Here is a 72,089-nt window from a genome sequence, read left to right on the forward strand (position 1 = left end):
GTAATAATTTCTTCCGCTGCTATTTTGAACGTTAAACATTTTATAAATTTTTGGTATGAATGAGGCACTCCATTTGTTTTAAAAGAAAATTTTTAAATTTCCCGCAAATTTTCAAAGTAAGGATTTTTAGGCCTTTATAGATGGTATCAGAGCAATGGTTCTGTAAAGGGTTGCACTATTACTGACCACGAGAAGCTCATGAAGTCACGTCTTCGGTCTGTAAGTTTTACATTTACGCATTTTATTTAAAGCGTGAATTATTTAACAGCATGTTTTGGTGAAATGTTTTACGTCTGGATTTATCTTATTGTTCAGTATTTAAATTTAAATAAATTATGGAATTATGCATGTTAGTTACGTATGGGTTATGTATGGAACAGTATGCCCCCTAGACGCATTCTAGAGCGCACTAGAAATGAGGAGCCTTGCCAGGAGGACAGGGAGGAGCAGAGACAGGAGAGAGATTTACCACCTCCACGCCCACCGGACATGAATGCCCAGATGCTGGCTGGGATGACTCAGTTTTTGGCACAGTTTGCGAGGAACAATGTTGTGGCGACCAGGCCGACAAGGCCCGAGGCTGTATATGAGAGATTCATGAGGATGCGTCCAAAGGAGTTTTCAGGGACGTCGTACCCCATGATTGCCGAGGGCAGGATCAAGTCCCTCGAGGTTATCTTCGAGTTTATGGAACTTGAGGATGAAGATCGAGTTTGTTGTGCCTCTTATCTGTTCTGAGGAGATGTCCGCTTATGGTGGGAAGGAGCATCGATAGCCCTGAATTTGGCTACACTGTCTTGGGTGCGCTTCACGGAGGTATTCTACTCCAAATATTTTACTGAGGAATTGCGCACCAGGTTGACTACTGAGTTCATGAGCCTGAGACAAGGAGATCTGACAGTTACGGAGTTCATCCGTAAGTTTGAGAGGGGTTGTCATTTCGTGCCCCTGATCGCGAATGATGCTAAATCCAAGTTGATGCATTTCTTGGTGGGTCTACGGCCGATCTTGCGCCGTGATGTTAGGGTGTCTGACCCTACTTCTTATGAGGTCGTTGTCTCCAAAGCTCTAGCCGCAGAGCAGGATCAGCGTGATATAGAGAGAGACCGCCAGAGCAAGCGCCCAATCCAGGTACCACACCGCCCTCCTCCTCAGCAGCATCAGCCTCAGCACAAGAGGCCGTATCATGGCCCGGCCAGAAACAGAGGACGACCTCAGCAGCAGCAGCAGCAGCAGCAGGGACGTGTCATCCCGAGGACCTTTGAGCACCCAGTCTGTCCCAAGTGCTCACACCGTCATCCTGGAGCATGCATGTATGGCTCAGGGAAATGTTTTAAGTGTGGTAGCACAGACCACGTGCTTCGGCAGTGCCCCTGGAAGAATCTGCCTACCCAAGGCAGAGTTTTTGCTCTCCATGCTGCGGATAAGAACCCCGATACCATGTTAATGACAGGTACTTTACAGCTTTAAGTTTACATTTGCATTCCAATGTTTTGGGAATCGAGATTAAGATTTTGAACTTAGAATTGCGATAGGATTGCATGCTCTACTCAGTATTATTTTCGGAATTTAGTTAGGAGAACTGTGACCTTTGCATGTCTATAAGCTTAGCTCTTGTGATTATTTGGGTTCAGCTTATTGTTCCGAACTTTCAGGGAGAATTTTCTTAGCTGACTCAGCTACCAAAGCCCTGATAGATTCAGGGGCTACCCATTCATTTATTTCAGTGGTCTTTGCGAACTTTCTCAAGGTTAAGACCATCGGGCTAGATGTAGCCTATTCAGTATCATTGCCTTCCGGAGAAGAGATCACAGTCACCAATGTGATCCGAGACATAGACCTTGAGTTGCATGGAAATCTTGTTTATGCGGATCTTATCTTATTGCCGATGCCAGAGTTTGACATCATTCTGGGGATGGACTGGCTATTGCGGAACAGAGTTTTGATCGACTTTCAGCGGAGATCTATTCTAGTCCGACCGGCTGGAATGACTCAGATCTTATTGGAGCCGGACATGTACTTTCCTTTACCGCGCATTATTCCTTATATCCAGGCTAGGAAGATCATGCATAGAGGGTGTCGGGCATTTTTAGCCACTTTTATATCTGTCCCCGAGGAGCCCAGTCAGTCAACCTCAGATGTTCCGATTGTTAGAGACTTCTTAGACATTTTTCCTGAGGACTTCTCTAGTATGCCACCTGAGAGAGAGCTGGAGTTTTCCATCGAGCTTATGCCAGGTATGGCTCCGATCCCAAAAGCACCGTACCGACTTGCACCGACAGAGATGGCAGAGCTTAAGAAGCAGATTCAGGAACTTCTTGACAAGGAGTTCATTCGCCCTAGCTTCTCACCTTGGGGCGCGCCAGTCTAGTTTCTTAAGAAGAAAGATGGCACGATGAGGATTTGTATTGACTATCGGGAGTTGAACAGGGTTACAGTGAAGAATATATACCCACTTCCGAGGATTGAGGATCTGTTTGACCAGTTGCAGGGAGCTTCGATTTTCTCCAAGATTGATCTGCGTTCCGGTTATCACTAGTTGAGGGTGAGAGATGCTGATGTTTCCAAGACTGCTTACAGGACTCGTTATGGCCACTACAAGTTCCTTGTGATGTCGTTCGGTTTGACGAATGCGCCAGCGATCTTCATGGATCTCATGAATCGCGTATTTCAGCCGTACCTCGACCAGTTTGTGATAGTGTTCATAGATGACGTTCTCATCTACTCCAAGAATCGGGAGGATCACAGCAGGCATCTGACCACAGTGTTGCAGACATTGCAGAAACACAAATTATTCGCAAAGTTCAGTAAATGCGAATTCTGGTTAGAGAAGGTGGCATTCTTAGGCCACATTGTTTCCAGCTGTCGCATTGAGGTAGACCAGTGAAAGTTGCAGCAGCCAGAGATTGAGTTGTGCCGCATAATGCATCAGAGATCCACAGTTTTCTTGGCTTAGCCGGATATTATCGGAAATTCATTAAGGGATTCTCCTCAATTGCAGTTCCACTCAAAGCACTGACCAAGAAGAATGTGAAATTTGCTTGGAGCGAGGAGTGTCAGAAGAGCTTCGATACTTTGAAGCAAGCTCTTACCTCAGCACCAGTTTTGGCCATGCCGTCAGGACCTGTGAGTTTGTTCTGTATACCGATGCTTCGAAGCTCGGTCTTGGCGCAGTATTGATGCAGCATGGGAAGGTGATAGCATATGCTTCTAGACAGTTGAAGACTCATGAGAAGAACTACCCTACCCATGATCTAGAGTTGGCCGCAGTAGTTTTTGCCTTGAAGATTTGGAGGCATTATCTGTATGGTGAGAAGTGTCAGATTTTTACCGACCACAAGAGCCTCAAGTATTTCTTTACGTAGAAGGAGCTGAATATGCGTCAGAGGCGTTGGTTGGAGCTTGTTAAGGACTATGATTGTGATATTAGCTACCACCCAGGTAAAGCTAATGTAGTTGTGGATGCATTGAGTAGAAAAGTCGCAGTGATGGCTCATTTGACGATTCAGAGACCTCTTCAGACTGAGATGTAGAGGTTTGATCTAGAGACTTATCCTCGAGGTAGAGTTCCCCGTCTATCTACCTTGACCATTCAGTCTTCCCTTCTGGACCGTATTCGCAGTGGTCAGTCATCAGATGAGCAGTTGGCCAAGTGGAAGCAGAGAGATGAAGCCAAGGGCAGTGTCTTGTATTCAGTCAGCGATGGTTTTGTGAGATACCGAGACAGGATATGGGTTCCTAGCAGTGATTCTATCCGAGCAGATATTCTATCAGAAGCCCACATGTCCCCGTACTCTATTCATCCAGAGAGTACGAAGATGTACCGAGATCTGCAGTCGTTGTATTGGTGGCCAGTGATGAAAAAGGATATCAGACGATTTGTATCCGAGTGCCTGACTTGTCAGTTAGTGAAGGCCGAGCATCAGAGACCAGCAGGTTTGCTCAAGCCTCTCCCTATTCCCGAGTGGAAGTGGGAGAATGTTACCATGGACTTTGTGACTGGATTGCCGAGGTCAGCCAGAGGATCGAATGCCATCTGGGTGATTTTTTATCGTCTTACCAAATCAGCGCATTTCTTGCCTATTAAGACGACTTTCACCATGATTAAGTACGCAGAGTTGTACATCCGGGAGATAGTCCGACTCCATGGTATTCCAGTTTCTATCGTATTTGACAGAGATCCCAGATTTACTTCCTCATTTTGGAAGAGTTTGCATTCGACTATGGGTACGAAGTTGCTGTTTAGCACAACTTTCCATCCGCAGACAGATGGGCAGTCAGAGCGAGTCATTCAGATTTTGGAGGATCTTCTATGTGCTTGCGTCATTGTTTTCTCTGGGAGTTGGGAGTCGAACTTACCATTGGTTGAGTTCACCTTCCAGTCCTCTATAGGTATGGCTCCGTATGAAGCACTGTATGGCCGCAAGTGCAGATCTCCTGTTCATTTGGATGAAGTAGGAGAGAGAGGAGAGTTGGGTCCAGAGATTATTCAGCAGGCTGCAGATGTAGTAGTCAAGATCCGTGATAGGATGAGGACTGCTCAGAGTCGCAGAAGAGTTATGCCGATCATCGGAGGAGAGATTTAGAGTTTGCAGTGGCAATCATGTTTTTGTGAAGGTGGCACCTATGAAGGGTGTCATGCGATTTGGGAAGAAAGGGAAGCTCAGTCCGAGATTTATTGGACCATTTGAGATCCTTGACAGAGTTGGGACGCTAGACAAAGTGAAGGTGGCACCTATCTTATGAGGAGAGACCAGTGCAGATCTTAGACAGGCAGGAGAAGAAGCTTCGGAACAAGCTGGTTAAGCGAGTCAAAGTCAAATGGCTTAACCATTCTGAGGAGGAAGCTACATGGAGTCTGAGCCGGAGATGAGAGATCGTAGTTATTCGGTGAGTTTTAATTTCGAAGACGAAATTTCTTTTAAGGGGGGAAGGATTGTAGAACCCGTAACTTAGACTACGTATAAGCCATGCATAATTGTAGTATTTTAAATGATTTTATTTCATGAGTATTTAAATGATTTTCCTTAAGTTAATTATTTCATGCAGCAGTTTGATTTTTTTATCAGTTCAGTTAATTCAGTGAGGCCGGACTGGAGTTGGAGTTTAGAGATAAAATTTAAGATTCAGAAAACATTTCCAGAATTTATTTTAGCTAGCAAGTAAGTTGATTTAAGTTAATAAGGAGGTTTGAGGTTTTAATTTAATTACTTGAGGTGAGTAGGAAATAAGTTCATTTAAGTTCCAATAATTAAGGGATTATTTCACTAAATTAATTAAAGGATTAGTGAGACTTTTAAGGGTTATAAATTTACTAGATAGAAAATAAATTCCCTTCATTTTTATTGAAGAATTCGGCCACCCCCCTTAGTAGATTAAACAAGGACTTGCCAACTCACCTTTGACCCATTCTTTGTTGAGTTAGCATATTAATCTTTTTAATTCTTGATCCACCTTAATTAATTAATTATTGAGCATTATCCTAGTCTAGAAAGCATGAGGATTTCAGTCACCACCTTCTAGAGTCATCCAACAACTCATTTGATATCAAACAAGAATTCAAATTTCAAAAAAGGGAGACTTGGTCTTGCATGCATCCCACCTATATTGCACCCATCTCCCTCACTCCCCTAACCATTTCCCCCTCTCCCTTAGTATCGAAATTCAGAGTGTTTTGGAGAGAAAAATCGTGGCTAACACTAGGGGAAACAAGAGAGAAAATTTAGTAGAAGCAAGAACAAGAAGATCACTCCGTCTCCTCCGCGACGCGTCGTTGCGTTTCTTTCGTTTTCGTTTCAAAACGAAATCAGGCATGTATATGTTTTCTTTTGCTCTTCAATCAAGCCATATAGGTATTTTTAAACCTCACTTGTACATGAATTTATTTCAAGAATACGGAAATTTATGAGGGACATTATCGAAAATGCATGTGCAGAATTTCTGTTTTCTTTCATGCTTCACGGGTTGCATTGTTTTGATGGTTTCAGGTATTGGTTCGATTCCAGGATCCCATGGTGGCTCCTAGACATGTAATAGAATGGTTTAGGACCATTTTGATCCATTAGTTCAGCCCCCATGCTTGCTGGAAATCGAAAGGACAGCAACTACCCCAAACATGTCCAAAATTGCATTCGGTTTCCTTGTTTGATGTCAAAGGTTGATGGATCTGATCATGGCTGCCCTAAGGGCCTATAGCCATGGTTAGAACACTTCCTTATCATGTCTAAGTCGCCCTTTTAATGGCTCGGTCATGGTGAATCAGTTTTCAATTTAAAATATCAAGATCGGCCCTTTCCCTTTCGGCCTTCATTTTTTTCAGCATGTGTGTTTCGAGATTTTGGTGGAGTGGTGTGGATATTGGTTGGCCTATGGCTCTTATCCACGGTTCAAACCATACCCCTAGATGTCTAGATTGTGTCATGGTCAATCAAATGGCCATTGGAATGATTCGTGACATCCAAACAAAAGCAATGCATCCTACGTGCAGAATTTGTTCTCGGTTGGAACGTTCGGTTGTTTGCTAGTGTGGTTTGAATTGTGGCTGGCCTAGAGCCCTAAGCCATGGTTCAAATCATTCCTTAGGATTTTGGTAAGAGGTTCTGGTCGGTGGTTCAAGCCCCAATGGCCATTAGCCTCGCAAACGACGCAAGGAAACCAAAGCACAGTTGCTGTATTTTTGGACAGCAACTTGCTGTCACGGTTCAGTGGCTCGTTCGGGTTCTCGTTTGGCTTTTAGCCTATGGACTTGGATTGGACAGTACCCCATTGAGTTAGTAAGGTCATGTTTTTGACCGTTCGTAATTCGGTTCATTTTTGAGGTCGTACGAGAATTTACGGTGCGATATACCAAATTGACTCTCGAAAGAGCGTTTCATGTTTTGGCCTCCATCCACCTAGATTTCAGCCCTAATTATTTTAGGAGCATTAATTCATCATTTTAAGCATATTTTAATCATGAATATATTATGTTTCAGTGTTGGTTCGGGCTGGTTCGGAGTCATGATTAAATACGAAGTCATTAGGCGCATTTGTCTCAGTTTTTGGATTTAATTGCATAGTTTGGTCAAGTAAAAGCCATTGCATATTTTTCATGGCATATTTAGGTTGCAGCGAGCCTGGGAGCGATCCAATCCATCAGTAAAATTATTACAGGATATTTAATTGTGGGAATTAATTATATTACGTGCAAAAATATTCATTTTGAGATTTATGCGATATTGCTTGTGGTCACTTTGCTATCATGATTAAATCCGGTCCCCAGTTACCGGTCCGGTCACCAGTTACCGGTCAGTTCAGTTGTTCCACCCAGTATATTGTGGCAGTAGTCTGATCAGACGTAAATCCGGTCACCAGTTACCGGTCCGGTCCCCAGTATCGGTCAGCTCAGTTCAGTTCAGTTCAGGGACCACTTGCGTAGACCATAATCTCACAAAAAAATTATTACAAGCTATTTCAGTACAGGGCTCCAAGGAGCAAACATTTTTTTTCTATCATTTTTCAGTTCAGTTATGCACGTATTATAATTTCTCATGACAAGTTATCTTCACGTATGCCTCATGACATGATATTTTTATCCCATGCAAATTTTACTATATTATTTACTTGTTATTTACGATATATGCATGTTGAGTCTTTAGACTCACTAGACTTGATTGTTGTAGGTACTGATGATGTCGGGATCGAGGGCGGGGACCAGTGAGCTAGCTGGGGTCGGCAGTAGTGGCACCCGAGGACCTCAGTTTCAGCACTTGCCATTTTATTTTTGATGCCCAAAAATTTTATCAGTTGTTGAATACTTTAACTTGTTATTTTGGCAAGTAATAATTTCTTCCGCTGCTATTTTGAACGTTAAACATTTTATCAATTTTTGGTATGAATGAGGCACTCCATTTATTTTAAAAGAAAATTCTATAAAGGCCTAAAAATCCTTACTTTGAAAAGCTCAACTGGTACCAGGATTGATGCCAAGATCTATATAAGTCCAGGAGGTCTTGGGTTCTAATCCTGGGAAGGCAAAAGCTCCAGTGCCTGGGCTAGGAGAAGTTCTATGAGTAATGGGTAATGGGATAACCGTGAGGAGACTCAAGCCCAATCGGGAACAGCCCATGTGCATTACATCAGCAATCGCTTCCTTGCTTTCAGCCACATGTGGAGCAAATCTCAACAAGGTAGAGAACTTGGACACATACTCTTCTATATTCATCTGCCTTTGTCTCAAATTAGCAAATTCTGCCCCCTTGTCTTTCCTGTACGACTGACCGAAGAATTCGGTTGGGATTAATTCTAGCAAGCGGACTAGGTCAAGTTATAGTAAATGGACGAACAATCCAAGTATCGATCCCACAAAGACTATTATTTAAATACTAAGATTTAGATTATTTAATTTAATCTAGGCAACGATAATAAGTGATTTGAAGATTATTTAAACTAATTAAATCAAACTAATTTATACTGGTCGACGACTAAAATCAAATTTTGCAGAAGAGTTGGAAATTGGGGATTTTCAGATTTAAATAAAATGACCGGGAACACACGACTGTAACAACTTCTGATTTATATCATGCACTGAAATTATTTAACCACAAGTTATTTTGGAGTCACGATGCATTTCCCTAAATTTATTATACATCTATTTCTAGAATTTATAATTCTGCTTTTATCTAACAGTCCAATTATTTCTAATTGAATTTAATTAAACAAAAACGCATGTATCAACGATGGAATCACAGCTTTCGCCTAAAATCGCACACTAAAACCGAATACTATTTCTAGTCGATTTAACCGTGTGTTGATTAATGTTTTTGAAGCTAATTCCAATCAATTCTCTTTCGAGTCAAAATTGAACAACAAACATGCAAATAACTGGCCAGATTACAAACACGAAATTTACGCAAACATTAATCAATAACATAAAATAATTCTATAAATCAAACAATCCAACGAATAAAAAAAATCAGTCGTTTGTCCCTATCGTGGTCCCAATCACAAGAGAAACTACTCCATAAATTCAAAACTAAAATCAATTTTAATGTTTGAATTCATGTCTGAAAATAAGAAAATAAAAGAGAATAAAAATCTCTATGACGGTGCGCGGATCTTGCGTGTAAATTGCGCTGTCTTTTTCTCTCGTTTCTCCCAAGTCTTCGCCGTCTTCAAGAGTCCCGAAGCTCGCGCGTTTTTCCCTCCAAAAGTCGGCTCTCTCGAAAATTCAACCCCCCCATTAATGTCTAGGTTTTCCTCTTTTATTCCTCCCCAAATCACGAGCAAATCGTCACCAGGATCTCGTTCTGATATTACGTACACGGACCCCGTGCTTGCATCAGGGAAAGGGTACGTGTAGACTCTGCCCCATATTTCTTCCGGAACACTGGACACGGACCCCTGTAGAGGTCCGTCTCGGGGTCCATGTACATACTGGATTTTTCTTCTTTCGGATGATGAGGGACTCGGACCCCGTGCAAGGGTCCGTCGCCAGGTCCGTGTAGACTCGGTTTTCCTCTTCTTTGGGGTTGATGTACACGGACCCTTAGACGGGGTCCGTCTCTGGGTCCGGGTGTTCCTTGTAAAGCTTTGCTATTTTGTCGGGTAATTTATGGCATGGCACTGGGACGCTTGACTTCTCTTTCATTTCTTTGGCTTTTACCCTCTTGTGGTCAAACCTGTAGATAGCCATGATGAGACGAAATAAGCGCGAAACTCGGAATGAAAATGCCAGATAAGCACGAATACGACAAAATAAGATCCCTAAAATGCTATATAATTCGTGTTTATCAACTCCCCCACACTTAACCTTTGTTCGTCCTCGAACAAATCAAATAAAAAATAAAGATGAGAAATATCTCAGATTCAGATTTCAAGTACCACAATCAAAACTTCTCAATTTGTCAAACTCTTTCACCCCCATTCAAAAGATCACGCTTCGCATAACACAAGATTCGTTTTCGTCGCAATTCAAGATTCAAACATTCACCCAGTAAGGATCAACAGAACAAGATGTGTGTAGTGTGCAGGTCAGACTCGTACTCATCTCCAGCTACTTGGTTTCATGATTACTTATCTTCATTTGTTATCGAGACGCCCCATATGCTTGACTTTCATACCCCTCTCTACTAAATGTTGAGCGACGATGACTTGGTTAATAGGTCTTTTCAAGCTTATAACGTAAGGCCAAGGTTCACGGTTACAATAGAAGGTATGGGAATCAAAAGTGAGAGGAAATAAAAAGAAATAATCATGCAGCACATTCATCCAACTATTGACTCATCACCTATTGCTGTATTTTCATCATTTTCAGGGCTCATTTGTCTCCTTTTTTTCTCATTTTTCATCAACTTTCACCCACAGATTTTTTTTTCGGGTGCTTTCAATACTATACATTTTCCTCCTTTTTCTTCTTCTTTTCTCTTTCCTTTTTTTTCATGAATAAAAATTCATCGACTCCTTTACACATATTTCTTCAATCCATTAGAGTAATTCAAACATTTCAATGTGCACAGGAGTTTTATTTCTCTCACATGTAGGTAGGAAAAAGTGTATAGGCTAAGATTAAGGTAGTTGATGTGGGACATTGAATAACTGACGAATGGGGGCTAATTGTGTATCATTGACACACACCATTCGATTTTTACAGGCTCAAAAAGGGTTACTAGAGACAAAAAATGATGTATCGGTCGGGCTTGAAAGGCTCAAACGGTCCAAAGATCGTCTAAATCATCCCTAAGTCACGATCGTTCGTATTTTCGCTTCGAGGGCTAATCAGACAAGTTCTATGGATCGTTGTTCGATTTCTCTTTTTTTTTTTTTTAAGTTCACATTTCACCAATTCACTATCAATGAGTAAAAGTTTGACCACGTGCATTGAACAAAATGTTGATACAGAACTGGTTCATGTTAGACTCTTCTCCTTGAAACTACGACTCCTCTCACTCAATACTAGGCATGAAACAATTTTTCCGGGTGATCCGAAATCTAACAAATTAATTCGATTATTAAGTAAAACAAGAGTTCTTTGTCTATCAATAGTCTCATCCTACGTTAAAAGTGTTGTTAAGTGTTTGTGTAACGATGTGAAACATAACTGATCCACCCCCACACTTTGATAACGACACTGCCCTCAGTGTAAAGCAATATAAAATGAACGATGAAGACAGTTTTCAAATGAATGAAAACACTTCCTTGGACAAATGTCGAGCCAGTGGTGAAAATGTGGGACAAATCAGCAAATCCTGAAAGAATGACATCGAATGCACCAAAAACCGTAAAATGTAATAGACAAAAACACGCAAGCACTCCAATACAGTCCAAAAGATAATAAACACAAATAGCATGTCCCAAAACATCAATAACAACGAACAAAATTTCGAAGTTAAATAAAATGAATACAGTCCTCCACACGGTCTAAAATAAAGCTACTCCTCATCGTCTGATCCCACATCCCAATCATCAAGCCCAGATCTGTCACAGGGGACAAAAGTATCGTCTGAAGATGGTTGAATCCCAAGATGTTGCTCGATGCGAGCCAATCTCATGCGCATTTCATCCACCGAATCAAATAACGAGGAGTAAACCTGACGATGACCTCTCGATGCGCACTGTCGTGGGGGGTACATGAGCCTGAGGGCCAGCACGAGTATCGAAAGCTGCCTCTTCTTCTGCACGATCGTCCCAAGCTCGGTCATCGATGGCAGGCGGAGGCACCGACGGGTCTCGGGGATGAGGGGTGATATGGCGACTCCCGGGGTTCCGATACCAAGCTCCCTGTCTGAAAATGAAATACATCCCTTGCATGGCCTGGGGTGACAGCATCTGAGTGGAGGTCGGGAGGCAAGAGGTCGCGCCCGTGAAATCGACACCATGGGCCGCCAAAATGCGAGAAATGATGATCGGAAAAGGGGTGTGTGGTGTCTTGTTCTTCGTGGGATCCACATGGGCTACGGTGAGCATATGAGACAAGATGATGGACGTCACTGGGATTGCAGGAATTTCCCCCAAGCCATTAAGCATCTTATCAATTATGTAAAGGTCCATATGACGCACTTCGTTGTTGCCGGCTTTCCGCGGGATGATGTTCGCTTCGGTGAAGTAACAAATTAAGCGATCAAGCAGCGGGAGTGATGTCGGGAGGACACTGGTTCGGGAGCCGGTAGGAGATGTATAGTAATGGAGCCGGCGCCGGGCTTCCGGGATCCGAAAGGTGATGTCCGAGAAGAAAATGTCTAACTGATTGAATGACACCGGCGGCCCCTCATTTGGGACACTCAAAATCGACGCCAAGTATGTGCTGGTCACCTCAATCGGCACGCCTTTGATGTATGTGCGCAAATGTTGCAGTCCTGTTATGTTCCTCTCTTCAACATTGGCGTAGAATTGCCACACCAGATCGGGATAGTATGGGCGGAGATGTCCAAGAGAGGTCCCCAACAAAACTTATCAAATTTCTCCCTTATTGGCACCTCGGCGTCGATCCTTGGATGAATAGATCGCTCAACGATGACCGAGTTCCCGTGGAGAGCCGAGTACCACTCGAAATTATCTCGGCTAGTGAACTTAGAAGCATCAAATGACATCCTTGCTGACCCAGAGGACGAAGAAGCACCGGTTCGGGCGCGCTTACCAGTAATACGACGAGGAGGCATGACGATAGAGACGGCTAGACTCAAAGAGGCAATCAAAGAAGCACAGCAATCCCAACGTAGAACCACAATCCAAGTGATCCCGAGCAACCAAATTAATACACAAGGCAACACTAACGCAAGGAAAACAACACCCCCAGTCGACGGACAATAATCTCCAATCACAATTCAAGCCCAACTAATCCACAATGACGATATGACAGGCCTCAGACAAGCTAAATCCAACAAACCAACACACGACGAACGAAACCCAAGCAATAATCGAACCAATTCGCAATAAATTTATCTCTTCTACAGTAGCATAAAATTCCCAACACTGATAATCGCCAATTTGAGAAAAGGGGTAGCCACTATTACCATAAACTCGAAGATGATGATGAAAGCACGGCGAAGTGTTGTGGTTCGGCGGTGGTCGGCGACGGGAGGAGGTGGCGACGGGAGAGGTTGTGGAAGTGGAGTGGTGTGTTGCTCAAGATGATGCTAGAGTAGGTTGTGGTGTGAGAGATGGCGACGGGAGAGGCGCGAGGACGGCGGTGTTTGGTGTTTTTCGGGTGGAGGCGGCGGTGATGAGGTAGGAGATTGAGGGATTTAGGGATTTAGTGAGAGGCCATCGCGATGTTATTCAGAGAAGACGCGAAATTAGGAGACACAGACCCCATGGAGGGGTCCGTCCAAAGGTCCGTGTAGGCTCTGTAAATCGGGGGTAAGGAAAAGTGATGGACATGGACCCCGTGTAAAGGTCCGTCCCGTGGTCCGTGTAGACTCGGGAACGTGACATTTTTTTGAAAGTGAAGAACACGGGCCCCGTGTAAGGGTCCGGGGCAGGGTCCGTGTAGACTCTGGAAATCGGCAATTTGGAAGGTTAAGTATACGGACCCCGCGTAGGGGTCCGTGGTAGGGTCCGTGTATTCTCGGGTGAGGTGGAATTTAATATATATATATATATATATATATATATATATATATATTTATTTGAAAAATAAACGAACCAAACTTAAATGTGATGCCATGAACGTACAATTCTATAAATCTATACATGAAATTTGAAATTCAATCAAGCACACAAGATGCAAGAATTTTACAGAAACTCCCCCGATCAATTTGTGGTTTTGAAGCCGATCGCCCTGATAGATTCTCCCACACTTGAGAAATTCCACCGCCAGTAGATAAATTACCGGCACCACCATTCACTGAGATCAACTCACGAACAATGCGAGAAAAACAAAAAGAAAGTAAAATAGAACAAATAAAATAAACTAAAGTATGAAAGAAAAATAAAACTAAACGCTAGGTTGCCTCCCAGTAAGCGCTAAATTTAGAGTCGATAGCCTGACTGTACTCCCTTGATTTAGTTTGGATCCTATAGATCCACTGTGGTCGGCTCATCGGGTATGGCACCACCATGATAAACTTTCAGCCTATGCACATTTACTTTGAAAGCTCCAGTTGTTGCACTAGTGATCTCCACTGTTCCGTAGGGAAAAACTTGTGTGATAGTGTATGGTCCTGACCACCGTGAACGCAACTTACCTGTCATCAATTTCAGACGAGAATTATATAGCAGGACCAGTTGTCCTACCACAAATTCTCGATGGACGATGTTTTGATCATGCCAACGTTTGGTTTTCTCTTTGTAAAGCTTGGCATTCTCGTAGGCCTCCAAACTAAACTCGTCCAATTCATTCAGCTGCAGAACTCTATTGTCACCTGTAGTTTTAGTATCCAAATTTAAAAATTTAGTAGCCCAATAAGCCTTGTGCTCAAGTTCAAGAGGGAGGTGGCATGATTTCCCATACAAAAATTTAAAAGGAGACATGCCAATGGGGGTTTTAAAAGCAGTGCGATAAGCCCAAAGTGCATCGTCAAGTTTGCTAGACCATTCTTTCCTTGAAGCACCGACAGTCTTCTCAAGAATGCGCTTAATCTCTCGATTTGATACCTCGACTTGGCCAATAGTCTGAGGATGGTAAGGTGTATCCACCTTATGTCGGACCCCATACTTTGCCAACAGACTGTCGAATTGACGATTGCAAAAACGAGTACCACCATCGCTAATAATGGCTCTAGGTGTTCCAAAACGTGAAAAAATATTTTTCTTTAGAAATTGAACAACCACCTTAGAGTCATTAGTCTTGCATGCAAGTGCCTCCACCCACTTAGACACATAATCAACGGCTACCAAAATATACTTGTTCCCAAAAGAGATCGGGAAAGGACCCATAAAATCTATACACCACACATCGAATAATTCACATACAAGAATATTATTGAGAGGTAATTCATGTCTCTTGGAGATATTACTTGTGCGCTGATAGTTTGAACATTTTGTGACATATTCATGTGCATCCTTAAAAAGAGTAGGCCAATAAAAACAGGACTGGAGGACTTTGGATGTAGTTCTAGTTGCCTCAAAGTGGCCTCCAGCCGGACCAGCATGACAATGAAACAAAATTTCACTTACCTCTTCCTGGGGTACACATCTACGGATTATACCGTCTGCACATAGCCTAAACAAATAAGGATCCTCCCACAAATAATATTTCAAATCGGAGAAAAATTTCTTCTTTTGTTGGTAAGTCAAGTGGGGAAAAATGAACTTACTTGAAAGATAGTTAACAAAATCAGCATACCACGGTAAATTGGTGATCTCAAAGAGTTGCTCATCTGGAAAATTGTCTCGAATAATGTCATTGCTTTGAATTGGGTTTTCCAAACGAGAAAGATTGTCTGCAACTTGATTCTCTATGACCTTCCTATCGATTATTTCCAAGTCAAATTCCTGCAACAGAAGAATCCAGCGAATTAGTCTTGGTTTTGCATCCTTCTTGGACATCAGATATTTCAATGCTGAATGGTCGGTGTGCACGACAACTTTGCTCCCTATCAAATATGAACGAAAATTGTCCAAAGCAAACACCACGGCTAGGAGCTCTTTTTCTGTAGTGGCATAGTTCAGTTGGGCAGCTTACAGTGTCATGCTAGCGTAGTACATGACATGGATGCATTTTTCTCTCTTTTGTCCCAACACTGCTCCTAACGCTGTGTCGCTTGCATCACACATCACCTCAAATGGCGACCCCCAGTCAGGTGCTATCATCATAGGTGTTGTGATCAATTTCTCTTTCAAGATCTGAAATGCCTGTACACACTCAGCAGAAAAATCAAAAGGCACATCTTTTATCAGTAAATTAGTCATAGGCTTGGCAATGCTAGAAAAATCTTTTATAAACCGTCTGTAGAATGCCGCATGCCCAAGAAAACTACGCACTCCTACAATGTTGGTTGGGGCTGGGAGTTTTTCAATCACTTCAATTTTTTCCTTATCAACCTCAATCCCATTTTCAGAAATTTTATGCCCCAACACTATTCCCTCTCTCACCATAAAATGACATTTTTCCCAATTTAAGACCAAATTTGACTCCTCACATCTCTCCAAAACCTTAGACATGTTAATTAAACAAGTATCAAACGAGGAGCCAAATACAGAAAAGTCATCCATGAATATCTCAATGAAATCCTCAATCATATCATGAAAAATTTCCATCATGCATCGTTGGAAAGTCGCCGGTGAATTACATAGATCGAATGGCATTCGTTTATATGCAAATGTCCCATAAGGACAAGTAAAAGTGGTTTTCTCCTGATCTTCAGGGTCAATGGGAATTTGCATATAACCAGAATAACCATCCAGAAAATAATAAAAAGAATGGACAGCTAGCCTTTCCAACATTTGATCAATAAACAGGAGGGGGAAATGATCTTTACGGGTGGCGTCGTTAAGTTTTCTATAGTCGATGCAAACACGCCACCCTGTAACAATTCTCGTGGGGATTAACTCATTATTATCATTTTTTACAACAGTGATCCCACCTTTCTTTGGAACAACTTGTACTGGACTGACCCACCTACTATCAGAAATTGGGTAGATAATACCTGCGTCCAGTAGGTTAATCACCTCTTTCTTCACCACCTCTTGCATTGCTGGGTTTAGACGTCTTTGGGGTTGAGTAGACGTCTTGTGATCGGCCTCCATCAGAATCTTGTGCATACACATAGAAGAGCCGATCCCCTTAATGTCTGCGATGCTCCAGCCGATGGCTTTGATGTTGTCTCTCAGCACTCGCAACAGCTTTTCTTCCTCCTTAACTGTCAAAGTAGATGAAACAATCACTGGAAGTTTATCATTATCAAGCAAAAACAGATATTTTAAGTGCGAAGGAAGAGGTTTCATCTCTAGGATCGGGGCTTCTTAGATGGATGATTTTAAAGGTCTTGGGACATGCCCAAGTTCCCCAATCCTAGAGTTTACCGTTTTCGACAGTGGTCTGCCTGCGTCCAAATAGGAGATACATTCATCAAGCTCTTGATTTCCCAATTCTTGTGGCGATTAATGAGTTAAGCAAATCTCCAAAGGGTCCTCACCTATCATTCCCTGTAAATCACACTCAACAAACTCATCAGTAGCATCAATTCGAAAACAATCAGAAGTATCATTAGGATATTTAGGGACTGAAAAACATTGAATATGACACTCTCTTCATTAAACCTCAAGATTAGCTCGCCCTTTTGCACATTTATCAAAGCTTTCCCGATGGCTAAGAATGGTCTCCCTAAAATAATAGGGATCTCTCGATCCTCCTCCATGTCTAGCACAACGAAATCCACCGGAAAGATAAACTTATCGACTTTCACCAACACATCCTCTATAATTCCCTTAGGATATTTAATTGATCTATCAGCTAACTGTAGGGAAATTGTAGTTGGTTTCACCTCACCTATCTCTAACTTCTCAAAACAAGAGTATGGCATTAAATTAATGCTTGCACCTAGGTCACATAGAGCTTTTATGAAAAATTAAGTTCCTATAGTACAAGGGATAGAGAAGCCACCTGGGTCTTTAAGCTTCAGAGGTAGTTTATTTTGTAAGATTGCAGAACATTCCTCCGAAAGCTTAACTGTCTCAAAGTCCACCAATTTCCTTTTGTTTGATAAAATCTCCTTAAGAAATTTAGCATACGAGGGCATTTGAGCTAAAGCCTTTGCAAATGGGATATTTATGTGCAGCTTTTTGAAAATCTCAAGAAATTTTGAAAATTGGGTATCCAGTTGCAGTTGCTTTGCTCTTTGGGGAAATGGGAGTGACTTAATATCAATATTGGGGTTTGAGTTTAGAGACTTACCTTTCTCCCTTGTGTCATTGGACTCTTGCTTGGATATTTTCTTCTCCTTCTCATCTCCTTCAACATCTTTCACTTCCTGCTTCATGGGAGACGTCACCGTGACTGCATTGACACCTTTTGGATTCTTTTCCGTGTCACTAGGTAGTGTACCCGGAGCTCGTGTAGCCATTTGTGTCGCTAACTGCCCTAGTTGCGTCTCCACTCTTTGCATCATGGCATCATGGTTTTGCCATCTCATCTCATTCCCAGCTATGTACATGGCAAGCATATCCTCAAGATTCGACTTGCTATCCCGTGGCTTGAAACCGGGTGGCATAGAAGGTCTCGTACCTTGTGGAGGTTTTGGTGGTTGTTGAGGAGGTTTTTGTTGTGTGGGATGCTGCGGAGGATTAAATTGTAGTTGCTCGACAGAATTTTCTGGTTGCCTCCACCCAAAATTCGGATGATTCCTCCAGCCCGGTTTATATGATAAACTGTATGGATTATATTGTGGACGACCTTGGTTTCCCACATAATTCACTGAGTCCCCTCCAAAACATTGTATTCCCTCACAAGACATATCTGGCGCGAAGGGCATGTCACTAGATGATCCACCAACTTTTTCAGCACTTCCCTGAATATGATGCACCTGTTTGGCCGGTATTGATTTATTTGCCTGTAACTGTGTCATCTGATGTGTCAACCCGTCAAGCTTCGTTGTGATTGCTGTCAAAGCGTCCATCTCTAGAAATCCGACTTTCTTCTCCCTGCGATTGTCTTGCCAACCCACATTGCTCTCTGCCATATTAGATATGATTTCGAGCGCTGTGGTTGGCGTTTTCCTGTACAAGCTTCCGTTTGCTGCCGCATCGAGCATAGATCTCACAGAAGGATCCACCCCATAATAGAATGTCTCAACCTGTTGTCCTATTGAAAAGCCATGTCTCGGGCACATCCTCAACATCTTCTTGAACCTCGCCCATGCTGAATTCAGTGATTCCCCATCTCTCTGTCTAAATGATGTAATTTCATTTCTCAACTGTGTAATCTTGGTTGGGAGAAAATACCTGTGCATAAAGAACTCGACCAATCCATCCCATGTCGTGATAGAACCAGCTGGAAGGTCTCGAAGCCACTCCATAGCCTCTCCTTGTAGGGAAAAAGGAAATAATCTGAGCGAATGGCATCAGTCCTCACCCCATTGCACTTGATTGTGTCACAAATTGACAGAAAGTTCTCCATATGTGCATTAGGGTCTTCAGACGGTGATCCTCCAAATTTGACTTGGAGTTGAATCATCTGGATGATGCCTGGCTTAAGTTCGAATGTATTCGCCTTAATCGTAGGGCGGACGATACTAGAACCATAACCTTCAAATGCTGGTCGATGAAGTTCCATCAACGTACGATTATCCTCTTCTCCGGCCATTTCTGTAACTTCTGGTTTACGGTCTATTTCAGAATCTGCTTCAGATTCAAAAGACAAGTGGTTGTTTCTTCTATTTCTTCTGATGCTGCGGAGAGTGCTTTCAATCTCTAGATCAAGTGGCACTAGATCTTCGACGTCTTGAACACGGCTCATAGAACACGAGTCGAATCCTGAAATCAAAAACTTAGGCGCACAATTAAAGCTTCAAAATAACGAGAAATAAAAAAAACTGAAACTAAAATACTAAAGCTTTTAAAGGTAATAAATAAATCAAAATTAAGAATAAAAGCCTAGTCTCAAACAAATAATTTATCCTAATATTAAATAAATAGTCCCCGACAACGGCGCCAAAAACTTGACCGACGAATTCGGTTGGGATTAATTCTAGCAAGCGGACTAGGTCAAATTATAGTAAATGAACGAACAGTCCAAGTATCGATCCCACAGAGACTATTATTTAAATACTAAGATTTAGATTATTCAATTTAATATAGGCAACGATAATAAGTGATTTGAAGATTATTTAAACTAATTAAATCAAACTAATTTATGCTGGTCGACGACTAAAATCAAATTTTGCAGAAGAGTTGGAAATTGGGGATTTTCAGATTTAAATAAAATGACCGGGAACACACGACGGTAACAACTTCTGATTTATATCATGCACTGAAATTATTTAACCACAGATTATTTCGCAGTCACGATGCAATTCCCTAAATTTATTATACATCTATTTCTAGAATTTATAATTCTGCTTTTATCTAACAGTCCAATTATTTCTAATTGAATTTAATTAAACAAAAACGCATGTATCAACGATGAAATCACAGCTTTCGCCTAAAATCGCACATTGTAACCGAATACTATTTCTATTCGATTTAACTATGTGTTGATTAATGTTTTGAAGCTAATTCCAATCAATTCTCTTTCGAGTCAAAATTGAACAACAAACATGCAAATAACTGGCTAGATTACAAACACGAAATTTACGCAAACATTAATCAATAACATAAAATAATTCTATAAATCAAACAATCCAACGAATAAACAAAATCAGTCGTTTATCCCTATCGTGGTCCAGATCACAAGAGAAACTACTCCATAAATTCAAAACTAAAATCAATTTTAATGTTTGAATTCATGTCTGAAAATAAGAAAATAAAAGAGAAGAAAAATCTCAATGACGGTGCGCGGATCTTGCGTGTAAATTGCGCTGTCTTTTTCTCTCATTTCTCCCAACTCTTCGTCGTCTTCAAGAGTCCCGAAGCTCGCGCGTTTTTTCCTCCAAAAGTCGGCTCCCTCGAAAATTCAACCCCCCATTAATGTCTAGGTTTTCCTCTTTTATTCCTCCCCAAATCACGAGCAAATCTTCACCAGGATCTCGTTCTGATATTACGTACACGGACCCCGTGCTTGCATCAGGGAAAGGGTCCGTGTAGACTCTGCCCCATATTTCTTCCGGAACACTGGACACGGACCCCGTGTAAAGGTCCGTCCCGGAATTGATGTGGGCCCCACGTTAATTATTATTATTTTTAAATAATAATAATAATAATAAATAAATAAATATTATATGAGGGACCTACATATATTGATTATGCATGTGTCGATACATGTGTATATATCTTGTTGGTATCAATTCATTTTGATTGAGTTTTTCGAATTCATTTGTTTATTATTATTTTTAAAATAATAATAATAATGAATAATAATTAATGTGTAATTGAGTTGTATGTATAATTTGGTATACATATAATATTTGGTTAAATAATTTGTACACATTAAAATAATTCCAAGTTCGACGTAATTTTCAATACATGTTTAGAAATTATTTTTGCATGTTAGATAATGTCAAATATTACAGATAAGTGTTTGATTTGTACATGCAAATTTAATATTGTGTTTGCATTTATTCTTGAAATTTAAATGCAAATTGTATTGAAAAATATTTTGGAAAAACAATATTCACATTATGTTCATATTAAATTATATTGAGATGAACATATCAAGTAAGATGTGAATATAATATAATAAAATATTTCAGATATTCACAAATGAACAAATAATCCTCACTTTATCACTACTCTGATAAAAGAGAAAAACTGATGAGTAGCCCACATTTTTATGTAAATGTGATCCTCACTTTATCACTATTCTGATTGAAGAGAAAAACTGATGGGGAATGTAATTGTTCATATTAAGTAAAAATGTGAATATAAAGTTATATGAAAAATTTTGGCTTATAAAGATTCACATAAATGTGGATAATTAAGTTGAATAATAATTATAAGGTGACGTAAGAAAACATGATCTGAGGGAGTTCTTCATAGACCAGTTTAAACTGCCTTGACTAGCCACTGGTCTCCCTGAAGAATGTTGCTCTGACTAGGAGTTAGGTATTTAAAGGGCCTTAGCACTACCTATCTTTCCTGGGAGCACTCTTGGAAAGTGTTGATTGCGAAATAATTATTATATAAAGCATTAAGTAAAGCCAAAATTTTGTCCAGTGAACCGTATAATTTTAAATAATTAAGGTTTAGTCACAGCACCCTTAATTATGAGAAATTATACATTAAGTCAAATTTGGATCACATTAAGGGCATTTATTAAGCATAATAAAATAAAATTGTCTAGTGATCCATATAATTTTAAATAATTAAGGTTTAGCCACAGCACCCTTAATTATGAGAAATTATACATTAAGTTGGTTAAGAATCACATAAAAGACATTTATCTCATGATCCGTATAATTTTAAATAATTAAGGTTTAGCCACAGCACCCTTAATTATGAGAAATTATACATTAAGTCGGTTAAGGATCACATAAAAGACATTTATCTCGTGATCCGTATAATTTTAAATAATTAAGGTTTAGCCACAGCACCCTTAATTATGAGAAATTATACATTAAGTCGGTTAAGGATCACATAAAGGACATTTATCTAGTGATCTGTATAATTTTAAGTAATTAAGGTTTAACCACAGTACCCTTAATTATGAAAAATTATACATTCAGTCGGTTAAGGATCACATAAAGGATATTTATAAAATCAAAATTTATGTCTAGTGAGCCGTCTAATTTTAAATAATTAAGGTTTGGCCACATCACCTTTAATTATGTAAAATTATACATTAAGTGGGCTGAGGATCACATGAAAGACATTTATTAAGAGCATAAATATTTAAAGAATTGTGATTTAATGTCTTAGTGATTTGTATAATTTTAATTTAGTAAAGAATATTGATAGCATCTTTAATTGAATTAAAATTATACATAAATTTTTAATCACATTTAGTTATAACAGACATAAATTACATAAAATTATTCATCATTTTGATAATACTTTGAGATGAATAATTATGAAGAATAAATATTTTATGCATAAAGAATTTAATATTCTAGTGATTTGTATTATTTTAATTAATTGAAGAGTAGCCACAGCATCTTTGATTAAATTAAAATTATACATAAATTATGAGGATCACATTTGGTTATAAGGAATATAAATTGTAATTAATTATATTTGAACATTGAAATTTATCCCACAAGAAATTTCGTTATGTTAAATATAATTAATTAGGATACAATATTGAATTATTTTCTTAATTTATTCACATGGATTAAGAATTGAATATAATTCAATAGTTATATCATTAAGTTGTATGAATCTAATTGAATTAAAAATTCAGTCCACAGACAATTTTTATGTCAGTGATTCATATGTAAATCATGATTTACATGGGTAAAACATGATATATGGTTTATTGCTTCATTTAATAACATTAACATGTATTCATTAATTTTGAAACATATTGCTATTACTCTGATATTAATTTTATTGAGAATGACTTGATTAGTGGGAGCGATCAAATTCAGAATATTGATCATTATGATGCTCATTCATCCACACAAGTTATATGTATTGATTGTAATTCACAACATCTTCCATTTAAAAAGTGTGTTGTGAAACCAATCATATAAATTCCATAAAAAGTTGGTTCAATTGCCATTTATTTTTAGATGAGTCTTAAAACAAATAAAGTCTCATTAGGCAATATCGAACAACATAAAGAATTCTTCTCTAGTGATCATGAATTTTTAATATTTCAACATTAAGAAAATGATATGGATTGAAACATGTCTCACATTAGTGGTATTTCAGGTTTTACAATCTTATCTCTTCATTAAGTATTGCTGAGAATATTGTGGGCCATTATGAATACCAGAAGGTTAGTGGGAGCTTAATTATTATCAGAGTAATATAAATATTTGACCACTAAAAAGCTGCAAAATATTTTGGGATACCTTTATGGTATTAAAGTTTTACATGCTTATGTGAGACGAATTGACAATTTGGAAAGTGATTTGCTACTTCCACTGTTGAGTCAAAATTCGTCATTGAAGTACTATTGTGTGGTGTATTTTAAGGAGTTTCATTATGGGCTTAGAATTATGGATTCTATGTCTAAGCCATTAAGATTATATTACTGCAATTCAGTTATGGTCTTTGTTAGGGGTGGGCAACGGTCGGTTTGGTTCGGTTTTAGTCTACAACGGTTCGGTTTTTCGGTTTTCGGTTTTGAATATCTCTAGTCCAAAACCAAACCATTTTATTACGGTTCGGTTCGGTTTTTTTGTAATACGGTTCGGTTTTTACGGCCGGTTATATACGGTTGGCTAAAATTTGTTGAGAGATAAAATTATATGTCAATTTATGTCTTTAAAATATAAATCATTGTATTTTTCAAGTATTTAACTTGTGAGACTTGATCATTTATATATATATATATATATATATATATATATATATATATATATATATAAATGTCATACGAATTTAATAACTATATATAACTAATTAACCATGTAAACACGGAAAATGCATGAATCCAACGGAATATTTAGTAATAGGAATGATAACAAGGTGTCAACCAGCTCGAATGGAACACAAATAATCTTACGAAATATTAAAGAAATATATACAGAAAAAAAGAGAACGTCGACTGATGAGTGGTGAGAAATAAGAGAAAACGATCGGATTGAAAAATTGAGTGTTAATGATACTAAGTTCCTAAATCTTAATAGGCTCATTATATATAAAAAGACTTATATTTAAAAATAATATGACCCATTATACATAAAAACTTTATATTTAACAAAAATATGGCCGGTTCGGTTTTTCGGTTTTTTTGGGGCTTAAAACCGAAAATCGAACCGAAAAACCGAACTTTATATATTTTAAAACCATAACCGGCCGAAAAACCGATAAAACCGAAACATTTAAACCGAATTATTCGGTTCGGTCGGTTTTTTCGGTTTTTCGGGTTTTATGCCCACCCCTAGTCTTTGTGACTAAAGCGGTGGTCGAATTAAGTATATCGACATAATGTATTTTAAACCGTTGAAGAACGTGTTAATAAAGTGGTCATTAAACACGTTAGTACTGAATTGATGATCTTTTAAGCTAAAGGCATGCAAATTTCAGATGTTAAAGGATCATATGGTAATTACTGATGGATTTGATTCCATAATAAATTTATGTTATATACATTTGGTTTTGATAATGAAACACATTCAGTTATGATATTTCTCATATTCAGTTATGTACATATTCAGTTATCTTGAGAAAAATATCAATACAGTTGGACCTCGAATAAACATTGGGTTTATTCATTAAGTTATACTGATTTGAGAGACATAATGCATTGTAATACATGGAAGATAATATTCGTTTTAAAATGACCTATCGCCATGATTCATGTATTTTGTTTTCTCCTATGGTAAATGAGATATATGTGTCAAGTGGGAGAATGTAAGAATTATGACACATATGAAAATTTAAAAGAGACGTAGCGTGAAGGAATTGGCGACGGCCAAAACATGCGTACACGTTTCTTCTTCTGAATATTCAGACTCTCACATAAACTCGTTGATGGTATGAGTTTGCCTATAAATACCGAAGGCATTGAGGTCCCTAGATACACAATCTCATACAGAATAATACACCATCTATTGGAGATTGGAGTGTTTAGAAGACTTCAACCGAAAGGAAATCAGAGAATTTCAAAGTTTCAATGGCCGGAGGTAACGCTCGATTTAACTTCCGCATTTTTGTTTATCATGTTTATATACGTGCAGAAACATGATTTTTAGAGAAAATCTCTAACAGATACTTCATCATTTAGACAAAACCACGCGGATTTCTAGCGTTTCAGGAGATCTTTTAGTTCAAGAAAACTCCTTTTTTTTTTTTTTTTGCTTGGATTTTGATTTACTTTCATTTGAAATTTACTGGAAATATTTTGTGTTCGTTGTTTACCTTGCTCTTTTCCGATGCACAGGTGTGGATTTTAAGATCAAGTTGCTTACGGTTGGGGGTAAAAGGCTGAAGCTTACGATATGGGATACATGTATCACTGTTACTTCAATTTGTTTCAGTTGAAGAAGACCGATGGAGTCATCCTCTTCGTTCTTCCTTTTTCTCTTCTCAAGCTAACTTGTAGGATGCCTTAGCATTATTATTTTTCTTTCTGGTTAACAATTAACGGTATCGTTTCAACGTCTCTTGCAGCTGGACAAGAGAGGTTCAGGACATTGACAAGCTCGTATTATAGAGGTGCTCATGGGATCATTCTTGGTAAGTCATTTACAATCCCAAAATCATTTATCTTGTCAGACTTACATGCTCCATTTCTTTTTCTTTTTTTAATATACACTATAGGATCAATTGTTATTGTTAGGGTTTATTATATAGTGCGGATGTCGAGCTTCAAGCTTTTCAAGTTTAAGCGATATTAGCACAGACTTAAGCGTGAAAAAGTATTTTTTATCTTTAATGTAATTGTAATTATCTCAAACCAAAAAATAGATAAAATAATACATAAATATGATAAATTTAAGTCTGATGTATTAATTCTCATATTTATAAAATCATAAAAATCTCAAAATTATAATTTTTATTTATTTTTGCAACTATATCACATTAAAAAATTCAAATATATAGATGCGATTAATTGTTTTTAAGAACAATTAATTAAACGTCTTAATTATGCTTAATTCGCTCAAACTACAATTTAATCACTTTTTTCCACTTTTCTCCGAAGCAGGGCATTTTTGTCGTGCTTCAAGCTTAAGTGGGCGTTTTGAGCTTTAAGCTTAAGTGGGCTTTTTAGAACACTGCATAAAACAATAAATTGTGTGTATCTTTATGGAGAGAATAAGATACACAGTTGTTGTTGAATATTTGACTCGATCTACAAGCAACTCTCTCGAACAAATCTCAAGAACAATATTTTTGTTCTTTTTGCGGTGGTCAGAATATTACTAGAATATTCTGATCACATGCACACTTTAAACTCTCGAAGATAATTGATGATACTCCAAGAATTATTAAAGAGAGAAAATTTAGAGGCCCGTATTTTGTATTTGTAAATTTGCGGAATTATTTAAATTTTTCTTTTTTAAATAAATAACATGCCTCATTCATAAAATAAACTGATAAAAAGATTTAATGTTTAATGTAACACCGGAAGCGAATATTGTTTTCAAACCACAACTTAAAAATAATTTGTCAAAGTAAAAACTGAGTTTGAACATAAATAGTAAATGATAAAAATGAGGTCCTCGGGTTCCTACTACTGCCGACCCAAGCTAGCTCACTGGTCCCCGCCTTCGGTCTCGACCTCATCAGTACCTACAATAATCAAGTCTAGTTAGTCTAAAGACTCAGCATGCATATATCGTGAATAACAAGTAAAATATATCATAAAATTTGGCGTAACGCAAAAATATTGTATCGTAAAGCGTAACGTGAAAATCGTGTCATGAGTAATTATAAATACGTGCATATCTGAAAATCATACGTAAAAGCTTTGCTCGATAGAGCTCTGTCATAACATATCATATCGTAATTTTAGGTAGAGATAATGTTCTATGCAAGTGGCCCATAACATAATATGAATCGTCTGATCACACTAAACCACAGTATACTGGGCGGTAGAGATCATCACAGCCCTTGGACTGGATATCCGTACCAATACATAATCGTAAACTGGTCGTAGGTCACCGGGTGAAGCAATCCCATAAGCGTAAGGTGGCCACAAGACATATCGTATATCTAAAAAATAAACATTTTATATTTTATGCACGTAATATAATTAAAATCCTGTTTTATTTTACTTGGATCATTCTCGGGCTCGCTGCGACCTAATTCTAACATGAGAAACATGCAAATAACTTAACTTGACCAACACTTAAAAATAGAACTAAAAACAAGACTATTACGCCCAACAAACTTAATATTCAACCATGGCTTCGTACCAACCCGAACCGACATTTAACCATAATTTAGCCATGATTAAAATACACCTAAAATACTGGAAAACATGATCCTAGGCTGTAGTACATGAAAAGATGTGAATGGTGGCCAAAATCGTGAAACGTTCTTTCGAGAGTCACTTTGGCACATTGCACAGTAAATTCTCGTACGACCTCTAAACTTAACTAAATCATGAACGGCCAAAAATATGACCTTCCTAACTCATTGAGATACTGTCCAATCCAAGGCCATACGCTAAAATCCAAACAAGAACTCAAACATGCCTCCTGAACCGAAGCTCAAGCTGCTGTCAAAAAAATGCAGCAGCAGCTGCTGTGCATCCTTTGCTTTGTTTACGAGGTTATCGGCCATTGGGGCTTGAACCACCGACCAGAGTCTCTTCCAAACATCCTAAAGTATGACTTGAACTATGGCTAAGGGCCCTAGGCCGACCACAATCCAAGCAAACACCCAAGGAAACCTGCGCTTCACCCGAGAATGCACACTGCACGCGTGGGGTGTTGCTTCACCTTGCTGTCATGTATCATTCAAGTGGCCATATGATCGACCATGGCTTGATCTAGACATCATGAGGTATTGTGTGAACCATGCTAAGAGCTAGAAGCCAACCAAGATCCACCAAACCACTCAAAATTCGAAACCCACCCACACAAAATCAGAAAAGAGAAAACTGAGGGACTTGTCTTGTTTGTTTAAACTTTCGATGGGATCAAGAACCAAGCCATGAAAGGCCATCTTGATCACGTCCTAGACATGCTAAGGAAGGGTTCGAACCATGGTTACAGGCCTTGGGCCAATCATGATCCAAACACTTACCTTAGACAATCAACAACTAAAAACCGAGGGTCAAAAACCGCAGCCATGCGATTCCTTACTGTCAAATGCTAGCTGGGATGTATGGCCTTAAGCCAATGAACAAACCACACCCTAACACATTCTAGATCATGCCTAGGTGCAGCCTTGAGCGCCTGGAACCGTGTCAAACCTTGAAACCACAAAAACAAGCCAAAACCGTGAAGACACAAGGGAGGGGCCGAAAATTCTATACCGATTTTTCTTTGAAAAGTTGCTGTCATTATCGGTTGTTCATGAATCAAGGACATATAATGGTTTCAAAATATATATAAGGACTTGATTGAAGAGAAAAGAAACGTATATACATGCTTGGAATTTGTTTTCGAAAGAAACAAACAATTACGACGAATGTGGTGCGGCGGAGACGGAGTTCTTTCTTACTTGTTTTCTCTCTTATTTTTCCTTGCTTCTCACGATTTTTCTCTGCTGATTTACTCTGAATTTTTGGAATGGGGTGGGAGGATGTCTAGGAAAATTAGGTAAAGGTTACCAATTAAATGGGGATTGAATGGCAAGATAAAAATCTTTCTATCCTAGAGTTTGAGAGATAAGGAAATGAGATGATATCAAGGGATTTGAGGGTTGATTTAGGAGGGGTGTGGCCGATTTTTGTCTATCAAAACAAGGGAGAATATTTCTTAGCTAATAACTTTTTTTGGTGATTAAAAAATAAGGGAGTTATCTAGCAAGAAAGGAAAAGGAAAGGAATAAAAGTGGAGAGTTGCCAAACAATATCAAATCTTTTAATGGGGTGGCCGAAATTTGCTTGATAAATGGGGGAAGAATATTGTTTAATTATGAATTTCAATTCCTTAAAGTTTTAAACACTAATTATGTATTTTAGTGAAATAATAAATTAATTTGGGATAGTAATTTTCTTGCATACATGGCTAAATCTTAAAATAAATTACTAATATGTTAAGTTATAATTTCTTAAATAAAATAGGTCTAGATTAATTTATTCCAATTGGTCACACATTTTAATTTAGGATTTTAAATAAATTATTGGAGATAAAAGACTTATTTACTATTTAACTCTAATTAATTAAATAAATCCTTAAACCTTCTTTTACCTTAAAATAAATTATTCCTTATCTTAAATTAAGTATAGGAATATTTTCTTATTATTAAAATTTATCTCAATACTCCGACTCCAGTCTGACCTTGCTTATTTATCTGAAAAGATAAAACTAAACATCTGCGATTTAAAATAATAATTATAACTTAACGATTTTAAAATGAATTAAACACTTCATGAATGCATAAAGATCACTTTTAAATTTAAATAATAGCAATTATGCATGACTTATACGTAATTGGTATAACGGGTTCTACAGAAAATATACTTGTATTTGTGTGTTGTTGTGTACCTGTATTCTGTATTGTATTCGGCCAACCGGAAGCTATCTATATTTATAGAATTTCCAGCCTGACCTAACCATAGTTATACTTAACCTCAAATTGTGGATGCACTTATTTGATATATCAAAACTCAAGATATCAAATAATATATTTTGATATTTTATTAGATAATTGTAATCGTTTAATTATGGTATATATAAGATATCAAATAGATAAAAGATCACTGATACCCCCATAAGATCCTGGGTCATAGATCACCTGATACATTAATAGGATGGCCCGAATCGAAATCAATGTGCATATCACTTTCCTCAGCAGCCGGGCATGAAGATGACCGGGACATTCTCTTCCCGGATAACCAAGATCCCGGGCTCTTATACAAGTGCCCGAGAACTTCCACCCGGGCTATCTCGAGAAGCGCACCACACTCGAGTGTATTGATATGGTCAATCTTAGCTGTCAAAACAACATGTCTTTGGCGTGTCGTATAAGTCATCAGAAAGTATGGGCGGCCGACTTGACATATTTAGTAGGTAGGCACTGAAAACAATGTAACTACTACATTTTTCTCTTATAAATAGCAGATATATTTCTCATTTAATGATTCTGAAATCTTTGAACTCTAAAGTACACATATATTCTCACATATATAGCTTGTGTTCTTTGTCTTCAACCTGCTGACTTAAGCATCGGAGTGGCCACGCCAGATACCCCTCCGGCGCCCATTCACGAGTTTCTTTCATTGTTTGCAGGTCACGGTCGAAACCATCTACTTTGATCATTTTCTTGAACAACATTATTGATTCGATCCAGTGGAGCACCAGACCCGGCTCATCCATTTCGCCATGATCGCATCATTGGCGCCGCCTGTGAGAAATTGAGACTAAGGCGTTGATATGGATCCAACTAGAAGAACAAACCAGGACACTTCCAGGGCTTCTGGAGATGGTGCGCATACTTCGGGATAAAGTGGTGTTCCTCCCACAGGACCTAACCTTATCACTGTGTCCCTGGAAGATCTGGCTCAGATTTTATTTGAGGCAGTGAAAAAAGCTATGGCTAGAAGACCCCTCTCATTACGTTACCCCTCCGAGGAGGGAGCAAGAGCAAGAGCAGGAGGTGCGAGAAGAGGATGGGGAGTCTAGTGTAGTGTCCAAATCCCCGACTGTGGCGGAAGAGCTATTGGAATTGAGGCAGAAGATGAAAGTATTGGAGGGACAGTTGGAGGGTCGTAGTCTTTCTTATCGTAGTCTTTCTCGGGCAGTTGTCAAAGGATTCTCATTTGCTGAAATTATTGTCCGGAAGCCTCTTCCCAGGAACTTCAAATATGCTGAAGTTAAAGATTACGATTGTAATGCGGACCCGGAGGAACACCTGTCCAGGTTCGAAAACCAAGAATTTTTTCGTTCATTAACCAAGAAGGTACTCGGGACTTTGAGAATTTGTTGTCCCGGGCAGAGAAGTACATTAACATGGAGGATGAACAGAAACAGAAGAGAGAAGCAGGGAGGAAAGAAAGGGGAGACCGGGTGGCTAAGCTCGAAGAGAGAGGGCCGAGGAAGAGTAGTCAGGGGAATTTTTCCCGTTATGTACCCCTGAAGATTATCCGGGACCGGGAGGTCCAGGAGTGTAGTAGGGATTTGCTGCCATCTCAGTAGTTTACTAGGTCGGAGAAGAATGGATTTTGTACTCTCCACGGGGTGTATTATCATAATACTGAAGATTGTAAAACCTTGAAGAGAGATTACGTCCCGCCCTCCGTCCAGGGACATAGTCAATCAAATAAAAGGCCGAGAGTGCCACCTTAGACGTCTCGGCAGCCAACACCCAGCGCCCGGGAGATTCAAGGAATGCCCCGAGAAGTGACCCCGGTAAGAGGAGAGAACAGGAGCCCGAGAGGAAGAAAGCCTCATGCCCCCACGGCAGGGTTAATAAAGATGATATCGGGAGGCTCCACTGATGGAGATTCCAATTGGGCAAGGAAGTCAAAAAGTGGACGAGATTGTATGGAGGTAGAAGGGATGAGGAGGAATGAAGCAGTAATCAGCTTTAGCCCTGGAGATTTAAAGGGAGTCAATCTTCCCCACAATGATGCCCTGATCATCCAAGCCAGGGTAGCCAATTATGACATTATGAGAGTTTTTGTGGACTCGGGCAGTTCTGTTAATGTCATATTCATTGAGTCCTTTGCACAGATGGTTTGCAGGGATATCAGCTGGAGACTGTGGAAACAACACTTTTTGGCTTTGCAGTCCATGCTGTTTATCCTGAAGGGGAAATCGTCCTACCCCTGACTTTGGGTACCGGAGAACTAAAGAAGACATTAATGACTACTTTCACTGTGGTGGATGCCCTGTCATCATATAATATCATTTTGGGGCGGCCGGACATGAACGAGCTGAGGTCAGTGGCATCTACTTACCACCAAAAGATCAAGTTTTCTGTGGGAAGTTGGGTAGGTGAGGTCCGAAGAGATCAACCTTCTTCCCAAAAATGTTATGTAGAGGCAGTCCGGGTGGATCAGAGTAAGGCCTGCAAGGGGGGGAAGAAGGCAAGACTTGATTAGAGGGGGGGGTAGTGGAGAAGAGGGAGGTACATTTTGTAGCTGAGGAGGAGCAGGAGATTGTAGAGATCAGACCAGGCCAGCAGATTCGGGTGGTTCAGATCTCAATTCATCCACCAGGGTCAGTTTAATCAGTTATTTAAAAACTCATATTCATGTTTTTGCCTTGTCCCAGTAGGAATTGACAGGGATCTCATCCCTGATATCGGAGCATCACTCAAATATCCTCCCGAGATCTCACCCGGTGAAGCAAAAGAAGAGGTATTTTGGTCCTTAGAAGGACAAAGTTATTGATGAACATGTGAGAAATCTGTTGAAGGCCGGCCACACTCGAGAAATTCAATTTCTTACTTGGCTCTCGAATGTGGTGTTGGTACCAAAGCCCACAGGGAAGTGAAGAATGTGTGTGGATTTTCGGGACCTCAATAAAGCTTGCCCCAAAGATCACTATCCCTTGCCCAGGATTGATCAATTGGTGGACTCTACCTCGGGCTATGATTTGCTGAGCTTCATGGATGCTTACCAGGGGTATCATCAAATTCCCTGGCTAGAGATGATCAAGATAAGACCAGTTTCATTACCTTGGGAGGTACATTTTGTTACGTTGTCATGCCTTTCGGGTTGAAGAATGGCAGGCCCACCTACCAGCGGCTTATGAACAGAGTCTTTGAGAAGCAATTGGGCAGGAATGTGGAGGTGTACGTGGATGATATTTTGGGGAAGTCTAAGAAAGTTGTTGAATTTATTTCTGATTTGAAGGAAAATTTTGCCACTTTGATGCATTATGGAATCAAGCTCAACCCGACCAAATGTATTTTTGGCATGAAGAGTGGCAAGGTTCTTGGGTTTATAGTGACAGACTGGGGAATTGAGGTAAATCAGGAGAAGGTGACGTCCGTAATATGCATGTCATCTCCCCGATCTGTCAAAGAGGTGCAGAAGCTGACCGGGAGGGTTGCTTCTCTTTTTCGGTTTATATCCCGATGAGCACACAGAAGTTATCCTTTTTTCTAGGTTATAAGGAAGGCCCAACAATTTGGATAGGATGATAAGTGTGAACAAGCCTTCCGGGATTTGAAAAGTCATCTTGCATAGCTTCTTGTACTGGTGAAGCCGGAGCCCGGGAGAAATTGTTTGTTTACTTGTCTACTACAGAGTATGCTGTCAGCTTAGTACTGATAAAGGAAGAACGGATGGAACCCATAGCCCGGAGTTCCTCGTCAGCCCCCAAGCGCAGTGTGCTACTCATTGAGGTGAACCAAGGAATTCCTGCAGTCTCTGGTTGAGGGGGTGAAGAGACTTGGGCTTTGCCTTTACCCTTGTTCTTTTTCAGAGCTCGGGAAGGGCCAGAGGACGAGGGTTTGGTTTGTTTAGGTTTGGGTTTTTTGGAGGAGGTGGTAATAAAGCGTTGTGGAGGAGGAGAATGTGGAGAATCGGAGCGCATCGCGGTGGACTCGTAGCTAGGTGAACCTCGCGCATTCGCTCCGGAGGTTGAAGAGGTGGAGCTAGACATTTTTGAAGAAAACAGAGAAAAACTTACGAGTGTGGTAGGAGAAAGGCGGTGACTGTGCGAATGGAATGGTGACGGTGGTGGAAGATCGCCTGAACCGGGAGAGCAATACGCCGCGAAGAGGAAGAATTTGAGAGAATTTGAAATTCAAATTTGCGAAAAGCGACATATGAAGGGGATGTTTGGTTTTATATAGGCAAAAAGGAATACGATCTCCACTATTGATCAAAAGGCAGATCGGACGGTCAGGATGCATCTAGGAAATTGTGCGGATATATGAAAGGACGCGCACGGATATCGAGGAGACATGCTCATTATTACCTCGGAATACGAAATGATTTTTCGGCGGTTTAAATGCTTAAGCATACGTCATCATGACATCAGTCCTACTACCCGAGAATACTAAGCGACAAAATATTCTAAAAGTCCGGGAGACTTAAGGCCCCGATATCTTATCTAAAGTCCGGGAGACTTAAGGCCCCTCCATCTTATCTAAAGTTTAGGAGGTATGGGGTCCCGGCACCTCGTCCCATCTATGAGATATTTGAAGCCCCGATGCTTTTATAATCTGAAATTAATTATATTCTTATTGGACAAACATGATTAATCCCGGATAACCAAGATCCCGGGCTCTTATACAAGTGCCCGAGAACTTCCACCCGCGATACCTCGAAAAGCGCACCACACTCGAGTGTATTGATATGGTCAATCTTATCTGTCAGAACAACATGTCTTTGGCATGTCGTATAAGTCATCAGAAACTATAGGCGGCCGACTTGACATATTTAGTAGGTGGGCACTGAAAACAATGTACCTACTACATTTTTCTCCTATAAATAGCAGGTATATTTCTCATTTAATGATTCTGAAATCTTTGAACTCTCAAGCACACATATATTCTCACATATATAGTTTGTGTTCTTTGTCTTCAGCCTCCTGACTTTAGCATCGGAGTGGCCACGCCGGATACCCCTCTAGCGCCCATTCACGAGTTCCTTTCATTGTTTGCAGGTCACGGTCGAAGCCATCTACTTTGCTCATTTTCTTGAACAGCATTATTGATTCGATCTGGTGGAGCACCCGGCTCGACTCATCCATTTCGCCAGGACCGCATCAGTCACAATATATATTCAATATCTCTCACTCATACAAATTTGAGTACTTAAATATATGTTCTAGCATCATATCTCATTCTTTCATACAAATTTGGTATATATAAGGTATCGTTTCATTGTGTGAGGGATCACACAATGACGAAGCATGGAACCATTCGTCATTCTCCTTGTCTGGTCGTTTTAGAAGACCACATGCAATATGTATGCATACTCTGATGGATCTTCGACTCAATTTTGGGCATTTCACGCTTTAAATATCATACGAACCTTAGTCCAATCTCTACTAAGAGCGCCTGGTCTGCGTGCTTCGAGACCCGCGTCTTCCAGTAGTTTGCATGTAACGTCCCAAAAATTTGAATGTCCACGTGAACCAGATGCATGTAAGTTATCAAATTTCTTATGTATTTTAATTAAATTGTTTTAATTACATGAATTTATTAACGTAGGCATGTTTAAAATGTAGTTTTCTACTAGAATGCATAAAATTGTGTTTTAAAGGTTATTCGAGACGCAATCGAGTAACAAAGACAGAGGACCGTAAAGGGAAAATATTTTTGTTAAAGGAATTTTTTTAATTATTTAATATATGATATATTTTAATGGTATTTTCGAAAATTATGACTTTTGAGATGTTTTTTACGCACTGAGTCGTATTTCAAACCCGTATTCGATTTTTGACAAAAATAGGAACTTTTTGGAGGCTCGGTTAAAATTTTCGAAAAGTATCCTAAAAAAAATATTTTAGCTACTATCTAATGGGCCTAAGCTTGTACTATGTATTTTATATCAAATAATCAAGCTTCCAAACTCTTTCATTCCATTCAAACATGCGCCCATCACCCTAGGAATACTAGGAATCTTCCATCAGCTCATAAACACACGCACCACACGTTTTCAAGAGGAATTCACACAAGGTTTTAAAAAAATTCATCAAGCTTCTTCCCCCATCTCTCCGCCAATGTCCCTCGCATCACAAGTCGTTTTTCGTGCGTAATAAACCCAAAGGCACGCCTTAATCTTTCTTCACTAATATTTTGCACCATATTATGCATTTTGATACATGATTGCATGATAAACTTGATACACTTATTTTATTTTCGTTTTTATGGCATAAACATGATAAAACTAGAATTTTCATCTTTTAAAACTCTTGCTTATGATGCACAAAGGGGCTGCCATGGTAAGGTTACTAGAAGGGATGTTTATTCACATGTTTAAGGGTCCTTAGGTGCATGTTTAAAGGTTGGACAAGATAAGGTACCTTGATGAACGAAAATTGGGTTTCTATGGGCTAAGGTTTGCGTTTTTCATCCTAGGCGAGGGAGACTGCTAGCTGCTGCTTGGGACGTGTTCAATGGTCCTAAGGGAGTCTATTCATGGTCCTAGAGGGGCTGTGTAAGGGATGGAATGGGAGGACATAGGCTGCACGTGCGTTTGGGTCGCTTAAGGCATGAAGGGCTGCGGGTTTAGGGTTGTGCTTGCATGGGCTGTAGCGCTGTTCTAGAAAGGGTCTAAGGGACTCGGTCAAGATCCTAGGAGGATTAGCATGGTCTGGTTGGGTCGGCTAAGCGCTAGGAACGAAGGGGGGGCACATGGATTATAAGGCTAGGGTATGGTCGATTATGGGCATAAATTTCCAGCAAGGTTCTAGGCTTGATCAAAGGTCTTAATGGGCTTGATGTGGGTTGTACATGGTATGGTTAGGTTTTAATTAGCTTTGGTTCAAGTTTGGTTAAATTGCGAGTCAATACGAGTTAAAACCGAGATGTACGTTTAAGTTTAAAAACGAATTGAGAAATTAGCCGAGGAGCTTAAGTTTAAGAAATATTTATAGGTGTATTTTAAGGTGTTATGTTAAGTTTGGATGGATGTGGAACGTCATTTTAAGGTCTAGGGATAAATTGAGAAAATTAGGGTTTCAGGGGCAAAACGGTCATTTTACACCTGAAAAATGTTAGACGTCCTGGCAGTGCCCTGAATGCTATAATAAATTTTAAAACGTTTATGGAATTTTACGATATAACGTTAATTCTAAAAGAAGTGTTGTATGCTTGGGTTAAAAGAAAAATGATTTATGTATATACATGAATTTTATAAGTGATTGAAATATGAAAGGTTGAAGAAGGTGAATTGATTGTGACTAATACGATGATACGATGATATGTAAGGTCAAGGATCAGTTGATGGGTGAGATTTATCGCTGATGTCCTGTAGTCCAGTAACATGATAATATGTAGATGGATCCATCGTCCTACAGCTAATACGAAAGTCGCAATTGAGGATCCGAATTCAATAAAAAAGGGAAACATATACTTATATGATGAAAGGAAAGAAAAGTATATGATGAAAGGAAAAAGTTTAAGTTTATGCATGTTCATGAGAACCTATTTTCTTCAAAGTATTTTCACCATTGAATGTAAATGCATATGTATTACTTGCTATTACGATTAAGGGTTACTGATTCAATAGACTCACTAGGTGTGATCAATGAAGGTGAGCGTGATGTTGATATTGAGGGAGGACTTGATGGTTAAATTAGCTGGAATGAAGGTACACACAACCCAAGGACCGTCGCTAGTTTTCTACGAAAAAAAATTAAGTTTGTGATTTAAGCTACTTTAAGGATTTTATGACGTTTAGTAATTTTATGCTTTTTAGGGATTTTGAAATATTATGATGTTTATTCTTTTATTTTTTTAAAATTGTTAATTTAGGTTTGGTTGACGTTTACGATTTTATGTTTTGAATTGCTTTTTTTTGGATTTCAAATAATTAGATAGTGAGTTTATATATATATATATATATATATATATATATATACATATGTATATATATATATATATAAAGGAAAAAAGTCTAGTACATTTTGAAGAAAAAAGAGTAGTGGATGTTTCATTGCTCATCTGTCTTTAAACTTTGGACATGTTTCATAATCGATCATGACAGATCTCATTGTAGCCAAAATTCCAGGGCGACTATAATCATTAAAACCTCCCAGGTTGTTCTTAACGCTGAGGGATCCTTTGCATCAACATAGGTTGTAACGTCTACCGTTTTAAAAGTGCAGAAATATTTTTTCAAATAAAGCACTCATTTTGAAATCAATATTTAAATAAATCACATGCATGCAATCCTACTTAAAAGCATCATTTAAAAATTATCATAAACAATTACCGCTAACAATATAGCGGAGTAAAATCCTAACATCAGCAGTAAAATAAACAGCGTATAAAATATTCATCCTCTCAAAAAGATAAAATCATAAATGTGTGGAAAATCATAAGGTCATCGGGTCGTGTCGCCCACCAGGTCTGCTGACTCAGAGTCCAGCACCTTCAGTCTCCTCGACACCGAACTCATCTGCATCACACACACCTAGTGAGTCTAAAGACTCAACACACCTGTACCATAAATAACAAATACCTATATATAGAACACATCAGTGAAAAATATCATAATTAACATGTCTTTCATGAACTTTAGAAGCTTAATGCAAACTTGTCATATGCAATTGTGGCGTGTCAAAACAGCTCATCGTTAATCATCATTCATCATTTATCATTCATAGGTGAATTCAGTTCATTAGAGGTGACTATCGTACATCATCATTTACGATGGATCCATCATGCATAGAACCGCGGTACCCGGCGACTGTCGGACATCAGTGACAGGATTACCCATCCACTATGCATAGGCCTCATCATCAGCATTTACATATATATCTTAAACATTTACATATACTTCGATAGCCACAACTAATTCTCATCATTTAAAACATCATCATTTACATCACTTATAAAAATCATGCACAAATGCAATTTTCTTTAAATTCAAGCATGCAACGTATATTTTCATAAAATCTTAAAAATTGTGAATCATGATGTATAAACATTTAAAATATCATAAATGTGTGCTCAGGGCACTGGTATGACCAAATCTTACCCCGTGTGCAAAATGACCATTTTGTCTCTGGAACCTAAAAATTATCGTTTCACCTCTGGACCTCTAAAATTGTCATGAAGCTTACAAAACTCCTTAAAATGTCCCAAAACATTTTTAAAATCATTCCTAGACGTAAACTCAAGTCAAATTCAGAACTTAACCGATTCGTTTTAAAACTTGGACTGAGGTCTCGGTTTTAACCCGAATCGACTCGAAACTTAACCAAATTTTCCCCAACTTCTTACCACACCTCATAAACACTTAAATGGCTCTAAAAATGTCCAAACCCAACTCCTAAGCCCTTCGGTCACCCCTTGAAAGTTGCTGGAAAATTCCAAAAATTTCCTCTCAAACCCTATGCGTGCCCCTTTCCATTTTTTCCTTCCCTAACATGGACCAGTGGTGTTTCGAACTTCCCTAGACACTCCAAGGACTCCTATGAACCCAAAGAAGTCACGGAGGCTCACCCATGCCAGCCACAGCCCCCACCCCGAACGCTACACTCACAAACGCTCCACTCGAGTCTCGCTCCTTCCCTCCCGATCGCCAGCGCTTGAGGTTGGTTCCAATGCACCTTGAGCACATCCAAGCCTTGTCTCAGACCCACTAGGATCTGTTCTAAGGCTCGGATAGGTCCTCATGTTGCTAGCTAACCCCTGCGCGCCGAAGACCCCCAAGAACCGAGCCATCTCCTTGAAGCAACCTCTCGGTTGTGCATCCTGCAACCACAAGTCACCATTCTAAATCCTAAAACACCATCCATGCACCCTGCTTGGTCCCTGAACACCCAAGATCGCAGCCCCCTTAAAAGACAGTACATAAAACGTGAGTTTACAATTAAGAACGCATGACATGAGAAAAAAACGAATGAAACTTCATGCTGCACACTAGATCGGACGAATTATCATGCAAAAACACATTCAACATTATATAAGACATTTATGATGCGAAAAAAATAGATACAATGCGTGCCTTCGATGATTGATTCACAAAACAAGAAGAGGGAGCACCGGATGGATTTCTTTTGCAAGGAATGGAGATGGCCGATGATTTTCTTGAGTTTTATGCAGTGAAACTGAGGAGAAAAAACCGAGGGAGAGGGGAGGTGTCGGCTAGTACCATGCTAATTAGGTTTAGGTCAAATTATATACTAATAAAATGGTTAACAAATAAATTAACGGGCCCTAATTTGTTAATTAAAGGATTAAGAATATATTTAAGCCCAATAAGCTTAAAAGTAGGCCCATTAAATCCAAATTCACTCTCGAAAAAATATTTCATGTTAGAAAGTATTTTGAAAATATTAGCCGAACCTTCAAAAATTCTCCCGAATCGATAAAATTTACGTACCATTAAAAATAAAAACATACGGATAAAAATACCCAATAAAATCCTATTTTTGAAAAATACCCTTTAAAACACCTTATATTAATTAATAAAAATTAATCATGTATTTTAATAATTTTCCTGAAAATTCTCTGGTATCCAATCCTCGTTCGAGCGTGAAATGCATCTAGAAACCCTAATGCATTAACTTTTAAAATTTAATGAAATAAACCTATCGTGCATGAATTTATTCGTAACATGCATAAAAATACTTAAACACATGATTTAAAATAAAATCCTAGATTGCATGCATTCATGTTACGTGATTTAAATTCATGGACCTTACATAAGTTATGCGCACTTGATCTCAAATTCTCATCCAGTCGCTATTACAGTGCCAGGGCGATTGCTTGTGTGATAGCCAATCCAAGTCTTGTTACATTCATATGTGAACACAATACTTAAATAATAGCTAGAATTTTTCAGGAAATAAAATTTGTACACCAAGTGATAGCAGTGCCTCCTAGCAGAAATACATATCCCGAAGTAGATTTGTACTCATCTTTATCTATTGCACCATCGGCATCGCCATATCTAGACCAGTTTCAGACTACCTGGGTAGCATAATGTGAGGTCAGTTTTCCCTTTTAGATATCCAAGTATGCACTCCACAACCATCCAGTGACCGGGACCAGGGTTACTTTGATATCTGCTCACCATTCCTTCAACAAATAATAGGTCTAGTCGAGTACACATTATAGCATACATCAGACTTCCTACCGCACTTGCATATATTGTACTTTAGACATGCGTTCTTTTCTTCATTTTTCTTAGGGCATAATTCTTTGTTAAGAAAGTGGTTTTTGTCTATGGGAGGGTCAACATGTTTAGCATTTTCCATACAGAAGCGTTCTATTACTCTCTTGATGCATACTCAATGATCACTTAGAACAACCTTGGCGTATAACTACAATTATACTCAGCTTCTCCCATGTACTTCATCTCAAATGTTGAGGACAACCATTCTTTAGTGGTGAGAATCATCTCCATGTCATTTCCTGCCAATAATATGTCGTCCACGTATTGTGAGATTATTAGAAAACTCTTACCACTTTTCTTGACATTCACACAATGGTCCTTTCAATCATCTTGAAGCCTATTGAGGTGCTAGATCGATGAAAATGATTATACCATTGTCTAGATGATTGTTTCAGGCCATAGATGGAACGCTTTAAGCGACGTACTTTGTGCTCTTCTCCCTTATCCTGTAATCCTATGTGTTGTTCCATATAAATTTCTTCTTCTAATTTTGCATTCTTTACGTACATCCGAAATAATTCCATATCTAGTTGGGCGACTATGGCCAAAATGAGGCCGATTGAGGCAAATATCACTACTTTCGAGAATTTCTCTTCATAATATATACTTTCATGTTGGGTATACTACTTCGCCACAAGTCGAGCTTTGAATTTTTCAATTGATCTATCAGCTTTACGCTTGACCTTTAGAACTCACTTGTTCCTAATGGTCTTACGTCTTGGCAGTAGATGAACTAGCTCCCTGACATGGTTCTTAGACATTGAGCTAATTTCATCATTCATAGCATCTATCCACTCTTTTGAATTTGGTGAAGTAGTTTTCTCTTCATAATTGTTTGACTAGTTCACCTCTGCTTTTTTGAATTTTTAAATTTTGAAAGCCCCCTTTAGTTGGAATCCTACCACTGAATTTTGGGGCATTGTCACTATCTCTGTCGATTTCTGAATGAGGTAGTAAATCCTCATTATCCCTAGAGATCGAGGCACCACTTTGGAGTTCCATAAGATCAAAAAAATCAGTGTTCCCCTTGACTTCACCTATTGTGGGAAAATCCTCCATAAGGAATTTCACATCTCAGGATTCAATATCAGTCATTCCTCCGTCAGGATGTTCAAAATACATAACTGAAACGTCCACTAATTTTAAGCTTTAAAATCCTACTAATTTTTTTTTTATAACATAGAATTCGAAAATTTATATTTAAAATAACTTAACATTTCCGTCATCAAAAATAATTTAACATTTAAAAGTTTAAAGTGAACAAAATCCCTAACTCGTCAATTAACAAAAATCCTACATCAACCATTAATATGCTCAACAATAACTTCAAAATAAAGCATGAAAATCTCTAATTATCAAGCTTTAAAACTTTAACTATCAAGCTAATGCAGAAAATAATGTTCCTCGGAAATGTACTGCCGGACTCGATTCACTCAAGCGTTAGCGCCTCCCTCAATCTCATCCTCATCTGTAACATTCAAACCTAGTGAGTCTAATGACTCAGCACGTTCTAAAAATGAATAACAAATAATACATATACAAGCACATACATTAAAATCATACTTTTATTCAAAATAACATAGCATGAATTTGTAACATAATTTAATCATAACTCGTCAAATCATAAAGCTTTACATCATTTATCGTTTTGGGTGAAGTTTAATCCTTGAAAGTGACTAGCTATATCCTCTGATCGAATGATCAGTCTTAGCTCACCATTGCGCATGGGGACGGGCACTAGGCACTGACGTAAAATGAAAATATGATCGTTGGGCTCCCTTTGGGGCCTTCTCCCATAAACGGGCTCTCTCTGAGGCTTTCTCCCTCACGATATTCCCGTAAATAATATATCATATCCTTTTTGTTACAGTCAATTCACATCCTTCAAAATATTTTTCTTTTTCTTTTTATTTATAAAATATTGTATCCTTTCCACATTCGACAAATAACATTATAACAGTAAAAATTACACAGCTTTATCACAAATCATAAAATCTCATATTGTGGGGACCCGGACGCCAATCATCTTCTTAATCGTCATTGGGACTAATTTAATCAATTAGAATAAACAGGGTCTAAATTTTTTTTAAAAGTACATTATCAAAGACAGAACGTAATGACATACATCTTATTATACATAACAGTATTAAAAGTACAAGTCTTGCACTATATACAATCAGTCTCAACTAAGGTTTAACAACTATATAACAAGTGTTTAAACCCTATATCTAGTCCAAGTCCGTAGTCTCCACTCTAATCTCAATCTTTCTTCACCTCTGTGACCCTGAACCTGTCCCACTTGTTGCCATGCACACATACAAACACGACAACAGCCGGATAACTCCGGTGAGAATAAAATCCCAGTATAAACAATGTATCAATGCAATCATATAAAACATATAAAAGAGCATAATAAACATCAAAACCTGTATCTAATCTGACCACATGAATGAATACAATTCTGTACCTCAATCAAGGACTCATTTCTAATCTAGGGATCCCGATCTAATTTAGACTTTGGCATGTTGTATCGAATGTCTACAATAGAAGTCGATCTACCTCTAAGCTCATCGATACACCGTAAGTCTAGGGTCTTAGCAGTTTTGTCAAAGACCTGGCGGTTCTGCCCTAGCTAGGCTGATCTGCCCTAGACTCGAATTCTTGTTATGCTATAATTCAATAGACTAAACATATCAATCTGATAATTTGCAAATATCAATGCAATGAAATAAAGTATGAGATTTAGGGAAACTCAAGTCAAACCTAACTTGAGTTGTGCAATCCCGAATCAACATTTATTTATACCTTTCGTTTTGTCGCTCTGATACAATCGAAGACTCAAACTCAAAGTCTGTCAATGTTCAATCTGGCAATGACAATATCAATATACTATATCAATATTCTATTCAAATCAAGACATCTCTGTCTTATCAAATTCTGATGGTACAATAGTACAATCTTGCGATACCAGTAATACCATATCAGTATATACCAATTTTAATAACTTATAATCAACCACCGTACAAATCTGACATCAATCTTAATCAATTCCATTCTGAAAATCATAACAATATTCTGAAAATCATAACAATTTCATATGATATCTGTTTCTTAATCTAACTTCGATTCTATGATGTTTAACATGTCAAGAACATCATATATGAATCCCATTCAATTATGACAATATCATAATTTCAAGACATATCACAACTTAACAATACTTACGTCCAATTGAAGCCTGCGTTGCTAGGAACACAGTACTGAAGTCGGATTCAAAATCGGACGGACGGATTTCTCACAAAAGACGTAAGGATTTTCTGGAGAATTTCTCTGAATCTTTCTACGTTTTCTCCTTGTTTATTCTGAAGGAAACGATTTATATATATCTCATTGCATGTAAACGAAATGCGGCTTCTTTTCACAATTCTTACGCGGCGCTCGGGTGGTGCTAAACTACCGCTCGGGCGCGGCATGTTCTGTCCAAAGTCTTTCGGATTACACATTGGCGCTCGGGTGGTCAAAACCTTCCACCCGGGCGCCACCTCTTCTGCCCGCAACATATATTTGATGAACACTGGCGCTCGGGCGGTCAAAAACTACCGCTCGGGCGCCAGGCTCTCTGTCCACAAGTTGTGTAATTCATATGCTTGGCCCAATTTAGTCTCGTAATGGCCCGTCTATAATCACATTAGTTCAAATTCAATAATCTTCGCTTAACATGATATGAAATCTAGGGCATTACATTTCTCCCCCTCTAAGATACGATTTTGTCCCCGAAATCTCAGGCAATCTATCATATCAACAAGGATTATATACAGATATTGTATATAAAAAAAATTTACATTATCGAAACAACTCTGGGAATTCTTGTCTCATATCTGATTCAGTTTTCCAGGTGGCTTCTTCAATGCCATGACGAGTCCATTGAACTTTCACAAGTGGAATGGTCTTCGTTCTGAGCTGTTTTTCTTTTCGATCGATAATCTGAATCGGTTTTTCAACATAGCTTAACGTCTCATCCAGTTCGGCCTCGTCTGGCTGAATAGCATGTGAAGCATCAGGAAGGTATTTCCTTAATAACGATACATGAAAGACATCATGTATCCTGGATAATGAAGGCGGTAAAGCGAGTCGATAGGCACGATCTCCAATCTTCTCGAGAATCTCAGAAGGCCCAATGTATCATGGAGACAGTTTCCCTTTCTTGCCAACTCTGACAACTTCTCTGAAAGGTGAAATCTTTAAAAATACTCGGTCTCCTGCCTCAAATACCAACGGTCTGCGTCGGACATTGTCATATTTGGCCTGTTTGTCTTGCGCTGCCTTCATTTTCTTTCGAATCAACTTCACTTTTTCTGTCATATCTCTGATCATGTCAGGTCCAATCTCAGGCACTTCAGAGATATCATCACAATAGAGACGGGATCGACACTTCTTTCCGTACAACGCTTCAAATGGTGCCATCTCAATACTCATCTGATAGCTGTTGTTGTACGAAAATTCACAAAGCGGCAATGCATCTTGCCAATTAGTGCTAAAATCAAGCACTACTGCTCTTAGCATATCCTCCAATGTCTGGATAGTCCGCTCTGACTGTACGTTGGTCTGTGGATGATATGCGGTACTCAGATGTAACTTCGTGCCGAGAGCTTGCTGCAAACTCTGCCAGAAATGCGAAGTAAATCGAGGATCACGGTCTGATACAATTGACTTCGGCACTCCGTGCAATCTGACCACTTCTCTGACATAGATTTCTGCCATCTGGTCAAATCTGTACGTCATCTTGTACGGAATAAAACATGCGGATTTGGTCAATCTGTCAATCACGACCCAAATCGCATCACAACCTCGGGAGGAACGCGGCAATTGTGTTACAAAATCCATGGCAGGAATGGACAAACTCTGTAATAATCCTCCTGGTTTCTTTCTTTCTGCTTTCACCTGCTGGCAATTCAGACATTTGGAAACAAATTCGGCAATGTCAGTCTTCATTTGTTTCCACCAGAACTGTCTTTTCAAATCATTATACATCTTTCTGCCACCAGGATGAATACTGAATCGACTGTTGTGCGCTTCTGATAATATCCGTCTTCTCAAATCTGAAACATTCGGCACAACCAGACGATTATTCACATACAAGACGTTATCACGTACCTGATACTCCGATCGATGCCCTGTCCTGACCATTGACACTGATTTTTGTACATTCTGATCAACTTTCTGAGCCTGTTTAATCCTCAAAATCAGCTCTGGTTCTACTTGCACTGTATAAAGTCTCAACGGTCTATAATCTGTTTCAAATGCTAATCCAGACAAACAGCAGTTTTCTATCAAATTTGAAACACCGATCGTCGACAAGGATAAAGAACATACCTTTTGACTTAGTGCATCAGCTGCTGCATTAGACTTTCCTGGATGGTATTTGATTTCACAATCAAAGTCTTTAAGCAAATCAAGCCATCTTCGTTGCCTCATATTCAATTCAGATTGTGAAAACAGATATTTTAAACTCTTATGATCAGAATATATATCAAACTTTTCACCATAAAGATAGTGTCGCCATATATTTAATGCAAAGACGATGGCTGCCAATTCAAGGTCATGAATTGGATAACGGGTCTCATGTGGTTTAAGCTGTCTTGAGGCATAAGCAATAACATGCCCTCGCTGCATCATCACACATCCCAACCCTCTGTGAGAAGCGTCGCAATAAACCACAAAATCACCAGTACCGGATGGGATAGTCAACACCGGGGCACTGGTCAACCTCTTCTTCAACTCCAGAAAACTGGTCTCTCATTCTTCAGACCAAACAAATGGAGCATTCTTCTGAGTCAGCTACGTAATTGGTTTAGCAATACTTGAGAAATCTTTAATAAAACGACTGTAATATCCCGCTAAACCCATGAAACTGCAAATTCGGGCACGGACGTCGGTCTTGGCCAAGAATCACGGCTTCCACTTTACTGGGATCCACTGATATCCCGTCTCCGGATATAATATGACCCAGAAATACTACATGTCTTAACCAAAACTCACATTTCGACAGTTTAGCATATAATTTCTCAGCCCTTAAAATTCGCAACACAGTTCTTAAATGCTCAGCAGGCTCACTCATATTCTTTGAATAAATCAAAATATCATCGATGAAAATAATCACAAAATCATCGAGATATTTCTGGAAGACATGGTTCATTAATCCCATAAATACAGCTGGAGCATTTGTCAGACCAAACGGCATGACAATAAATTCATAGTGTCCATACCTTGTTCTGAATGTTGTCTTTGAAATATCAGAATCTCTGACTCTCAGCTGATGATATCCCGATCTCAAATCAATTTTGGAATATATCGAAGAACCCTGCAACTGGTGAAACAAATCATCAATACGAGGCAAAGGATATTTATTCTTTATTGTTGCCTTGTTCATGTAAGGCTCGAGAATTATAAACTGGCATTGATGTTAGACTTGTAAAGGTATGAATGCATGACATTTAAAGCAGAATTGTGAAGCTAGGCCGAAGCCACACCGCACCCGCGGTACAGGAAGGACCGCACCCGCGGTGCATTGACAGAAAATTGATGAATTTGTGCGAAGCAAGACCGCACCCGCGGTGCTAGCAAGACCGCACCCGCGGTGGTGCGACCGCACCCGTGGTCCTGCAATGACCGCACCCGCGGTCTGAGAATTTTGGAAAATGGACGGGCTGCCGAAAGCATAGCGCACCCGCGGTCGTGCGTGTCATTTGAAAAATAATAACACTTGTGCTTGAGCATGCAATATAGATATGTGTCTTCTTCCTCTTTCATTTCAGAACCTGAGAGCCGAGGGAATGCTTGGGAGAAAGCTTCATGTCTTTTTGATTTCCAATTTGTGCTTTTGAATGATTTTGTGTTCCGATTTTAATTCCGAGTGTAGATTTGTGATCCTTGCAACAAGAGCTAGCAAAGGATGTAAGTTTCTTCTATTTTCAACATGTTTCAGATTTTAGATGTTAGGGAAATTATGATTTGATTTGTGAAAGGTGTTGTTGATATGTTGCACACTATAGAAATGCGATCGGAACGATTTTCGGATACCATATGATGCTATTTCGAATTTTCAGCATGTATTATTGAAGAGTATATAGATTTTCAGAGTTTGAGAAGATTATGTCATTGATATGATGATGTTGATGAGATTATGGTATTGATATGTGAGTTGTGAATTGGCCAGTATCGAAGAATTACGTCGTTATGCCGTCAATTTGTACCAAGAGTTATGATTGATTGGATTATGTGTTGCTTGAGTTAGAGAATGATATTGTACCTCTCTATACTGCCATTTCAGATTTGTATTGACTACTTGGTATTCGAGATTTCGATTACGACACCGACTATTCGGCAAGAAAGGTATAATTCATGTGGTCTCGGGATTGCACAACTCGATTCAGATTTGATACGAGTTTCCCTAAATCACATACTAGATTGTTATTACATTTCATTATGTAATGCCTTGTTTATTGATTTATATTTGAGTCCTGAGATAGGAGATATTGGCAGATTGGCCAAAACTAGACGTTTCGGTGTATCGACGCATAGGAGTAGATTTGCTCTATGTGTAGACCCTCGATACAGAGTTGACCGAAGTCTAGGAATAAGACGTACCGTTGCCCCGAGTGGTTGGGTAGGTGACAGGCCGTCTTATTCACACCGGGATCCCTAGATTAGAAATGAGTCGAGTCAAGATTTAAATGTTGAATACAGATTTGTATTCTTCTACATGTTTAGATTTTCATTCATGTTACTCGATATATGCTATGCTTTCGTATATGATTATTACATTGCATGCATCCATGTTTTATACTGGGATATGTTCTCACCGGAATTATCCGGCTGTTGTCGTGTCTGTATGTGTGCATGGCAACAGGTGGGGCAGGATCTGGGTCTCGAACTAGATGAGAGATTGATGATAGCGTGGAGATCTCGGGCGTTGAAGATTTGTAGTGTTTCCTACGAGACTTGTATCACTTATGTTTGTAGTTGGTATTTGAACACTAGTGTATGCTTGTACGAAACATACATATATGTACGTTATGTTGTTTAATTAATATAAGACAAGTTATGCTTTTATAATACATTTGAATTGATGTTGAAAGCAAATTTTTGACCCACATTTTCGAACAAAGATCCAATTAAATCCCAAAAGAATTGAGTTAGAGCCCGGGTCCCCACAGTTCAGTTGCCGATAGTCTATGCAGAGTCTCATCGAACTGTCTTTCTTCCTTACAAACAGTAATGGAGCACCCCAAGGAGAAACACTCGGTCTGATGTACCCCTTGGCCAGTAAGTCTTCCAGCTGATCCTTCAATTCTTTCAATTCAATTGGTGCCATTCTGTACGGAGCTCCAGAAATTGGCACTGTACCTGGCATCAATTCAATGCTGAAGTCTATCTCTCTAACTGGAGGTAATCCCGGGATCTCATCTGGGAAGACGTCAGCAAACTCACGTACTACTGGCAAATCAGCCAATGATGGACTCGACTTCAGTAAATCTACTGAATATACAAGGAATCCCTCTGCTCCTTTCTGTAACAATCGGTCATAGATAATACGGATATTAAAGTAATTCTCGATCTAGAACCATTACCATAAAATTTCCACTCTTCAGCCATGTCAGGCCTGAATCTCACTATCTTGTGGAAACAATCAACTGTCGCTCTGTACTTGGTCAGCATATCAATACCGATAATACAATCAAAATCGGACAACCCAAGTACGATGGAATCTAATTCAATCTCATGCCCGTCATACTGTAGTACACAATGTTTTACAGAATTTACGGATATCAAACATGTCCCCAAAGGAGAAGAGACAGACACTACAGTTGCTAACGACTCTACAGGTAATGCATGACTTAATGCAAATCGTTCAGAAATAAATGTATGTGAAGCACCAGTATCAATCAATACATAAGCAGGGTAACCACATAAAGAACAGTTACCTGCCACAACGTCATCTGGTGCTTCCTGGGCATTCTCCTCTGTCAAAGCGAATACTCTGGCCTGCTGTCTAGGAGGCTGGCTAACAGTCTGGCTACCTCCTGGCCTCTGCTGTGACTGAGTGGTGCTGGCTGGAATGTATGAACAGCAGTTGATCGTCTCTCAGTCTGTGCTGCTGATCCTGATGATTCCGCTCCCTGGGATCTTTTGACCCCCTCTGTGGACACACTTTAGCAAAGTGTCCTGGATGTTTACAGATGTTGCAACTACCAGTCACTCCCTGGCATTGCTCAGTTGCATATCTTCCTTTGCAAGTCTTACAATAAACTCCAGTGTAACTCTGGCTCTGTCGAGAACCACCAGAGCTAGAAGAACTACTGCCAGATTTCTTAGATTGCTTTCCTCTGGCTTTCAAAAATTCCTTCTTCCCTCCACTGCTGCTGCCACCCTCAAATCTGGGAGGTTGTTGCTGTGGTTTCGGTGCTGGAGGCACAAATGAAGCCCCTTTATGTCTCATCAGACCGGCTTCTGCTCCCTTAGCTCTATTCAGGGCGTCAGTAAAATTATTCGGTCGCCCTGTGTTCACCAATGTGAAATCTCTGGGTTCAAGCCATTGATGAACTGGTCGGCAGTAGCTTCCTCGCTGTCAGCAACATGTGGAGCAAATTTCAACAAGGTGGAGAACTTGGACACGTACTCTTCTATGTTCATCTGTCCCTGCCTTAAATTGGCAAACTCCGCCCCCTTGTCCTTTCGGTACGACACTGGAAAGAATCGTTGATAAAATTCAGTTTTAAATATATTACAGGTGATAGTCGTACCTCTATGCTCCAAGGCCCTCTTGATCGTAATCCACCAGTTCTTTGCAACATCGTGTAACTGGTGTCCAATCAATCGAACTCGCCGCTCATCTGTATACTCCAATGAGTCAAACAACATTTCAATATCATCAAGCCAACTCTCGCACTCCACAGCGTTCTCTATTCCTTTCAAAGTTGGCGGGTGACATGACTGAAATCTTTTCAGTAACGTTTCCATTGGATTCGGTGTTACATCCATTGGAGGATTTGATGTACTACCTTGTTCTGGTACTCTTCTCGGAGGCATATCTGATAATCAAATAGATTATTAACAAATACCACAATTCTGTTTCAATCCTCCTCTGATCATCTTACTGCTGATCTAGAATCGGTGCTGATTCAGTCTCAATAAAACATATTACTATATCAAATCAGATAAAGAAGTAACATGTATTAAAGCAGTAAGACATGCTAGCATTCAAAAGCAGGAAAGAAAACCTCAATCTACCCCGCTCACTAGTCTCTTCTATCTCAATCTAAAGGATCTATCGCTCTGATACCACCTGTTGTGAGGACCCGGATGCTAATCATCTTCTTAATCGTCATTGGGACTAATTTAATCAATTAGAATAAACAAGGTCTAAATTATTTTTTAAAAGTACATTATCAAAGGCAGAACGTAATGGCATACATCTTAATATACATAACAGTATTAAAAGTACAAGTCTTGCACTATATACAATCATTCTCAACTAAGGTTTAACAACTATATAACAAGTGTTTAAACCCTATATCTAGTCCAAGTCCGTAGTCTCTACTCTAATCTCGATCATTCTTCACCTCTGTGACCCTGAACCTGTCCCACCTGTTGCCATGCACACATACAAACACGACAACAGCCGGATAACTACGGTGAGAATAAAATCCCAGTATAAACAATGTATCAATGCAATCATATAAAACATATATAAGAGCATAATAAAGATCAAAACCTGTATCTAATCTGACCACATGAATCAATACAAATCTGTACCTAAATCAAGGACTCATTTCTAATCTAGGGATCCCGATCTAATTTAGACTTTGGCATGCTGTATCGAATGTCTACAATAGAAGTCGATCTACCTCTAAGCTCATCGATACACCGTAAGTCTAGGGTCTTAGCAGTTCTGTCAAAGACCTGGCGATTCTGCCCTAGCTAGGCTGATCTGCCCTAGACTCGAATTCTTGTTCTGTTATAATTCAATAGACTAAACATATCAAACTGATAATTTGCAAATATCAATGCAATGAAATAAAGTATCTGATTTAGGAAAACTCAAGTCAAACCTAACTTGAGTTGTGCAATCCCGAATCAACATTTATTTATACCTTTCGTTTTGTCGCTCTGATACAATCGAAGACTCAAACTCAAAGTCTGTCAATGTTCAATCTGGCAATGACAATATCAATATACTGTATCAATATTCTATTCAAATCAAGACATCTATGTCTTATCAAATTCTCACGGTACAATAGTACAATCTTGCGATACCGGTAATACCATATCAGTATATACCAATTCTAATAACTTATAATCAACCACCGTACAAATCTGACATCAATCTTAATCAATTCCATTCTGAAAATCATAACAATTCCATATGTTATCTGTTTCTTAATCTGACTTCGATTCTATGATGTTTAACATGTCAAGAACATCATATATGAATCCCATTCAATTATGACAATATCATAATTTCAAGACATATCACAACTTAACAAAACTTACGTCCAATTGAAGCCTGTGTTGCTAGGAACACTGTACTGAATTCGGATTCAAAATCGGACGGACGGATTTCTCACAAAATCTTTCTACGTTTCTCCTTGTTTATTCTGAAGGAAACGATATATATATATATATATATATATCTCATTGCATGTAAACGAAACGTGGCTTATTTTCACAATTCTTACGCGGCGCTCGGGCGGTGCTAAACTACCGCTCGGGCGCGGCATGTTTTGTCCAAAGTCTTTCGGATTACACATTGGCGCTCGGGCGGTCTACACATTGGCGCTCGGGCGGTCAAAACCTACCGCCCGAGCGCCACCTCTTCTGCCCGCAACATATATTTGATGAACACTGCGCTCGGGCAGTCAAAAACTACCGCTCGGGCGCCAGGCTCTCTGTCCACAAGTTGTGTAATTCATATGCTTGGGCCAATTTAGTCTCGTAATGGCCCGGCTATAATCACATTAGTTCAAATTCAATAATCTTCGCTGAACATGATATGAAATCTAGGGCATTACACATATTTTCATCACAAACGTTTTAAAATATCATTTAGCATGCGTTATGATTTTTCAGAACACTTCCAACCCTTTTTGTACTTCCTTGGTGTAAAATGACAGTTTTACCCTTGGACCATAAATTTCTCGATTTTGACTTTTTTTTATTTTATTTTAACTTTTGTTGACTCGAGACTATCCCAAATAGTAATTTAAACTTAAATTTGACTTCTAATATTTTTATTTGATGTAAACTTGTGCTTTTTTATTTAATTCTTTATTTACTAAACCGTGAAGCGTTTTAATTCTAAATTAATTCTTACTTAAATATTTTAATTCCAAACTTTAATCACAACCTTTTCATACCTAAACTACCCTCGTGAACCACGAATCGACCTCTGTGTACCTTGGTTCGTACTCTTTATTCTCCTAACCCTTCAACCAAACCCTAGCACACTCCCCTTGAGCCACGGCCCAATTTCCTCGAGCCATAGCCGAGCCACCTTGGCCCAGACCAGACCCTAGCCTCCTGGACCCTCGTCGAACCCTCCTGGACAAGCACCCTAGCCCCAGCCCGTGCATGTAGCCTACGCACAAGACTTCTCCTAGCCACGACCCTTCTCCCTTCGAGCCACCACGGACCATTACTACTAGGCCCTGTTACGATCCCTAGCCACCTACCCTATACCCTACTGGACCAGCCTACCCAGCAGCGAACCACCCTAGCCACAGCTCACCAACCGTATGCATGGGGAAGAGTCCTACCCCTTGTGGATTCTTCCATAGCTGCCTTCCACGAGGGCTATGACTATTCGTAACCCTGAACCATGACCCACACCGAGCCTCTGACCAGCCCTGGCCGACCCCGGTGCACCATTCCTCCTAGCCGTGCCATCTTCCAATCATGAAGCCTAGAAAACCCTAGGTTATTCTTCCTAGCCAAGTTCGACTCCAAACCTAGTTTTCACCTTAAATCGTCCATGTTCCACCCATTAAACATCCTATGTTGGCAGCCAATCCCTTGGAAATCATAAAGTTTTTTGAACAAGTGTAAAATCGTCAAAACTTTGAAAATATTTGTTCTATCGTTAAACAGTTCATGCTTAAATATTTTATGCAAAAATAAATAAAACAAGCATAATACAATTTGAACGATGCATCAAAAGAATTTAAAAACGTGCCTTTACGTTTTAGAACGTTCAAATATACGATAGTTGCGAACGGGCGACGAAGACTCCTTGTTTTTTGCTCTCCAATTTTTCAAAAACTTGTGTGTGAAGTGTGTGTGTGTGATTCGGCTGCTATGTGGTGCCAAAAGACCCTAGGTTTCTAGTTTATAGATTTTAATTTTCATGTTAATGGGCTTAGGTTCTAATCTTAGGTAATTTTGGCCCAATAACACCTATTTAATTGAAAAATAAAAGTTTATAAAAATTAGTTTTCAAAAATAATACTTTTGATCTTTTAAAAGTTCATCGTTTACCCAAAACCAGCTTTCCAGAAAAAATCGTACTCGTCTTGTAAAATATTTTGGACTCTACTATTTTTAGAAAAATTTAATCATATTCTCTTGGTCTTCCCAGATCTCCTTTCTCAAGCCTATTATCGAATATTCGGATAAAATCTTAATTTCTCATGAAATCATAGAATTAGAGCTTTAATCATACAATATACATCAACTAAGCAGAATGGAGTTTATGAAATTTGTGGTCTTTTTAAAAAGCTTGGAAATAAATAATTGTCTTAGTGTATGTGAATACAGATCAGTTTCTCTGTTCTGACCAATCCCAAAAGTATGATAACAAATGATATAATGAACTTAAAATATAGTTTTTCTCTCAAATAATCTCTATTCTTCAGGGAACAAGTATTACCATTGGGAAACTGCAATTGATCTTTTACATGTTCTATTTGGAGAATTAGTGTAGAAATGCTTTGATTGGGGAGCTTACAGGAACATATCCAAGATCAAGCTTTGGGGTGCTACTTTATTAACACTGCATTTCGCTTTTTACCATTTATAATTTCATCTCAAATTAGAGTTTTAATGGACATCTTAATGGTCATGATTGATATTTGTATCATTACCTTCTACCTTATTTCCTATTAATATTCTCACAACTATCATTACTCAAATACTCTCGCCTCTTGTCGCCCAGCACTCACTGGTTAATTTTCACATGGTTTCAAGTTTATGATGTGAAAAGAAGAGATACATTTACAAACTTGTCTGATGTATGGGCAAAAGAACTGGAACTGTACTCCACTAATCTGGATTGCATCAAGATGCTTATTGGAAATAAAGTTGATAGGGTATTTCCATCTCTGTTTCTTATCGTCATTGCGACCACATTTTACTGCTGCAAGACTTTTCGGAGTTCAGTCTTGTTCTTTTTCTTTCATTGGGACTTCTGTTTCAGGAAGCTGAACGAGTTGTTAGCAGGGAAGAAGGGCTTACCCGTGCAAAAGAGCTTGGCTGTCTGTTTCTTGAATGCAGTGCTCAAACTAGAACAAATGTGGAACAGTGTTTTGAAGAGCTTGCTCTGAAGGTAAAAAAATTGCATTGTTCTTATGGAATAAATTACAAGGAAAGATTATAATGAAAGGAAGTTATAAAAACACATTCTCATAATTTGTAGTACATGTTTACAAACTTGAGAGTCAATGGATCATGATCAGCTTTCGGGGCTTTTAGTGCAGACCCTGTATAAATCTTCTCTTCTCCTCAGATTATGGAGGTTCCAAGATTACTCGAAGAAGGATCAACAGTTGTAAAGAGAGGCATCTTAAAACAGAAGCAAGAGCATCAGAAACCTCCTACCAGTGGTTGTTGCTCCTCCTAATGGCGGCGGTCGATAAAAAAACACCGCTATAGAAGCGGAATGTCTACCGACATGTAAAGTGCATTCTAAAAAGCGAGTTTCTCCTTGGCTTTTTCAAAATCGGAACGTGTAAATGCTAGCTTCTTTTCATATTTTCCCTGCTGCTGCTGTGCGTGAGATGCACCAAGTACGAGTGCTGCATCTAATTTAAGTTGATAGCTTGTGTAAATTTTTTGATCAGTTTGGTTTTCGGATCACTGCTTTCTGTTGAAAAATCCTGCCAAGTTGATTGTGTGTGCCAAGCCCTTTAAATTAACGAGTTCAAAGAAGTGTCCCTGACAATAACCATCTAGGCCAACTTGGTCGGACATAGGCGGTGTGTATTGGGTTATCGACCAAAATGGAATCTTACAAAGTCAAATGAAATGATTTCTTTAAAAGCCAACTGAATCGGCCGCATTTTTTAGCAGAATTGAACAAATGGAACCAAATAAAAAAATCATTTAGTTTTTATTATTATTTTTTGTCGTTAAAAATTTTGATGAAAACTTGTTTAGAATATAATGCCCTCAAGTCACATATATGCTTGTCGTTCGATCTGCAGTCACTCACAATAAATTCTATTTGGATTGCAGGATTTAGTGCTAAAAAATTTAAAATCTAAAATAATAAATATAATACATTTTTTTGAATGCTCTCGAAATCATTTTATCTGCATATTTTACTTGTTTTTACTTGTTTACTAACGAACGCAATGAATTTCCAATAATCATATCGGGGTCCTTGTAAATCCATCTCCCAAATCCTTTCCCTCATATACAAATATAACCTCAAGAATCCAAAATGAGGGGCCATCTGACTCCACTTACCGGTCAATATTATATCTCTACTTCTCTACTATTTTATAAAAGTAGAGATTTCCATAAAACCGCTACTTCTCATCTAGTGTGCGGATACCAGGTTTTCTTGACCCTTTGCTTCAATGCAGTATTATTTTCTTCTTTCATTCTCACTCCACGTCTCCAAGAAAACCATTCCACACAATATTTTATGCTCCTAATATGCACGATCCTCTCTACATTCATGTACTCTTCCCTCTCCCCAAATCTTCTCCCAGATAATTTTCACAAAAGGCCACTTTCCTTCCTATGAATCTCTCTATTTCTTGGTTGGCTTCACGAATTTCACTTCCCTCTTACAAATATTTTCTATCGAAAATCTTTCACAGAAGGTAAGTGTAACGTCCCGAAAATTTGAAAGTCCACGGCTACCACATTCATGCGACTTATTAAATTTCTTTGGTATTTTATTAAATTATTTTAAATCAGTAAATGCATATTTATTTCATTAATTACGTGTTTAATTATTTTTATGTATTTTATAGATAATTCATGCATGATATGATTTAATTCATGAAATTCATGCATTAGGATTTCTAGATGAATTTCACGTTCGAACGAAGATCGGAGACCAGAGAATTTTCAAGAAAATTATTTTATTGCACGATTTATTGTTATAAAGTAAGTTAAGGTGTTTTAAGAGTATTTCTCAAAAAATGAGATTTTATTTGGGTATTTTTACCCGCAGTATTTTATTTTTAACGGTATGCAAATTTTATCGAATCGGGGAACTTTTTAAGCGTTCGGCTATTATTTTCAAAACATTTTCAACACAAAATATTTTTCAGGAGTACGGTTAGATTTAATGGGCCTACTTTTAAGCTTGTTGGGCTTAAAACCCTTAATTATCATGTTAGGGCCCATTAATTATTTGATCAACTACCTAATTATTATAAAATAAACCCTTAACCTCTCGTAACCACTCCCCACAGCCGTTATACGTGCCTCCCCTTTCAGAATTCCTCGGTATCAGAACAAAACAGCTGAAGGCTTTGGTTCCCTCTTGGTTTGCAAAAGAAAAACTTCATCCGGGTCTCCATTTGCATCGATCTTGTCTTCAAATCATCAAGGCATGCATTGTATCATCCTTTATGCATCATACAAGTTATATATATGTTGTTATATGCTTGTCCATTCATGAAATTCTCGATCCAGCAACTGTACATGAGGATTTATTGGTTTTGCCTTGTTCCATGCATCTCCACGAGCACCACTCACGTTTTCTGATTTTTTGTGCAAGGGCTGCTAGTGCTGGTCGTTTAGGGGCTGAGCAAGGTCATGAGACGATGTTATGGGGTTAGAGATTAAGGCAGCTTGCGGTAGGATGAAGAGCCGAGGAGTTGAGCGTATATGGTCTCGTTTTAGGATGGGGCTCAGACCAAAGTTGCAACTGGCGGGGTGAGGGCATCTCCAGGCCATGGACTGGTCTTTGATGAGTCTAAGTCACGATCTGGAAGGGCTTGAACCTTGATGGTCTGAACCCGAGGGCCACGTGAGGGAGCAGCATCGAGGAGGGGTCATGGCCGAGTACTTTGTGAGGTTTAGCGAGAAGCTGGAAAGCACCAGCGTGTAGGGGACTAGTTTACGTGGGTTCAGTGGAATCAAGGACGTCCTAGGAGGGTCTAAGGAGGACTGATACGGAGCTGTATTGATTGGGTGTAGGCTAGAGTGCATTAATGGGAAGTGGGACACTAGGGTTGGTGGAGGTAGGGAATATGAAACTTTCTAGCAACTTTCCAGCAGCTGTAAGAGACTGATTTCCGTGAGTTATGGGCCTTAATTGTTGGGTTTTAGGACTATTAAGTGTTTTTAAGTTATGGTAAAAGTTTGGGAAAAATTGGGTAAAGTTCGAGTCGATTTGGGGTAAAAACGGCACCCGGTCCAAGTTTTAAAACGAATCGGTTAAGTTCGGATATTTGGCTTGCGTTTATGTCTAAGAATGCTTTTATAATGTTTTGGGACATTTCAAGGAGTTTGGTAAGCTTTGGGTCAATTTTAGAGGTCCAGGGGTGAAATGATAATTTTTGGGTTTCCGGGGGCAAAATGGTCATTTTTCACCCGGGGTGAGATGTTGGTCCTCGCAGCCCCCTGAGCACACATTTATGATATTTTAAATGTTATTCATCACGTTTACGATTTTTACGCAATATTGATTAATACGTTGCATGCTTGGTTTAAAAGAAAAGTTACGTATATGTATGTTTTTATTAAGTGATGAAAATGATGATATTTTTGAAGGATGTGATTTGGTTGTGACTGACAATGTATATGTATACGATGACATGAGATATGATGAGCTGAGTCCCGGGCTCAGTGGGCGGGTAATTATGTCGCTGATGTCCCCCGCCGCCGAGTACCACGGTTTTTATAGATGGATCCATCGATAGAGCTGATACGAAAGTCACAACTAATGAACTGAATTCAAGTAAAAGAAAATGTTTAATTTTATGATGACACGATGAGCTGTTTTGACACGTAGATGATGATATGGGATGACATAAGTTGAAACTACATGATTTTATACGACACGTTTACGTTATGTTTTTAAGTTCATGAAAGATATGTTGAGTATGATATTTTTCACTGCTGTGTGCTATGTATATGTACTTTTTATTAACGGTATAGGTGTGTTGAGTCTTTAGACTCACTAGGCGTGTGTGATGCAGGTGAGCATGTTATTGAGAGGACTGGAGGTGCTGAACACTGAGTAGACAGACCTGGTGGGCGACACGTCTCGAGGACCTATGATTTTTCCGCACATTATGATTTTTGGTTTTGGAGGTTAAGTTCGGATTTTTGGCTCGATTTTGTGTCTAAGAATTCTTTTATAATGTTTTGGGACATTTTAAGGAGTAAGCTTCGGGTCAATTTTAGAGGTCCAGGGGTGAAATGATAATTTTTGGGTTTCCGGGGGCAAAATGGTCATTTTGCACCCGGGGTGAAATGTTAGTCCTTGCAGCGCCCTGAGCACAAATTTATGATATTTTAAATGTTATGCATCACGTTTATGATTTTTACGTAATATTGATTAATACGTTGCATGCTTGGTTTAAAGAAAAAGTTACGTATATGCATGTTTTTATTAAGTGATGAAAATGATGATTTGTTTGAAGGATGTGATTTTGTTGTGACTGAAAATGTATATGTATACGATGACATGAGATATGATGAGCTGAGGCCCGAGCTCAGTGGGCGGGTAATGTTGTCGCTGATATCCCCCGCCGCCGGGTACCACGGTTTTTATAGATGGATCCATCGATAGAGCTGATACGATAGAGCTGGTACGAAAGTCACAACTAATGAACTGAATTCAAGTAAAAGAAAATATATAATTTTATGATGACATGATGAGCTGTTTTGACACGTATATGATGATATGAGATGACTTGAGTTGACACGACATGATTTTATATGACACGTTTACGTTATGTTTTTAAGTTCATGAAAGATATGTTGAGTATGATATTTTTCACTGCTGTGTGCTATGTATATGTACTTGTTATTAACGGTACAGGTGTTTTGAGTCTTTAGACTCACTAGACGTGTGTGATGCAGGTCAGCTTGTTATTGAGAGGACTGGAGGTGCTGAACACTGAATAGACAGACCTGGTGGGGTGACACGACCAGAGGACCACATGTTTTCCGTATTTTGTTTTTATGAGATTTGAGATGATATGAACATTTTTATATGTTGGTTTTGATACGCCGATGATTTTCACAATTTTTACTCGTTTATGTTTACGCACTATTTTTATTGTCAAATACTTAAGACATTTTTAAATGTTATTTCGAAAATGCGAGCTTTTATTAAAAAAATAATTCCGCGCTTTTAAAATTAGTAGATGTTTCAGTTGGTATCAGAGCCGACCTCTCTTAGTACGGTGTGGTTCGGGGACGAACCAAGCGGAACCTGGTGGGCATGTGAGGCCCGGGGCCGAATAGGGTGGGGGGTGATCGCCGGTGGCATGAGGTTGCACGGACAATGAGCGGCTCCTGGCAGGCTTCTAGGTGGAGGGAACATGAATGAACCGATCACACATCGGAATGAGAGGGATTCCGAGACTGTTCAATGTAATGGACTGTACAGTTGAAGAGGACTAAAAAGAATTTGATATGTACTACTCATATCACGTAGGTACATCTTCTTTTCGGTAGCTCATCACATAAGAACTCCAAAGTTAAGCGTGCTTGACTTGGGGTAATTTGGGATGGGTGACCCCCTGGGAAGTTTCCTAGGGTGCGTGTGAGTGAGGACATAAGCACGCTGAAAAGACTCGTCTTGCTACAGTGAGGACAGTCGTCGAATCTGGGGCGTTGTAGTTGGTATCAGAGCAAGGGTCCTGTATAGGGTTGTGTCACCGCCAGCTTCTGCCGCTCAGTCTTCAAGCATCAAGTCCGTAAGTTTAAATGTTTTTAATGCTATCACCTGCATGTTTACATGATATACGTTTTACGGGACATGTTTATCTGTCTTTATGTTTTGAGATTTGAAGCTTTAAATTTTTTTTATGCATGTTACGACATGAAATGAGAAATTATATAATTTTCTTGCATGCTGGCTTTGTGGTGGAATTGGACATTAATAATAATTTTGCTATTGGGAATTAGGAGAGGTTGAAAATGATTTGGCTACATTAATTTCTGGTTAGTAGTACTGGTGTTCTTTATGGGTCATAAATTAAACTTGACAATTACGAATACTTTTGGGACTTGTAGATTTTCTAATAAATTAATGATGATTCGTGGTTGCTAGTTAGGTTAATTTTTGAGGATTTATGTAAGGATTGATGATTCGGGACTACGACTATCTTTGGAAGTATAAAAACGTAGACTTTATTTATGATACATAATCTAACTAGTTGGATTAAAGATTGAATTGCATTAATTGAGAATTTTAAGGATCTAATTGTAATAACCAATAATTTGAGTACCTAAGTGCAAAAATAAAATTCTGAGGGACTATATTCTAATTTACCAAACTTTGGTGTTAAATTTTGAGTTTCGAGAATTTTAAGGAAAATTTATTGGGAACAATAATGCAAATTTCGAAAAAATTATAGGGCCAGAATTGTAATCTTCAAGAGCTTTAAGGACCAAATTGCAAATTCCAAAATTTTTGAGGATTAAATTCGAACTTTTGAGGAAACATTTGGTTAAAATCAATATTTTTTCAAGGTTATGAGAATTGATTTTGAGTTCAATAAGCCTAAAATTTCTGAAATTTATGTTACGAAAAACCTATAAAATGGAATTAAGAACGCCAAAAACTTATGGGTAATTGTGGCATTTTAGAAATTGAGGACAAGTCGGATAATATTCGAATAAAGTAAGAATTAATTTTGCAATTTTCAAGAAATTTGGTGACTAGTTTAGCAGTAAGTTAGAATTGAACGGTTTAAATGATAAGAATTGTCGGTGATTTAGGCTTGAAGAATATTTAGAACATTTAGATAGATATCTGAGTTATAATGTTATAATGAATGATAATCAAGGACATTGTAGGATAAATCAATCTTGAGCTTAAAAAATTTAAGTGTTAGTGAAATAAAGTTGTGACAAATTAAGAATTTAAAGTGATGACAATGTAAGGTAAAGTTGACCAGTTAGTTAAGTTATAAGAGTAGACATGGAGCTAACAAAATTTTGGGAACCTAGGTTTGATGTATCATAATTTTTAATCGTGATCTTAAGAGTTAAAATTATACCTTTGTTGGAATTCAATTTTTCTAGAAAGTTGGATGTGATTAATGGTTAAGATATGTGATAGACACATGTAAGAGGTGAGATAGACACCTTGTCTTGAGGAATTTTAAAGGTCATTTAAGAAACCTGGGGCTAAGCGGATATGTGTATTGGAATTATGTTATCTAATACTATTTAGGTCGCGTAAGCTTGAATTTTAAGTTTATGGAATAGATGTTCTTACGTAAGTTTTGGTTGAAATAAAAACGAAAGAGAATTAGTGGTGTTCAACATAGGTTACTAAGGAACGAATGTTAAGATTTTTATCGAATAAGAAATCTAAAATCGTATTATGGGGATTCTAGAACTCCATGGGTTGTATGCGAAGTTGATTTATTAGAGTTAGTCTAAGGCTACCATGGGATAATTTATTAAGTTTTATACGCTTAAGTATTAAGAATACATAAGAATGCGATATTTGTTCCAACGAGAAAAGTTCAAGGGTCTTAGGACTCAACTATAATGTAATTGGGAAAGAAATAGTTTAAGCATGTAATTGATACTATAATAGTTTTATTATTAAGGTAGAAGATCGTTATTGCTTATCTTGGGCTTTTTGGATTGACGATACCCGAATTTAAGATTTGCAACAATTTTATATTTGGATATACTTGTAAATAGTTATGTTATGTAAGTTTGGTACCGTAAGATAAAGATTCAATTCAAGAATCTTAGGCTAATATTATTATGGAGTTGAGATAAGGTTAAATTTTTAAGTGTATTACCAATGATAGAAGTTGATCAGCAGAGTTTGGTACTAAGATTTTTTAAGTTGAACAACATAAAGGACGATGTAATAGGTTGATAAAAAAAATATGGGTATAATATAAGAAAAATAAGGTGCAATAGGTTTGGACATCCATTTCTAATATGAGGAATTGCGAGAAAGTTAGAATTTGAGGACATAGAAAAATAGAATTAAGTCACCATGGATCGTTTTAAGTTGCGATCCGTGAACGAAAATTTTGGTAGGCAAATTTAATTAGGATTGAGGAGACGTAAGGACGATTTAACACTTATTTTGTCAGAGTAGCACAACGGAAGCGTGTATTATTGGGATACTAGGATTAAGAGTCTAAAAATTTTTTTTTTATCAAGGATAAACGAATTTCGGAGACAAAATTCAATTTAAGGGGGGAAGATTGTAACGTCCCGAAAATTTGAAAGTCCACGGGAACCACATACATGCAACTTATTAAATTTCTTTGGTATTTTATTAAATTGTTTTAAATCAGTAAATGCATGTTTATTTCATTAATTATGTGTTTAATTATTTTTATGCATTTTATACATAATTAATGCATGATATGATTTAATTCATGAAATTCATGCATTAGGATTTCTAGATGCATTTCACGTTCGAACGAAGATCGGAGACCAGAGAATTTTCAAGAAAATTATTTTATTGCACGATTTATTGTTATAAAGTAGGTTAAGGTGTTTTAAGGGTATTTCTCAAAAAAATGAGATTTTATTTAGGTATTTTTACCCGCAGTATTTTATTTTTAATGGTATGCAAATTTTATCGAATCGGAGAACTTTTTAAGCATTCGGCTATTATTTTCAAAACCTTTTCAACACAAAATATTTTTCGGGAGTATGTTTAGATTTAATGAGCCTACTTTTAAGCTTGGTGGGCTTAAAACCCTTTTCAAACCCTTAATTATCATATTAGGGTCCATAAATTATTTGATTAACTACCTAATTATTATCAAATAAACCCTTAACCTCCCGTAACCACTCCCCACAGCCGTTATACGTGCCTCCCCTTTTATAATTCCTCGGTAGCAGAGCAGAACAGCTGAAGGCTTTGGTTCCCTCTTGGTTTGCAAAAGAAAAACTTCATCCGGGTCTCCATTTGCATCGATCTTGTCTTCAAATCATCAAGGCACGCATTTTATCATCCTTTATGCATCATACACGTTATATATATGTTGTTATATGCTTGTCCATTCATGAAATTCTCGATCCAGCAACTGTACATGAGGATTTATTGGTTTTGCCTTGTTCCATGCATCTCCACGAGCACCACTCAAGTTTTTTGATTTGTTGTGCAAGGGCTGCTAGTGCTGGTCGTTTAGGGGCTGAGCGAGGTCATGAGACGATGTTATGGGGTTAGAGTTTAAGGCAGCTTGCGGTAGGATGAAGAGCCGAGGAGTTGAGCGTATATGGTCTTGTTTTAGGATGGGGATCGGACCAAAGGTGCAACTGGCGGGGTGAGGGTATCTCCAGGCCGTGGACTGGTCTCTGATGAGTCTAAGTCATGATCTGGAAAGGCTTGAACCCTGCTGGTCTAAACTCGAGGGCCACGTGAGGGAGCTGAATCGAGGAGGGGTCATGTCCGAGTACTTTGTGAGGTTTAGCGAGAAGCTGGAAAGCACCAGCGTGCAGGGGAATAGTTTACGTGGGTTCAATGGAATCAAGGACATCCTAGGAGGGTCTAAGGAGGACTGATACGTAGCTGTATTGATTCGGTTAAGTTCGGATTTTTGGCTTGCGTTTATGTCTAAGAATGCTTTTATAATGTTTTGGGACATTTTAAGGAGTTTGGTAAGCTTCAGGTCAATTTTAGAGGTCCAGGGGTGAAATGATAATTTTTGGGTTTTCGAGGGCAAAATGGTCATTTTGCACCCGGGGTGAGATGTTGGTCCTTGCAGCGCCCTGAGCACAAATTTATGATATTTTAAATGTTATTCATCACGTTTATGATTTTTACGCAATATTGATTAATACGTTGCATGCTTGGTTTAAAGGAAATGTTACGTATATGCATGTTTTTATTAAGTGATGAAAATGATGATATTTTTGAAGGATGTGATTTGGTTGTGACTGACAATGTATATGTATACGATGAAATGAGATATGATGAGCTGAGGCCCGGGCTCAGTGGGCGGGTAATGCTGTCGCTGATGTCCATCGCCGTCGGGTACCATGGTTTTTATAGATGGATCCATCGATAGATCTGATATGATAGAGCTGATACGAAAGTCACAACTAATGACCTGAATTCAAGTAAAAGAAAATGTTTAATTTTATGATGACACGATGAGCTGTTTTGCCACGTATATGATGATATGAGATGACATGAGTTGACACGAAATGATTTTACACGACACGTTTACGTTATGTTTTTAAGTTCATGAAAGATATGTTGAGTATGATATTTTTCACTGCTGTGTGCTATGTATATGTGCTTATTATTAACGGTGCAGGTGTGTTGAGTCTTTATACTCACTAGGCGTGTGTGATGCAGGTGAGCTTGTTATTGAGAGGACTAGAGGTGCTGAACACTGAGTAGACAAACCTGGTGGGGTGACACGACCCGAGGACCACATGTTTTTCGCATTTTGTTTTTTATGAGATTTGAGATGATATGAACATTTTTATTTGGTGGTTTTGATACGCCGATGATTTTCACAATTTTTACTCATTTATGTTTACGTGCTATTTTTATTGTCAAATACTTGAGACATTTTTAAATATTATTTCGAAAATGCGAGCTTTTATTAAAAAAAAACCGCGCTTTTAAAATTAGTAGATGTTTCAGTAAGTTTCCTTCCTCTTAATCTCTCTAGTTGTTCCTGGTTTTGATTTACGAATTTCTAAATAAGATTATCTTACCGCTTATGTGCTACCTTACCCAAATCTTTTCAATTAGTAGCTAAAATGTTATTCTCCGCCTTTTAACATTGGATTGTCAGCTCTCAAATATCTTCCTCTGAACCGCTCTCAACAGCTTTGGTGGTTATTCGTTTCGAATTTCCGCATTTGACTACTGAAATTTGAATGTTGAATTTGATTGAGATATTATGGCTTCTCACTTGGGCATTATGTGAAATTCAAGATCTTCTCTACAATTTTATAAAAGTTAAGATGTCTATAAAAACTGCTTCTCCACATATAATGCGGACACCAAATTTTCTTGACCCTTTTGCTTCACTGCAGTAATATTTTCTTCTCTCATTCTCACTCCATGTCTCCAGGAAAACCATTCCACACAATGTTTTATGCTCACAATTACACGATTCTCTCTACACTCATGTTCTCTTCCCTCTCCCAAATCTTCTCTCAAATATATTTCATAAAAGGCCACTTTCCTTCCTCTGAATATCTCTACTTGTTGGTTTGACTTAACGATTTTTGCTTCACTTTCGCAAATGTTTTCTTTTGAAAATCTTTCATAGAATGTACGTTTCCTTCCTATTATTCTCTCTGGTTGTTCTTGGTTTTGATTTATAAATTTCTAAATACGATTGTCTTACCGTTTATGCGCTACCCTTAACCAAATCTTTTCAAATTAGTAGCTGAAACGTTATTCTCTACTTTGTAACATTAGGCTTTCAGCTCTCAAATATCTTCCTCTCAACCACTTGGTGATTATTCGTTTCAATTTCTGCATTTGACTCTTGATATTTGAATGTTGAATTTGATTGAGGTATTATGACTTCTCACTTGGGCATTATGTGAAATTCATGATCTTCTCTATAATTTTATAATAGTTGAGATGTCTATAAAAACCTCTTCTCCCCATCTAATGTGCAGACAACAAATGTTCTTGACCCTTTTGCTTCACCGCAATAATATTTTCTTCTCTCATTCTCACTCCACGTGTGGGGACCTGGACGATAACTCATCTTCTAAATCATCTTTGGGATTAAATGGATCAATTAAATAAACTTGGTCAATTTTTTTTTTAAATACAAAAGTGTACAAGAGGTGACAAAATGTGATAATCAATCTTATTTTATTTACAAGATCAAGTTTAATATCTCAACCTGATCAAAAGTACAAACTTGTTCAAAATAAAATCATATAAACTAAGGTTCAACAATTACATATCAAGTGCTGAGAGCCAATTGTACTTCTGGGCCCGGATCTCAACTCTAATTTCGATCTCTCATCCTCTTCTCGACCCTGATCTTGTCCCACAGATTGTTATGCACACATACAAACACAACAATAGCTGGATAACTCCGGTGATAATATACTTCCCAGTATAAACAACGTATACATGCATTTCATATAAAAGCATATACAAAAACATAGAACAGTTATCAATAGCATGTATCATAATCTGAAAACATGAATCGATCTAAAACTGTAAATCAAACTCTTTGACTCGACTCTCATCTAGTCTAGGGATCCCGGTTTGAATAAGAACACAACAGTCTCCCATCTAATCTCCCCATCTAGATTGTAATATATTCTTATTCCCAGACATTGGTACAATATATCAAATCTCTACAATGGAAGTCGATCTACTCCTAAGCACATTGATATAAACCAAATGTCCAGTGACTTGGCACCTCTGCTAAAGCGAACACGGTTGGTCAAGCCCCAAGGAAAGCATGGAACCCTTTAGGGTTTCCAGAGGGACCAATCACGAGAGGATGTCTGAAGAGGTTCAAATAAGCATTGAATGGGCTTATGAGCTATCAAGGAGGGCTTATGTGCAAGGAGCAAAGTGCCGAAGGGTTCTTGATGCATGGGAGTGAGTTCGGGAACCAAAGGAATATTATTCAAGCATATTTTTGAAGGACCGAGGCTTCACGGACCCGAGCATGGACCTGTACACGGGGTCCGTGTAAATCACATCCGAGAAGAAGAAATCCAGAGTTTACATGGACCCGTACACGTGGTACGTGTCCTATGTTTGCGGCAAAGACAGAGTCTACACGGACCTCCTTCCGGAACTCTACATGGGGTCCGTGTCCCTTCGCAAATTTGGTGCAGAATTTTCCTTAGATAGAGTTTTCTTTATTTTGGCAAGTAGATTTGATATCTTTGAGTATGTAAACAATATTTGGGACGAAAATTTACACACAATTCAGATTATTATTGATAGTTTATCAAAATTTTGAAATTTTCTCTCAAACTTTTTCAAAGCTTCGCTTTGTGTTCGTTAAAAATCAGACTTATCAAGGATTTATTCTTGTGGCGTTTGTTGATTGATTTCATACAGATTGTCAAGGACAAGTTCTTTGAAGGTTCATTTGTTTCTCAATTGTTTTACTCGTGATTATTTGTTGCTAAGCTTTATAATTTAGAGGTGAATATCACAAACCTATACTTGATTCAAAAGATCGGGACAACACGAATTCTTCGTTCGTTAATGAATTGAGGGCGCGATTCTTCCTTAATCGTGTTTGCTATTCGTTCGTACAAAGATTCACATCATTTGATATCAGATCTTAGGTTCATTGAATTCAAGTATCTTGTTCTTCAATTTTCAGATCTGTTTATTTCTTCGTTCGTTTCCAGATCTGTTTTGGTTTATCGTTCTTTGTGTTTTTTTTCGTGAATCTGTGACTCTCGAAAATTCTGAATTTTTTTCTTGGTGATTTTCGAGTAGCACTCAGCCAAAAAAAAAAAAATAGAGTACAAAAAAAATCCGAAATTCACCATTATTTCTTTTTGGTATCTTGTTCTATTTCCTTTAGAGAGTCATATTCAATTGCCTCTCACAGTAAAAAAAAATTATTATTCCTTTTCAAATTTCTAGTCTACGCAGTCCAAGTGGGTCAATCACAATTGTTCACGAGTTTGAACTTGATTGTTTGATATACACAAATACAAAGCTTGAGCACCTTAAGGGAACTCTCGAATTTGAGTGACATTACTTGAGTGCGAGTGAATTTTCTTTGGAGTGAACGGTGAGTATTTGTTGTGAGCAAAAAAAAAATATAGAGAGGAGTGACGAGCGAATTTCTTTGGAGTGACCGTGAGAATTTGGGTGAGGAATATTTTTTTTTCTACTAACGTTTTCTTGCAGGTAAAAATCTCAAATAAAAAAAAATGGAGAGGGAGGTAGGAGATAATTCGAACCAAGGGTTGTCTAAGTTTCAAATGGAGGCATTATTCGGTCATTTTATTAAGATGATGAGAAACGAAATGGAGCCCTTACATGAGAGGTTGGATGAAGTTAGTGCTAGAGGGATTAAATCTAAGCCTAAAGATGTGGGTAGAGGAGAAGATGAGAAATATGATTTGGGAGGAGACGAGGAGAGTCAAAATGAGAATTGGGGTAGGAATGGAAGAGGTAGAGGGTTTGGGAGAGGAAAAAGAGAAGCCGAGCGGGGTAGATACAATGATTGGTATAGGGAGGATGGTAATATGGGTAGTATTAAGATGAAAATTCCATCGTTCCATGGGAAATCTGATCGGGAGGTGTACTTAGAGTGGGAAAAGAGGGTAGAGTTTTTGTTTGAATGTCACAACTACTCCGAACAAAAGAAGGTTAGGTTGGTGGTGGTTGAATTTCTAGACTATGCTCTCATTTGGTGGGATCAATTAGTGACCACTAGGAGAGATATAATGAGAGACCCATTGAATCTTGGGATGAGATGAAGAGGGTCATGAGGAAGAGGTTTTGTGCCCAATCACTACTATAGGGAGATGTTTAAGAGGCTACAAACTTTGAGGCAAGGATTAAAGAGTGTTGAGGACTACTATAAAGAGATGCAAGTAGTCATGATTAGGACAAATATCGAGGAGGATAGTGAGGCGACGATGTCACGTTTTCTTTGTGGTTTGAACAGAGATATTTAAGACCAAGTGGAGCTTAGGCACTACTTGGATCTAGACGAGAGGGTGCAAATGACCATAAAGGTGGAGCAACAACTCAAGAGGCGAGGAGTTGGCCGCACCTACCAAATTGGGAGTTCGTCATCTTTTTGGTGACCAAATTTGTCAAAACGTGATGAAAGTAAAGTGGTGGCCAAGCCCAAAGTAGACATTAAGCAGGAGGCGCCTAAGCAAGGAGTGTAAGGTAAATCTGAAACTCCTCTTAATCGATTTAGAGATACTAAATGTTTTAGGTGCCAAGGGTTGGGTCATATTTCTAGCCAATGTCCTAATAAGAGGTTGATGATCTTGAATGACTATGGTGAATATGAGTCGCAAAGTGAGGGTGATGACGAGGGTGATGACGATGAGATTCCTGTGTTAGAGGATCATGATGAGGGATATGGGGCGGTTGTAGGTGAAACACTAGTGACTAGGCGTATCATGAGTGCCCAAGTCAAGGAGGAGGAGACTAACCAAAGGGAAAACATGTTTCATACTAGATATTTTGTGAATAGCAAGGTTTGCAATCTTATCATAGATGGGAGAAGTTGCACCAACGTGCCTAGTAGTGAGATGGTCGAAAAATTGAGTTTACCTACATTAAAGCATCCTCAACCATATAGGGTTCAATGGTTGAATGATTGTGAGAAGGTGAAGGTGAACAAACAAGTGATGGTGTCTTTTTCGATTGGGAAGTATGTTGATGAGGTGTTCTGTGATGTGGTGCCAATACATGTTTGTAATATTTTGTTAAGGAGACTATGGCAATATGATAGGCAAGTGACACATGATGGGTTTAGGAATAGATATTCTTTTGTACTTCGATTGGGAAGTATGTTGATGAGGTGTACTGTGATGTGGTGCCAATACATGCTTGTAATATTTTGTTAAGGAGACTATGGCAATATGATAGGAAAGTGACACATGATGGGTTTAGGAATAGATATTCTTTTGTACTCAAGTAAGAAACCATTGTGTTACTTCCATTGTCCCCAAAGCAAGTGTTGGAGGACCAATTGAAAAAAAAAAGAGAGATGAGGCCGAAAAAAAGAGTGAACAAAAAAGTAAGTTGGCCTTTGAAAGAAAGGATGAGATGGCTGAAAAAAAGAGAGATAAAAAGAGTGAGATAACCATACAAAAGAAAAAAGAGAGGAAAGAAATTAAGGAAAAAGAAAATGAGAGGAAAGAGGTCAAAAGGAAATCATATATGGCCCAAAAGAGTGAGTTGAAGCAATTGATTGACACATATGAACCACTTGTGTTGATTGTTTATAAGGAGATCCTTCTTAACACAAGTGATATAGCCGGGTCTCTTCCGAGCATTGTTGTTTCACTTTTGCAGGAATTTGAAGATGTATTTCCGGAGGAGTTACCTCAAGGCTTACCACCATTGAGGGGAATCCAGCACCAAATCAATTTCGTGCCTGGGAGTACATTTCCAAATCGGCCAGCTTGTAGGAGCAATCCGGAGGAGACTAAGTAGCTTCAACGGCAGGTAAGTGAGTTGTTAGATAGGGGTTTCGTGCATGATTCCATGTCACCTTGTGCCGTACCTGATTTACTAGTTATAAGAAGGATGTCTCATGGAGTATGTGTGTAGATTGTAGAGCAATCAATAACATAATCATTAAGTGTAGGCATCACATACCTAGACTAGATGATATGTTAGATGAGTTGCATGGTGCATGTATTTTCAGCAAGATTGATTTGAAGAGTGGTTATCACCAAATTAGCATGGTGCATGTATTTTCAGCAAGATTGATTTGAAGAATGGTTATCACCAAATTAGAATGAGAGAAGGTGATGAGTGGAAAACTGCTTTTAAAACCAAATACGGGTTATATAAGTGGATAGTCACGCTCTTTGTCTTAACTAACGCTCCTAGCACCTCTATGAGGTTAATGAATCATGTTTTGCATGCACACATAGGAAAGTTTGTTGTGGTTTATTTCAATGATAT

General features: G+C 38.6%; 1 protein-coding gene across 1 annotated transcript; it reads left to right on the top strand.

Annotated features, from left to right (window-relative positions):
* Window positions 1-25,157: 25,157 nt before the first annotated feature.
* Window positions 25,158-55,995, top strand: LOC140817908 (ras-related protein RABC2a-like). The gene is made up of 6 exons (XM_073177700.1): window positions 25,158-25,304; window positions 25,390-25,630; window positions 25,792-25,857; window positions 55,292-55,413; window positions 55,521-55,649; window positions 55,830-55,995. Exons 1-6 carry the CDS (start codon window positions 25,158-25,160, stop codon window positions 55,941-55,943), a joined length of 819 nt encoding a protein of 272 aa, XP_073033801.1. The 3' UTR covers window positions 55,944-55,995.
* Window positions 55,996-72,089: the final 16,094 nt, after the last annotated feature.

The sequence above is a fragment of the Primulina eburnea genome, chromosome 17, assembly GCF_022965805.1.
Source record: "Primulina eburnea isolate SZY01 chromosome 17, ASM2296580v1, whole genome shotgun sequence".
Lineage (NCBI taxonomy): Eukaryota > Viridiplantae > Streptophyta > Magnoliopsida > Lamiales > Gesneriaceae > Primulina > Primulina eburnea.

Coding starts and splice junctions, on each gene's coding strand:
- LOC140817908 (XM_073177700.1), top strand. CDS start 25,158: ATGAGTTTGCCTATAAATACCGAAGGCATTGAGGTCCCTAGATACACA. Junction 25,858..55,291: donor TGCTCATGGGATCATTCTTG/GTAAGTCATTTA, acceptor CATGGTTTCAAG/TTTATGATGTGAAAAGAAGA. Junction 55,650..55,829: donor TTGAAGAGCTTGCTCTGAAG/GTAAAAAAATTG, acceptor TCTTCTCCTCAG/ATTATGGAGGTTCCAAGATT.